Here is a 72089-nt window from a genome sequence, read left to right as displayed (position 1 = left end):
GTTAAATTAGTCTGTTTCTGGCTGCTTTTGGACCAAGAAGCAGAACCTCTGTTTTATCTGAGTTAAGTAGGAGAAAGTTACTCAACATCCAGTCTTTTATGTCTGTCTTTTATAGTCAACAGTCTTGCTAAGGAAATGGTTTTATCATCTCCAGCAGCACTGCTGTGTCTGATCCACTCGTACCAGCACAACACACACAAACACACCACCACCATGTCAGTGTTAGTGTTGAGCTAGTTGTAATTAGATTAGCAGTTGCTTTGATATACAGCATTATTCTGTTATTTAATCTAATATTTAACAGTATTTCTTCACATTAAAGTACTGTAATCATCATTTTATTATAAAACAACTTGTGTTAAAACATTTCCAGTAACAACACAGCAAATTACTGTGAGGTTGATGTTGACCATTATGGGATATGATAGTAACTGAGAGTTAAAATGGACCTGTCCTGTTAATCTGTCTGTCTCTGAGCCCCTGAGCGATGTTTGCCTGAGTGGCCAAATGGGAGCCACCAGAGCTGCTTGAGTCACCACCAGAGTTTGAATCACCATTGAGTTTCAGGCTGTTTATGCAAACCTCACCCTCATGAACTGACCCTCCTCACTGAGCTGAGCTTAATCTTTGGTGGAAGTGCAGAAATAACCAGAGCAGCATAAGCAGAGTTTATGAGAACAATGGCATCTTATTGCAGGCCAAACTAACAGATGTCTGAATGAGTAAAATTCAATAAGTCACTGGTTTCCTTTCCTTGTTTATGATCAGAGACATTTAGAGTTGGTTTTCTGGGCCAAGTAAGAGGTCACTTACAAAGACATAAGAACTTAGTGGCGGCCTTTCAGACAGACATAAGCCACGTTCACATTACAAGCCTCGTTGCTTAAGTCCGATCTCTCTGACTTGATGGTTCACACTCGTTTAGGTAAGTGACTCAAATCTGTCATTAATGTGACAAACCGGCGTCCTGAAATGACCCTGATGAGCTCATCCTACTCAGTAACGTCACGTGAATGAATCATGTGCATCATCAGCACAAACTAACGAGCAGAACGAGCTTCGCTGAGAAGACAATTAACTCTGATCAGCTCTCAGCTTCATTATTAGAGCCAGACGAAGGAGAAAAAGGTGAGATGAGCTGCTTTTCAACCGTTTACAGGCTTTAACTTGGTAACGCTGAATGATGGTCACACACAGTGGAAAAAAAACACATGAATTCCAATCTGAGCGTCACATTAAGGCCGCATGGCCACGGATCGGATACGTATCCGATCTAGGACCACAAATGAAAGTGACTCAGGTGGATTTGAAAAGATCAGATTTGTGTCCACACAGCTCTGAAAACATTAGATCTGAGTCACATCAGCGCAAAAAAATGGATCTGTGCCACTTCAACCTGGTAATGTGAACGTAGCCATGGCCAAAAAGTAATAGTTTTAACAGAGTAAAAAAGGAAATAAAAGAAAAACATTGGAGGAAATAAAGAATTAGGAGTAAATCTGATGTCAGCTCACCTGAATTATCTGTTATATGTGGGTAGTAGGTCTCAGCATTATGCTAACAGAAGGCGTCCACATCACCCTGTTCTCTGTGTAAAAGTGCTGTGTCGCTGTTCACCCTGTCTGCATTTTAAATTCCTAACTCTGTGAATCCCACAAACTTGCCAAGTGTGCTGTTGAACCGTATAAACTCAATCTTGTTGAAAATGTAAGAATCTATGTATATCATATCACTCAAATCCCTGGATCTGTAAAGACTCTGTCCCCGCCTCTCGTGGTAATATCCATCTGATTGTGAAAAAGCAAATGTACAATTATCATCACTACACACACATTACAGTACATTAACGCTAACTTTCCCATTAAATATATCCTTTCAGGATTCTCCTATTATTGATTTTTTAGGTAAAGATGGGAAATAAACTCACTTGCTGCATCCAGAAGAGTAACTAAGTCTACAAGAAGGACAGTCCAGAGCTTCACCATCGTCTCTGATTTTGAAAATGCACTCTGTATGAGACAGTTTCTCTCAGACAGTAGAGTTACTAGACAGACCAATCACGTGCTGGAGAGGCAGTGAGTCACCTGTTACCAGGCAACAGGTCATCTTCATACAGACCTAATGAGTTTCAACTAAATGCTTTTTTTTTTTTTAGTAATAAAATCCTCTAAAGAAAAGAGTAGATAAGTCATATTCAGCACTCTAATAACATGTTTCATAACAGCAGCTGAGGATACTAATAGGGAAGGCAGGGAAAAGGGCGGAGCACAAGAACCAAAACAAAAACACAAGCACATGGCTAAAGAGCACATGGCTACAACACAGGGCAAGGAAACAGCTGAAGACAGGAACAGAGGAGACCGTGACAGTTACCAGTTACTTCCATTAGGGGGTATTGAGCTGCTGCAGCAATATACACAATAAGGCAATGTAAATTCTAAACACTCTATAATAAAAATAATGATAGTAATAATAATAATAATAATAATAATAATAATGATACAAATGTTATTTTTGTGACTATTATTATTATTATTAGTTTCCGCTCAAAGAATTTATTAGGAAAAACTTTTAATGCTTAAACAAGTTCAAACTTTTAGCACTTCAAAGACATTTTTGGTAATATTTTATTAATGTAGAAAAAAAAATGAGTTCAACTTTGTTGTCCGTTCAGCATCGTCTGTTAATACCTGAAATCTCACAACAATCTACACTTTTTGAGACAGATTTCCTTCACATGGACATACATCAAACACCACTTTACACCGATCACGCATAACATTACGTCCTTGTTTCTATGCTCCTTGTCCATTTTATCAACTCCACTTACTATATAGGAGCACTTCGTAGTTCTACAGTTACAGACTGTAGTCCATCTGTTTCTCTGCATACTACAGGACGCTGCCCACAGGACACTGTTGGCTGGATATTTTTGGTTGGTGGACTATTCTCAGTCCAGCAGTGACACTGAGGTGTTTAAAACCTCCAGCAGCACTGCTGTGTCTGATCCAGTCGTACCAGCACAACATACACTAACACACCACCACCACGTCAGTGTTACTGCAGTGCTGAGAATGATCCACCACCCAAATAGTACCTGCTCTGTGAGGGTCCATGGGGGTCCTGACCACTGAAGAACAGGGTAAAAGGGGGCTAACAAAGTATGCAGAGAAACAGATGGACTACAGTCTGTAATTGTAGAACTACATATGTATGTATACATGAATGTATATGTATTTGTATAATGGACATATGATGCATTTAAGTTCCAATACCTGGAAGTGATCCTTAAAAATAATGTTATAAATGGAACAAATATCTGTCACTGTAGTCACCTACATTGAACACTGACGTAAGTTGTTCATAAATATTCAAGTACTGCTATATTTTTCAGTGTTTATAAATGTAGTATGATTCAAATCACAGAGTCAGCCTGCAAACCACAGTTTGATTCTCCCAGATTAGTACTAGACAACATAGCACAGCTTTTTGTAAATGTGTAAATATTTTAGGTTTTATTGTGGCTAGTTTTGATAACATAGTCTTTGAAAGCTCTTGTGTGTCTGTGTCTCACTCTTTTTCTCCTGCTTCACCATGTCGTTTTTAAGGTCACATGTTTTAGATCCCACAAAAACCCAGGACAAAAAATAAATGAAATAAATTTCATGCCAGCAACACATTTCAAAAGTTGGGACGGGGACATGTTTATCAATGTGTTTCATCACCTCTTCTTTTAACAACACTCTGTAAGTGTTTGGGAACTGAGGAGTCCAGTTGCTGTAGATTTGAAAGTGAAATGTTTTCCCATTCTTGCTTGATATTGGATGTGGTTTGGTATTGTCTTCCTGAAATAATCAAGGCTTTCCCTAAAAATTGTCACCTGCATGGCAGCATATGTTGCTCCAAATCCTGTGTATATCGTTCATTGTTAATGTTGCCTCCACTAATGTTTCTGGATCCTGTTTATGTACAGTTTCATCTTTGAGTTTTAGAGTTTTAACTTGCGTTTGTGGATGCAGTGATGAACTGTTTTCACAGACAGTGGTTTTCAGAAGCCCATGCAGTGGTTTCCACTACAGAATCATGTGTGTTTTTAATGGAGTGTTCTCTGAGGGCCTGTGGTTTTTGGTCTTGTCCCTTACATACAGAGATTTCTCCAGATTCTCTGATATTATGTACAGTAGATGATGAAAAGTAAAAGTTCTTGGCTATTTTATGTTGACAAATATTATTATTAAATTGTTGCACTATTTGGTTGTTCAGTCTTTCTCAGAGTGGTGAACCCCTCCTCAGCTTTACTTCTGAAAGACTCTCTGAGATGCTCTTTTTGCAATTATGTTGCTGACCTGTTGACAATTATGTTGTTGACCAGTGGACAATTAACCTACATAGTTGTGAGATGTTCCACCAGGTGTTTTTTTTAAGGATTTCTGAACTTTACCAGCCTTTCACTGCCCCCATCCCAACTTTTTTGAAATATGTTGCTGGCATCAAATTCAAGATGGGCAGATATTTTTCAAAAGAACAACATTTCTCAGTTTCAACATTTGATATGTTTTGTTTGTACTATTTTCAATTAAATATATGGTTTACATGCACATCATTGCATTCAGTTTTTATTTATATTTAGTACACTGTCCCAATTGTAGGTTGGAGTTATATAAACAGGTTGAGCAAGAAAAGACAAAGCTCTATGCTCAAATAATCACTTCAGATACATCATTGTAACTTATGAAATTGAAGCATCGAGTCAAAGCATTAAAAGCTTTAGAGGTTCCCCTTTAAAGATTACACCTCCATTTCTTAGATCTTGAGGTTAGTTGATATCACAATTTACTTGAGCATTTGTGAAGATAAGTAAGTGAAATCTATTTAATTTAATATAATTTACACAACTTCCCAGATGAGGGAAAGTAAACATATTTCCAAATTCTAAGCAGTATCTGATGATGCTATTCGCAGAGCTGCACCCTGGACCAGAGCCAGTTTAGTGTGGCTTATACCAAAACTAGATTCAGGTTATAAATAACCTGTTCCGATTCTCAGGTGATGCGTCAGCTGTGAAAATTGTTAAAGTAGTTCCTGACAGAGCATGTGGCACAAGTGTGGCTTTTGCAGTACATAATATAGCCACAATTAGGAAGTAGAGTCCCTACAGTGGAGCCACAACCCCCTCATGCGGTGGATCTGGTTACTGTGGATCACCCAGAGGGCAGAGCTGTGAGACCATTGTTGAACTGAAAGAATGCCAGTTGAGATGCCAGATGTTAAGGTGTGGTTTGATGAAGAAAACCTGGCTTGACTTAACAAGTTGTTAACCTGCATCTTGAGTCCTGTTTACCTGGCCAGTGAATGTTTGGTTAAGGGAAGCTTCTCTAAGTACCCTGAGTTAGTCCAGCCTGATTTGTGGTTCAGTGCTTTCCCAGATAGCAGTAGAATCCGGGCCGATCCCGGCTTAGATTTGGCACTGTCGCTTAGCTTCCAGCATCAGTTAGCAGCATGTGGACTGAGCTTTTCCTGATATCATTTGGATCAGACACAGCAGTGCTGCTGGAGGTTTTAAACACCTCAGTGTCACTGCTGGACTGAGAATAGTCCACCAACCAAAAATATCCAGCCAACAGCATCCTGTGAGCAGAGTCCTGTGACCACTGATGAAGGACTAGAGGATGACCAACACAAACTGTGCAGCAGCAGATGAGCTATCGTCTCTGACTTTACATCTACAAGGTGGACTGACAAGGTAGGAGTGTCTAATAGAGTGGACAGTGAGTGGACACAGTGTTTAAAAACTCCAGCAGCACTGCTGTGTCTGATCCACTCAGACCAGCACAACACACACTAACACACCACCACCACATCAGTGTTACTGCAGTGCTGAGAATGATCCACCACCCAAATAGTACCTGCTCTGTGAGGGTCCATGGGGGTCCTGACCACTGAAGAACAGGGTAAAAGGGGGCTAACAAAGTATGCAGAGAAACAGATGGACTACAGTCTGTAATTCTCTCTGACAAAAGAGAGCAGAGGATGAGCTGAGAAACACTGGAGCCTCTGGAGGTTTTTTTCCTTCCTTTTTTCAGTGCCTTGCATTTTCAGTTCTGTCCTTTGTTCACAGTAAAAAAATAAAAATAAAAAATAAAATTTTTTGAAGATATTGGTTTATAGTTTTTGTTACTTTACATACTAAAATCTCAAAAAACACAGGTGATGTACCCTTCCAAGCTCCATCTACAAATGCATGTTTATCATAGCAACTGTTGCTAGGATCCTACAAAAATCTCATTCAAATTTTGTTCTAATCAGATAAACTGAGTCTGTTCTACAGTTTCTCATTAGGTTGAATGAATAACCGACTCTAAATGTAGGTATTGTGATATAAACTGAGTCTGTTCTACAGTTTCTCATTAGGTTGAATGAATAACCGACTCTAAATGTAGGTATTGTGATATAAACTGAGTCTGTTCTACAGTTTCTCATTAGGCTGAATGAATAACCGACTCTAAATGTAGGTATTGTGATATAAACTGAGTCTGTTCTACAGTTTCTCATTAGACTGAATGTTATTATTTACACTCAGAAAAAGCATTTATGGGTGGAGCTTTTGCAATGTTTTAAAAATCAGCCTTATTATCTGTGGTGCAGCAGTGAAATTCTAACAATTGTTCCACTTGTTACTAACTGTAATTACTCTAATTATCTGACCCAAATGTTATCCTATGATCTCGCTACCAGATCTGACTGAATCAGATCAGGTATCAGAATAAATTACCAGATCAGAATCAGCCAGATCTGGTCACTTATGCCAGGGAGCTGCAAAACATTATCTTCATAAAGGAAGATTTTATTATTATTATTATTATTATTTATCTTAATATTTTAAGTGGGTATTGAAAAAGTAAATCTTCATCAGGATAAAGAAAAAACATACCTTACATTTAATGTAAGTCAATGTAACCAGACATCTAAATAATTTTGGTCCAGGTAAATTTTCCAAACTTCTTTTGGTCCATTCATAATAAAAACATGTACATAAATAAATAAGGGACACTTTTAATAGGGAGATGCCCCACCAACCTTTCATTTTGACCATGAGCTTCTATGGTGGCAAGCAGCAAATATAGAACTGAAGTCATGATGCACTTTGCACACTCCAGTATAAAAGGTTTGCATGCAATACTTTGTACTGCATTGTAGGGATGAGTGGTATGTTATAGAAAAATAATTAGCATGCAGACTTTCTAAATAGGTGGACCTTTTGTAATTTGCTGTAGTCTCCTGAATGTGTAGCTCCTGTGAAGATCACTGCTATACAGATCTACTATAGATTTATCTGCCATGTGTTCCCTAGTTTTTATGCTGTGTTATTGTTCTGCCCCCTGTGGTTTTTCAAATGTCTCACTCAGGATATTGTCCCTGTGCCAAGCTTGTCTGGACCATTTTAACCTAAAAATCATACTGCAGCCTCCACTGGACGGAGGTTCATGACCCCAAGCTTTATACATTTTTGCATTTCCCCTACTCCACACCCCTGACCCAGACCAAGACAAAGCACGTAAATGTGCATGTGGGGTTGCCAGGACTGAGACTGGGAACCACTGGGGTGCAGCAGAGCATTAGCTGCATTTTGTTTGTTTAACCACCAGGTGCCACTATCGTTCACTGTTTTGAAAAATCTTTGAGCAAGACCCTTTTTGTGGGGTTGATATACATCATCAGTATAAAACTTATACTATAAGTTTTAAATAAAATCTTAGTTTCTTCAAAAAGTTTAAGACTTTTTTTTCATTAAGACTTCATGATCTTTATGAAGGTTAGTAGAATAATATTTATCTTGTGACTGAAATTTACAGTGTCATGCAGTCGGCTTAGTTTAATCTTCATCTTCCATGTGAGGTTTCTAACGAGCTACAGTTGCAGGAGTTTAATATTCATTTACAGCCACTAGATGTCACTAAGTTCTTTTACTTCACGTTTCAGCAGCTGCTATAGAAAGAGATGTGTGTGCTTGTGTTGTACTTGCCACTTACAAGTATCATAAAAAGCACTGCATAATAACCTTGTTTACACAGTATTTAGTAAGATATGTAGAGCGAATCAATGTGGCAGCACACAGAACATAATAATATGGGTCATTGTGAAGATGCTATCAGTAGAACCTGCTGCTCTAAAACAGAAGATCTCAACTGTCAACATTCAGATGAAGTCAAAACAACTTTAGAGCTGGAAAAAAGGAAGAAAGAAAACTATTATGTAAGTGGTACAGTGTGGTAAACTGAGAACAGTCAGGTTCTGGTTTGGGAAAGTCCTGAGAGCTTCACCATGATCACCAATGTGTTTCCCACATTAGGCCTAATACAGTAAAGCAATATCTAGAAGTTCCCTAAAAACAGAATTTCTGAAAAATTCCTTAAAACTGATTGGTGAACTGTATTACGTCATTTCTCAAAAATGTGGATGACCAGCTGACTCTTAAGGCCTGTGATAAGAAGTTAGAATCTCTCAGACAGACTCAGCAGCACTCATTTACATTATGCCATAATTAGTGAAATTCATGTGTAGTTAACATGAGCAGTTTCTTTTCTGCTTTTGCTGTGAATTTCACTTCAGTCTCATAAAGATTCAATGCCACATTTCCTCTTTTATTGTTCCTCTGCAGGTGTCTTTACTGGAAAATTGCTTTTTATTCAGATTCTAAGATTTTTTATGTAAGAACATTTGAACAGCTTATATAAAACCTGAATCACCCAGCTGGAGCTGTATGTACCTCTTTGTGGATGTGTTAGTGTAAAATGTAGTGCTGGTATTGCTTTACGCTGATGATGTAATAATATCTCTCTATAAACCAGAATAAATAATAAGATTGATTTCAGTGTGGAATATTGTTTACTGAAGTGGATTGATTTCACTTCTTTCTGTGGTCATCAAAATTGGAAGCTTCAAACTTTCAGAACTGCTGTGATTGACGGCTGCGGCTAACAAACAAAACGCGACTCTGTTTTGGTTCTAGTTTTGGAGAGTTAGCCTGAGCCAAACGACACCACAACCACGAGGTGATCAAACCAGCCTGGAAAAGTCCCGACTGAGTTACCAACATTTTCACGAAGTGAACCAATGAAAGAGCAGAAACAGAGCTGCATTATCAGTCACTGGGGAGAGTTTATATAGAAAGCAAAGCGCTTCAATGGACCACCTTGACAGACTTTTCACTCACCAGTTATAAATAAACATTGTGGAATTTTTCATGGATTCACTAAGCAGCAACCATACAGGTCAAACTAGCTTTTAATAAGTAAAAATGACAGAATGGAGATGAATTTCAAAACAGCAAAAGGCCTCATTATTTACCTGAAGTAACATAAATAGGTTCACAGTTTTCAACCTGGCATTAAAGCTGCTCTACTTATAGTGTGAAGTGTGGCTTTATGTACCAAATAGAGTCTTAATTCATTAAGACACACCCAGTGATAGCATTGCTATTAAAACAATAAAGTCAGTGTCTCTTAAAAACACCTCATATAACACTGTAGATTAGGCAAAGTGATGCACACACTGGATAGCTGTTATTTATTTATCACAGAGGAATTCAGAATCATATATTTCCCCTTACCAAGTGTACAAATTTACGTTCTTCAATTATAACTATCTATTTTATATTTGAAAAATCTGAAGCTCCGAGCATTTTAGTGTCAGGCTTCTTGTTCAGGACAGCCTACCATAAAAGTACAAAGCTAGTTCTGAAGAAGTTGGGAAAGGAGGTAAAGTGCAAAACAAACTGACAGCAGTGACTTGTAAATCTACAATGACCTGTGTTTGAATGAAAACAATGCAAAGACAAGATATAAAATGTTTTATCAACTTCATTGTTTTTTTGTAAATGTACATTCATTCTGAAGATGATGTCTGTAACATGTTCCAAAAAAGTTGGGACAGGGGCAATTTAAGACTAGCAACATTGTGAAATGTTCAAAAAACAGTGGTAATGCAGTCACGCTTCGGTATAAAAGGAGAGTCCATGAAAGTTTAAAACAGTTTAAAAATATCATTCCTCAGCCAGATTTTGCAAGGATTTTAGATATTTTACCCTCTACAGTGCATCATATCATCAAAAGATTCACGGAATCTAAAATCTCTCTATGTAAAGGAAAGGGCCGATAACCACAGATGAACGTCTGAGATCTTCGACCCCTCGGTGGCACTGCATTAAAAACAGGCATGTTTCTGTGATGGATCTCACTGCATGGGCTCAGGAATACATTGACAAACCCTTGTCAAAAAACACTTGTCACTGCATACACAAGTGCAGGTTAAGACTGTAGTAGTATGTTATATGTTAACAGCGTCAAGAAATGCTGCCGACTTCTCTAGGCTTGATCTCATCTGAAATGGACTGATACTCAGTGGGAACAGGTATTGTTGCCTGACGAGTCAATCTTTCAGATTGTTTCTTGAAATAAAAGATGATTTTTTTTTTTCCATGCCAAAGTGCAAAACAACTATCCAGATTGTTACCAGCATAAAGTTAAGAATCCTGAATCTGTCATAGTATGTTGGGGGTGGGAGTAATAGTGGCTAATCTGGAAATCAATGAAAGCACCATTAATGGGGAACACATTTTGGAGCAACATATGCTGCCTTTTAGATGCTGTCTATTGCAGTGACATCCATGCGTGTACGGTTGCACAGCTGAAGATTTGTATAACAGTACAATGGCAGAACATTCTGCTTTCAAAAATGGATCAGTTTGTTTCTTCAGTCCATAAACGATTATTGAGTGTACAGTGGGGCAAAAAAGTATTTAGTCAACCACTGATTGTGCAAGTTCTCCTACTCAAAAGATGAGAGAGGTCTGTAATTTTCATCATAGGTACACTACAACTATGAGAGACAAAATGAGAAAAAAAAATCCAGGAAATCACTTTGTAGGATTTTTAACGAATTTAATTGTAAATTATGGTGGAAAATAAGTATTTGGTCACCCACAAACAAGCAAGATTTCTGGCTCTCACAGACCTGTAACTTCTTCGTTAAGAAGCTCTTCTGTCCTCCACTCGTTACCTGTATTAATGGCACCTGCAAAGCATCATCTTAATAAAGTGTGAGGAAGGGCTTTTTTATTTTTGTTTATCTCAATATTTTAAGTGGGTATTGCAAAAGTAAATCTTCACAGGATAAAGAAAAAACATACCTTACTACCCGATTTTTCTCCCCAATTTAGTCGTCTCCAATTCCACCCGCTAGTTAGGACTCCCCCAATCACACGATGCTATCAACGCTAGGAGGGTGAAGGCTAACACAGGCTTCCTCCGAGACCTGTGAAGCCACCGCTTCTTTTCGAGCTGCCGCTCACGCAACGTCACTGGACAGCCGAACGCGCTCGGAGGAAAGCGCCAACCGCCAGATCTGTTACGTCAGCTAACAGACGCCTGCGCTGACTAGAGTGATGGGGGGAGAAGGAGGGGCCATCCTACCCACCCAGAGAGAGCGAGGCCAATTGTGCTCTCTCGGACTCCCGGCTACGGATGGCTGTAGCATCACCAGGGATCGAACTCGCGATCTCCTGATGACAGGGCCAACGCTTAGACGGTCGCACCACTGGGGAGCCACCATACCTTACTTTTAATGTAAGTGGAACCAGACATCTAAATAATTTTGGTCCAGATATTGTCCCTGTGCCAAGCTTGTCTGGACCATTTTAACCTAAAAATCATACTGCAGCTTCCACTGGACAGAGGTTCATGACCCCATGCTCTGCAAATTTTTGCGTTTCCACTAACTCCACACCCCTGACCCAGACCAAGACAAAGCACGTAAATGTGTTTGTGGGGGGGGGGTTGATGTACATCTATAAGTTTTAAAGAAAATCTTAGCTCCTTCAAAAAGCTTTGTTTCACTAGAGTAAATACACTTTATTTTTATTATTATTATTATTATTATTATTTTGTCTAACTGGGTATATCTGAATTTAAATGGACCAAGGTGCCATCTGGACAGTTTACAGACACATAATTTTGCAGACTTTATGAACTTGCTGAAAGTTAGTAGAATATTATTTACCTTGTGACTCATAAATGTACAGTGTCATGCAGTCAATGTGGCAGCACATAATAACATGGGTCATTGTGAAGATGCTATCAGTAGAACCTGCAGCTCTACAACAGAAGATCTCATCTGTCAACATTTAGATGAAGTCAAAGCAATGAGGAACTTTGGCGCTGGAAAAAAGGAAGAAAGACAACTATTATATATGTGGTACAGTGTGGCAAACTGAGAACAGCCAGGTTCTGGTTTGGGAAAGTCCTGAGAGCTTCACCATCATCACCAATATGTTTTGTCACATTAGGCCTAATACAGTAAAGCAATATCTAGAAGTTCCCTAAAAATAATGGTTCTGAAAAATACCTTAAAACTGAATGGTGAACTATATTGCTTCATTTCTAAAAAATGTGGATGACCAGCTGACTCTTAAGGCCTGAGATCTGAGCAGCACTCATTTACATTATGCCATAATCAGTGATTGCCATGAAGTTCACACGAGCAGTTTTCTTTCTGCTTTCAAAGATGAAGTTTGCTTTGTTCTCAAAGATTCAATGAGATATTTCCTCTTTTATTGTTCCTCTGCAGGTGTCTTTACTGGAAAATTGCTTTTTATTCAGATTCTAAGATTTTTATGTAAGAACATTTGAACAGCTTATATAAAACCTGAATCACCCAGCTGGAGCTGTATGTACCTCTTTGTGGATGTGTTAGTGTAAAATGTAGTGCTGGTATTGCTTTACGCTGATGATGTAATAATATCTCTCTATAAACCAGAATAAATAATAAGATTGATTTCAGTGTGGAATATTGTTTACTGAAGTGGATTGATTTCACTTCTTTCTGTGGTCATCAAAAATGGAAGCTTCAAACTTTCAGAACTGCTGTGATTAAGGGCTGCAGCTAACAAACAAACGCGACTCTGTTTTGGTTCGAGTTTTGGAGAGTTAGCCTGAGCCAAACAACACCACAACCATGAAGTGATCAAACCAGCCTGGAAAAGTCCCGACTGAGTTACCAACATTTTCACCAAGTGAACCAATGAAAGAGCAGAAAAAGAGCTGCATTATCAGTCACTGGGGAGAGTTTATATAGAACGCAAAGCACTTTATAAGAGCACCTTCACAGACTTTTCACTCACTAGTTATAAATAAACATTGTACAGGATCACACTGTTCAACCAGGCATTGAATCTGAACCATTTATAGTGTTAAGTGTGGCTTTATGTACCAAATAGAGTCTTAATTCATTTTTATCTGTCTTTGTTCCTCTAAATTAAACAGGCTGTTTTTGATACTGTGCCTTCAAGACTTGTATATGTAAATGAGCTCTATTCTGATTGGTTGCCTCATTCAAAAAGCAGTCAGCACAAATGCTGAAGTTATAAGGAGCTGCAGGCTAAACTGCTGTAGGCTATACTGATAGATATATATGTTGGTTTGCGTGACGCCACAAAAACAGTGAATTCAAAACAGGCTGTATTTGCAGTTTAGTTTCCAGATACAGTATGAACTGAAGAGTAAATTGTATGTTTTAAAACTTTAGCAGTGTTTATATATCAAACTATTTTATTTAAAATATGAGGGACATTTTAATTTTCCATAACATGGCCCTTTAAGTGTACTTTTACATGGTGATACAGGTTTTCTTCAGTGAATTAAGTCTTTTTCATCTTTTTCCTTATGTTCTACTAGTCTTATATTACGTTTTGTATGTGGATCTGAAGCCATTTAGTGTCACCAATATTCAAAAATAGAGGAAATCAGGAGGGGGCGAATACTTTTTCACAGCACTGTACACACAGACAACCTTTTTCAAATGAGAAATTTGCTTGAACCTTCTTTACTTTATGATGTGTGATTACACACTGTCAGGCAGTCAAGCTGGTTTCCTCCTCTGAGTTTTTTTCCTTCATTCTTTTTCAATTTTTTAAACAGGTAATTATGAATTCGTAGACAACAGACATCACACTTTTGCTTTGCATCAGTTTCAGCATCTGCTGTATAAAGAGATATGGATGACACTTAATTTGAAGGTTACCTGCATGAGGATTTTATAACATATGCAGAAGCATTGAATAACATATTTATAAAACAATGAAAATGAATGAACTGCTTAATCAGACCAGCCGCTTCATTAAAACCACCACCTTGTTTCTACACTCATTGTCCATTTTATCAGCTCCACTGACCATAAAGGAGCACTTGGTAGTTCTATAGTTACAGACTGTAGTCCATCTGTTTCTCTGCATACTTTATTAGCCCCCTTTTACCCAGATTGTTCTTTTATACATGTACATTCATTCTGAAATTGATGTCTGTAACACATTCCAAAAAGTTGGAACAGGGCCGTTTAAGACAAGAAACATTGTGAAATGTTCAAAAACATCTTAAACAGGTAATGCAGTCATGCTTAGTTATAAAAGGAGCGCCCAGGAAAGGTCCAGGAGAGTCCTTCATGAGTGAGAATAAAAATACATCAGCAAAAATTCCAACAGTTTAAAAATATGTTCCTCAGCCTCTACAGTGCATCATATCATCAAAAGATTCAGGGAATCTGGAGAAATCCCTGTGTGTAAATGAAAAGGCTGAAAACCACAGATGAATGTCTGTGACCTTCGACCCCCCGGTGGCCCTGTTTTAAAAACCAGCATGTTTCTGTGATGGATCTCGCTGCATGGGCTCAGGAATACTTTGACAAACTGTTGTCAATAACCACTGTTCATCGCTGCATCCACAAGTGCAGGTTAAGACTGAACTATATCAATAGTCTGTTGTATATCAACAGCACCCAGAAACGCTGCTGACTTCTCTGGGTTTGAGCTCTTCAGAAATGGACTGATGCTCAGTGGAAAGGTGTGTTGTGGTCTGACAAGTCAACCTTTCAGATTGTTTTTAGAAATTAGAAAGTGTGATTGACAGCTGCAGCTAACAAACAAAACATGACTCTTTGGTTCTAGTTTTGGAGAGTTAGTTTGAGCCAAATGAAACCACAACCATCAACTGATCAGAGCAGTGTGGAAAAGTCCCTGCTGAGCCTAAACTACTTTCACCAAGTGAACCAATGAAAGAGCAGCAATAAAGCTGCATAATCAGTCTCTATGAAAACTTAATTTAGAGAGTTCACCTGCTAAACACTTATCAGACCACCTTGACAGACTTTTTCATTCACTAGTTATAAAAAGACTCTGTGGCTACTGCATGGGTTTAGCCAGTGGCCCACATGCAGGTCAAACTTTTAATTAATAATTTTAATAAATAAAAATGACAGAATGGAGTTGAATGTCAAACCAACAAAAGGTCTCATTATTTATCTGAAATAACACGAACAGGATCACCGTGTTCAGTAAAGCTGGTCCATTTGTAGCGATAAGTGTGGTTTTATGCAGCAAATAGTGTCATAATTCCTTTTTTTCCTGTCTTTGTTCATTAGACTTAAACAAGCTATTTTTGATATTATGCCTTTAGGACTGACATATGTAAATGAGCTCTCTTCTGATTGGCTGCCTCGTTCAAAAAGTGGTGCAGGCTGAAACATTTTAGCTGTAAGTTAAATAGGCAGATATATGTGTTGGTTTTTATGGCATCACAAAAACAATGAATTCAAAGCAGTTTTTGCAGTTTAGTTTCCAGATATAAACTAAGGAGTAAAAGGCCTTGGATTAGATTAGATTAGATTAGATTAGATTAGATTAGATTAGATTCATACCTTATTAATCCAAGAGGGAAATTGTTTGTTGTGGCAGCATACACAAAACATATAAAGTAAATAAAAGGGCCTGTAACATGTAACACAGACAGCTCTAAAATACAGATAGTATAAAAAGTACACTGACAGACATTACTGAACGTAAGTAAAATAAACATTTAGCCTAAAGCCAACATAAATACATTTATGGATGTTATGTACATAGTTTTATACAGTTTAAGATTTATGTCTCACTTAAAAGTGACCAGTGTGTGTGATTAGCATAAAACTGAGAGAAGACGCATATATGAACATAGATTTACTCAAGTAAGTTACTGCATTTATATGGACAAAAGTATTGGGAAAATATACATCACACCTACAGGAGCTTTTATGAACTCCATTATAAATCCATAAGTATTAATATGGAGTTGGTCCCCTTTGCAACTATAAGAGTTTCCACTCTTCTGGGAAGCTTTCTATAGATTTTGGAGAGTGTCTGTGGGAATTTTTGCCCGTTCTAGTTCATCCCAAAGGTGTTTGATGGGGTTGAGGTCAGGGCTCTGTGAAGGTCAGTCAAGTTCTTCCACACCAAACTAACCATAGTCATGCATTTATGGACCTTGCTTTGTGCACTGGGGCTCAGTCATGCTGGAACAGAAAAGGTTCTTCCCCAAACTGTTCCCACAAAGTTGGGAGCATAGGATTGTTCAAAATGTCTTGGTCTGCCAAAGCATTAAGATTTCCCTTCACTGGAACTAAGGGGCATCAGCCAACCCCTGAAAAACAGCCCCATAGCATCATCCCTCATCCACCTTACAGTTGGCACAGTGCAGTCAGGCAGGTAACGTTCCCCTGGCATTCGTCAAACCCAGACTCGTCTATCAGACTGACAGATAGAGAAGCGTGATTCACTCCAAAGAAGATGTTTCCACAGCTTTGTAAATGTGTTACTCAAGCCCCATGCATGTGTTATGAAGTCTCTATGAAGCTGAGGAGTGGCTGTTTTATAAGGAAGTTTTTTTTTGTCCTTTTTGTTGACTGCTGGGATGGTATGCTCTAGCATCCCCCTTTTAAATCGAACTCCGGTTACAGCCAATGATGTGTTCATAAAGCAAACAGTGTTTCTCACAATATATGTAAAACATACCTTATTAACTATTTAACCTTTATTTATTCAGTATTTGTTCATCAGTGCTTAGTGTGAGGATGTAGATATGCATCTCTACAATAACAGATTTTTTACAATTGAAGAACTTATGGCTCATATCTTTCTCATCTCGTCAAAACCTGTAATTATTTGTTATTGGTGCAGAGCTCATTTACTGACAACCAGCACTGAAAATTATGATAGGAAGTGAAAGCAATGAGGAACTGCAGAATGAAAACATCCATTATGTATGATGTGGTAAACTGAGCACAGTCAGGTAAAACTGGTTTGGAAAAGCCTCGAAAGCTCCGCTATGGTTACAGTGCCAATCCTGGAAAGGCCAGCCTGCATATCTGAACACTGGAGGAATCAGGAAATAAATATTTTTTCACATTAAGCTAACTGTTAGTAAAACAGTATTTATATAGAAGTTCCCTAAAACAGTGGTTTTGAAAAGGTCATTTTAAATGAATTGTGAACTATTGCTTTATTTCTAAAAAACCCATGGATCATCAGCTGACACTTAATCATGGTGATTTCTGCAGGAACCCATCTAAGAGGCCTGTGAGGAACAGAGATTAAAATCAGACAGAGGCAGCAGCATTAATTTCAATTCTGCCACTATAATATTTAGAGATATTATATTTATATAATATATAATATTTTGTCTATAATCAATCGCTGATATAAAGATCACGAGTGGTTTTCTTACTACTTTCAAAAGTGAAACTCATCTTATTCCCATAAATATGCAATGACACAGTTCCTCTTTACTTGTTCCTTTGCAGATGTTTTAAAAGGCATTGCTGTATTTATCCGGATAATAAAATATGCATGTGAGAACGCCTGAGCATCTTCTTTCAGCCTATTCATATTCAATTCATAAGAGCACAAAGCAATCCTTAATGGAACATGCTTATATGACACCAGAATTCCACATGATGGACTACATAGATTCCTATCAGGGAGGTGCATTCTGACTCATGAATGGACATCCAGTTAACCACAGAGAAGAAAACAATGCACAATAAACAGATAGATAGATAGATGTTGTGCTGTGTCTGATCCACTCGTACCAGCACAACACACACTAACACACCACCACCACGTCAGTGTTACTGCAGTGCTGAGAATGATCCACCACCCAAATAGTACCTGCTCTGTGAGGGTCCATGGGGGTCCTGAACACCGAAGAACAGGGTAAAAGGGGGCTAACAAAGTATCAGAGAAACAGATGGACCACAGTCTGTAACTGTAGAACTACAAAGTGCACCTATATAGTAAGTGGAGCTGATAAAATGGACAATGAGCGTAGAAACAAGGAGGTGGTCAGAATGTTATGCCTGATCAGTGTGTGTATTATAACTTTTTGTAAAATAAATAAAAAATCTCAAACAAACAAACACAAAGAAAACTAATGTTAATGTGAAACATACTTTCATTTTTCTAATAAAAGCAATACTAACTGTAGTACAGCACAGATATTTCTTGTATGTGTGAAGCTCACTCCCAGCAACTTATATCATAAAAAAACACTGTCTTTCTAGATGTCTTTTTATATAACTGCCATCTACAGAAGTTCTCTGATGACTCAGCAATTATCAAACTCATTACTAATGAGAATAACAGTAAGTACAGAGAACTGACCCAGGACTTTGTGGACTGGTGTCTGAGGAACCACCTCCTGATCAATAGGGGGAAGACCAAAGAGATGGTGGTGGATTTTTGCAGACGCAGTCACCTCCCTCCACCAGTGAACATCTCAATGAGCATTGAGAGAGTGGACTCTTAGAAGTACCTGAGTTTACACCTTAACAATAGACTGGACTGGTCAGAAAACACTAGTGCACTTTATAGGAAAGGCCAGCGCAGACTCTACCTGCTCAGAAGACTGAGGTTACTTCGAGTGCAGGGGGTGCTTCTGAGGACGTTCTTCAACACCGTTGTGGCATCAGCCATCTTTTATGGAGTGGTCTGCTGGGGCAGCAGCATCTCAACTGCAGACAGGAAGAGACTTGACAGACTCATTAAGAGGGCCAGCTCTGTCCTGGGAAGCCCCCTAGACCCAGTGCAGGCAGTGGGAGACAGAAGGATGTTAGCCAGACTAGTATCCATGCTGGAGAACAGCTCCCTCCCCATGCATGACAGCCTTCTGTGACAGCCTGCTTCACCCCAAGTGTGTGAAGGAGGCTATCGCAGGTCCTTCCTTCCTGCTGCTGTTAGACTGTACAACCAGCACTGCTCCCAGTAGAACCTCCTTCACCCCCCAATATGCCTCTCACCTACAGAACATAAACTGTGAATTCATCACCATTTCCTGTGTGCAATATAATCAATACTCAATGTGCAATATTTTTAAAATATCTCTATAGTGTAAAGATTTTTTGCTTTCCTGTTTATAATATTTATATTGTTAACTCCTCACCATCCCATGTATAATATAAATCAGTACCCAATGTGCAAAACTCCATGTGAAATTCAGGTAAAATCTCCTTATAATATCTTAGCCTTTATTTATTTATAATCCTTTATATTGTTAATTTTTGTGACAGATAAAGTTTATATTTTATTTTTGTTTTTTACTTTTAGTATTTTATATATATATATATATATATATATATATATATATATATATATATATATATATAGTTTATATAGGAATTAGCACTTATGTAGCGCTGAAAAAAAGGCTTTTTGCAAACAAACTCTTTAAATAGAACTGAAATTAGTATACAAAAGTATTACTTTGTAGATGCGTTATTTAAGTCCTATGCGTGTTATTAAGTCTCTGTGAAGGTGGGTTGACGGCTGTTTGATATGGGGAGATAATCATTTTTGTTTACGGGTGGAATGGTTTGCCCTTCCACCCCCCCCCCCAAAAATCAAGCCCTAGTAACAGCCAGTAGTGTATTAATAAAGGAAAGAGTGTTTGTCACAAAAAAAACCCACTTAACTCTTTAACTCTTTAATCTCTAGGTATTTAGTATTTGGCCACAAAAGTCATGTTTTTCAAACTTTAGAGGGGGTGGATCCATGTGGCAAAACTGCAGAACAACTTGACAGTTATACTGCTGTAACAGGTTCTGATTTAGGGTTTAGTCTTAATCTGGAGCTCGAGCAGGTGCTGCAGGCCTCAGCTCTAGCAGCTTTGCTTTAAATAAATAAACACTGAAGGCTTGTGTCCTTCTAATCTCAATTATCTGCTGACCAGAGACTCATACAGAGCTCATTTACTGACTTCACCACTGAAAACTATTAGAGGAAGTGAAAGCAATGAGGAACTGCAGATTAAAATCATCTATTATGTATGTGGCACAGTGTGGTAAACTGAGCACAGTCAGGTGTGGAGAGCTCCACCATGATTACACTGCCAGTCCTCTGAAGGCCTGTAAAATAAAGACATGTTCCTTATTGGGCTGCTGTTAGTAAAACAGTATTTCAGTAGAAGCTCCTTAGAAACTTTGGTTCTGAAAAGTTCAGATGAATGTTGAACTGCAATGCTTAATTCCTCAGAAATGTGTATGACCAGCTGAATCTTAATCACAGTTAAAAGGGATTTCTGTAAACGGAAAAAAAACAGACATCACAAACACATCTGAGAGGCCTGTGATGAACAGAGATTAGAGTCAGACTGAAACAGCAGTATTTATTTAAATTGTGCCACAATAATCAATGGCTGATATAAAGATCACATGAACTGGTTTCTTAATATTTTAAAAGTGAAACTCATCTTATTTCCGTAAAGATACAACACACTTCCTCTTGTCATGTTCCTCTGCAGATGTTTTAAATACCAATGCTCTGTTTATTCAGCTATAAACTAATGCAAAAGTAAGAACACCTGAACAACTTATTTTGAACCATTTATAGTCCATTAATAAGTGATTAACAGACATTTTGTCTTTGAGAATCTGGAGACAACTTTATTTAATTATAACAGGCCAATTATAGAAGATGCTTATAGGGCACCAGAATGGCAGAGTGAAAATTATACATATTCCTTTTGTGTCATTCTATTTAAATGTATGCAGTAAAGTGTGGAAGTGGTATTACATATAATGAGATCTAAATTATACGTCTGATTAACTATGACCGTACAGAAACATTTGTTTCTGACTTAGTTACAGATTAAGAGTTAGCGTGAACCAAATGACACCACAACCATGAAGTGATCAAACCAGCCTGGAAAAGTCCCTGCTGGGTCAAAAACACTTTCACTAAATGAACCAATGAAAGAGCAGCAATACAGCTGCATTATCAGTCTCTGGGGAGAGTTTATATAGAAAGCTCAACGGCAAAATATGAATACATGCAGGATCAATGCAGGCCTAAAGGAGTTCTCGAAAGCTACACTATGTAAGATGTGGGGATTTGGAGACCTCTCTGGTGGAAATGTGTAATTGCACATCATGCGAGATATTTATAATGTGGGTTGTGCTTCAGACTCCTTCCCCGACAGGATGAATCTGATGATTGTGTGCGTTTTGACAGAGAATTGAAAGAGAATATATCATATCTCATAACATATACAAAGATGTATGATGTGTTATGAAAACCTCCCGACCCAACGCCTCTGACTTTTAAATGATTATTTCATTACAGGCAAGTCACAGCAGCTCACGCTCACCATGTTAGCCTGTTTTTATTCTCCTCACTCAGTAATGATACTTCTTTCAGTTTTAACAAAGAAAATATTACAAAATCTTACATAGTTCTTCTTTAATACGGTTAATTCAACCTGTTCAGTATTTTTGTTTGTTTTTTTTTTCACAAACTTGTCTGATTTAAACTTTGATTTATTTTTATCAAAATGTTTTTTACATACAGTTTCTGTAAACAAAGAAACTCTAATGTCATTTTTAATAAAAAAGGTCCATATAATCCACCATACAAGCTTCAGGATTGTTATGTGTAATGCGTATACCAGCAGCTAGGGGGCGCATGTTTCCTTCACCTTTCAGCTGCTGCTCAAGATCTTTGAGCACTTTGACCTGTGAGAGATCTGACTGGGTCACACACAGTAATGTGTTAAAGCAGTTATGTAACACTAGATTATAAAAGGTGATTTTTCAAGTTGTAATTTTTTATCATAAATGCATTCAGAATAATTTATTTCTTCTTACTGAATGTACAAATTCACCTTCTTGTATACGTACTTTAGTACTGCATTTACCCAATCTGACTGTAAAAGTACAGGTCTTTATAATCACTGCAGATCTTTTCACTTATTGCACATACTGTGATACTAAAACAGAAAGCAAACAATAGTATGTTATTTGTAAACATTTTGTAATCCTCACACTGTTTATTGATCATAGGGCCAATTAGAAATCACTTTTCATTTTCTACTTTGCCCTAAAAGTTGAAATTGAGAGTAAATCCATATGGCAGGACCCTGAATGGCTGTTTTGACAGTCCCTGCTTGTTAGTTTAAAGCTCACCTGAAGGTTAAACCTGTACTGTAGGGCTCAATTTTACTGTCAATATGAGCTCTAATTGTCTGCTGATCAGAGGTTTTTGTACAGAGCTCATTTACTGACTCCAGCACTGACAACTATTAGGGAAATTAAAGCAATGAGGAACTTCTATGTTGGAAAAAATCTATTATGTATGTGATACCGTGTGGTTAACTGGGCACAGTCAGGTAAAACTGTCCTGAGAGCCCCACCATGATCACAGTGCCAAACTTGCATGGCTTTTTAAAGGCTAGATTGCATTTCTGAACATATAAAGACTTTTTCCACTTCAGGCCTGCTGTTAGTAAAACAGTGTTTCTATAGAAGTTGAATTGAAAATGATGGGGTTTAAAAATCATTTCATAATGAACAGTGGACTGCACTGATTTTTTTACCCTAAGCATGCATGATCAGCCAAGTGTTGATTACAGTCAACTGTGATGTGTGTAAAAAGGGACATCAGGAACACAGGAGCGTTTATTTCACCATATCACATAAATGGTGTTCTCTCTTTGATATATTTCCTCTTTTCTTGTTCTTCTGCAGATGTTTTCTATTGCAGTGGGTTACAATGCGTCCAGATACTACACTCCTGGGCAGGATAATGAGCAAACCCAGAATATAATGGCTTTTACTGATGTTTTTGGCCGGTCAAAGTCCAGATTTAAACCTTATAGAGAATATTTGGTCTCATATTAAACACAAACTAACTCAGCAGTGTTTTTCAGCTGTTTGAAGCCATCAATGCTGAGTGGATCAATACTGACTCTTCTTTCTGTAAAAACTGCCTGCAAGTTTAACTACAAACCTTCAACATTTAAAAAATCAAAAGGAAAAGTTGTCCCACATTAAGTTGCTTTATCTATTTGGTTAATAACTTGTTGTTATGACTATTAAAAGCTTAATGTTTTGCCATTTAGATTTTATGAGTTTACACATTACTTTTTTTAGAATAGCACAGTCTTTATATGTACTTATGTGACACCAGACACAAATTTAATGCCTGAAAAGATTTTTTTCATACTATAAAATCATGTTGAGATGTGTGTTAGTTTCTGTCATGTAATATTTTAACTTTTCATTAATTGGAAGCTTCAAACGAACAGCTGTGGTTCACTTCCAAGCTTTCATAACAAACAAAACATGACTGTCTGGCCAGAGTTATCAGTCAGGAAAAGTCAAGCTGCGTCTAACAAATGTATTTTTTTGTTTTCACTGCTTACAGAATGGTGCTCTTTCAGATGTTCTTTAAAAGAAAGAGCTGTAATGTTATTTTGATGAAGGCTTCACAGAGTTTTGTACAGAGCTCCTTTACTGACTCCAGCAGGCCTGGGCACAGACATTTTGGGGGGGCAGAGGCTTGTGGGATAAAAAAGTGTATTTTTACAAAAAACAATGAAGTTCACATAAAACATGAAATACTGTGTTTTGGCACGGTTTTCAATTGAATACAGATCAAACAGAATTTACTAATCACTACTTTCTGTTTTTTTTTTCGCATTTCACATGCTGTTTTTTTTGGAATTGGGGTTGTAAATTTGTTTTTGCCTTCAAACTTTCAAAACTGCTCTGATTGACCGCTGTGGCTAAATGTCCAGGCCTACATAACAAACAAAACATGGCCCTGTCATGGCTGCACGTTTGAAGAGTGATCAAATCAACACCAGTTACTAATCTGTATGTTACGTAATTAGTGGGTATTCCCCTCCTCCAGCAGGCCTACCAGTTTGGGTAAAGTCCCAGTGCTCAAGCTCTGCCACTTTGCTGTGTGAATTAAAGTAATTTGTCTTTTTAGATCCACTGCTCAGTAAATGATGTCCCTTCAGATCTTTTCTAAAATAGGAAACTGTAATGTTATTTTGAAGAAGGCAGGTCCATTCAAACCACCACACATGCTTTCGGAACTTGAACATGGCAGTTCTCAGCTGTTTGGCATTGGAGAGAAGTGTAGCACCCAGCTTAGCCAATCAAATTAGACTTTGTGAGTTGTAAGTCAATCGTGTCTTGTCATGTTTACTGATGTGGATTTATTTCATTTCTTTCTGTGGTCATCAAACTTTCAGAACTGCTGCGATTGACAGCTACAGCTAACAAAATGTGACTCTGTTTTGGTTCTAGTTTTGGAAAGTTAGCGTGAGCCAAACGACACCACAACAAAGAGGTGATCAAACCAGTGTGGAAAAGTCCCTGCTGAGCCTAAGCCACCTTCACCAAGTGAACCAATGAACGAGAAGAAACAGAGCTGCATTATCAGTCACTGGGGAGAATTTATGTGGAGATATTAACTGCAAATCAAACACTTCATAGGACCACCTTGTCAGACTTTCCACTCACTAGTTATAAATAGACACTGTGGGCTGCTGTGTGGGTTTCACAAGTGGCCCACACGCAGATTCAACAAGGATTTAATAAATAAAAATGACACAAACCAACAAAAGGCTTCATTATTTATCTGAAGTAACACAAACAGAATCACAGTGTTCAACAAGGTATTAAAGTTGCTCCTCTGAATTAAATAAGTTGTTTTTGATACTGTACCTTCAAGACTGATATATGTAAATGAGCTCTGTTTTGATTGGCTGCTTCATTCCAAAAGCAGTCCAGGCTGAAACACTCCTTATAACTTCAGCACGAATGCTGAAATTATAAGGAGCTGTAGGCAAAACTGCTGTAGGCTGAATAGGCAGATATATGTGTTTGGTGGCATCACAAAAACAATTAATTCAAATCAGGCTGTTTTTGCAGTTTAGTTTCCAGATGTGAACTGAGAAGTGAATAGTATGCCTTAAAACCTCTGTTTCTGTACAACAACAGAACTCCAATGTCATTTTTAATAAGACAGCTCCATATAATCCACCATACAGGCTTCAGAATCATAATGTGTAATGTGTTTACCAGCAGCTAGGTGGTGCATGTTTTCTTTCCTTCACCTTTTAACAGCTGCTGCTCAAGATCTTTGAGACTTTTGACCTGTGAGAGATCTGACTGAGTGTCTGAGTGTCTGGGTCACACACAGTTATGTGTTAAAGCAGTTATGTAGTACCGTAGATCATAAAAAGTGATGTTTGCTAGCTGTTATTAATTTATCATAAAGGCATTCAGAATCATATTTCTTCTTACTGAATGTACAAATTTATTTTCATTAGAATTGTCTGTTTTACATTTGAAAATCTAAAGTTCAGAACACAGTGCTGTTTCTTGTTTAGGTACTTTAGTACTGCATTGAACCATCTTACTGTAAAAGTACATGTGTTTTCAATGAAAGCAGATCTTTTCATGTATTTCATATACTGTAATACTAAAACAGAAAGCAAAAAAATAGTATGTTATTTGTAAATATCTTATATTCCTTACACTGTTTATTAATCATAGGGCCAACAAAAAGTGGCTTTTCATTTTCTAGAGAGCAGCTTTTTCATGTACTTAAGCATTCAAATTAGATGTCCTATAAGTTATTGCAGAGATGTTTGATCGGTATTTTCTATTAAAAATTAATAAATAGAAATTTTGTGCTTTATTTCTAGTAAAATATACATGAAGCGTTTCATTCCAAAATTCCAATTTTGAAGATAACTTGTTTAAAACAAAGAAAACTAATGTTAAAGGGAAACATACTTTTATTTCTCTAATAAAATTGATATTTACAATATAATTGTAGTACAGCACTGATATTTCTTGTATGTGTGAAGCTCACTCCCAGCTATTTACATCATGAAGAAGGAATGTCTTTCTAGTCTTTTTATTCAGATTCTAAGATGTAAGAACATTTGAACAGTTAGAGCTTCTTTCAGTCCAGTTATAGTCCAATTATTAGGAATTAGCACAGTAGTGCTGAAAAAAGGCATTTTGCAAACAAACTCTTCTTATAGAACTGAATTTGGTGTTTTTAACTGGGCATCTGCCTTATACGTTTTATTATTTGTGAATGGTGCTTTATAACAGTGTTATAAATGGAATAAATATCCTTAAGGCCCACTTCTATCAATGAAATAGACATAAGCTGCTTAGAAATACAAAAGTATTGCATTATATGTGTGTTATTTAAGCCATATGCACATGTTATTAAGTCTCTATGAAGGTGGGGGATGACTGTTTTATAATGGGTGAGAATTGTTGTCTTTTTTGTTGTCAGATGGAATGGCTTGCCCTTGCACCTCTAAAAATAGTGTTTTAACAGTCAGTAGTGTATTAATAGAGAAAATAGTGTTTGTCACAAAAAACCCTCAACTCTTTAACCTTGCTATTTGCCCAAAAAGACATGTTTTTCAAACTAGATGTAGAGGGGTGGATTCATGTGGCAGCACTGCAGAACATACCAGCAGTGCTCAGAGTGAACATGCAGCTTTAGCTTGAGCAGGTGCTGCAGGCCTCAGTTCTAGCGGCTTTGCTCTATATGAATAAACACTGAAGGCTTGTGCTCCTCTCATCTCAAATATGAAATTATCTGCTGATCAGAGACTCATACAGAGCTCATTTACTGACTTCACCACTGAAAACTATTAGAGGAAGTGAAAGCAATGAGGAACTGCAGATTAAATCATCTATTACGTATGTGGCACAGTGTGGTAAACTGAGCTCAGTCAGGTGTGGAGAGCTCCACCATGATTACACTGCCAGTCCTCTGAAGGCCTGTAAAATAAAGACATGCTCCTTATTGGGCTGCTGTTAGTAAAACAGTATTTCAGTAGAAGCTCCTTAGAAACTTTGGTTCTGAAAAGTTCAGATGAATGTTGAACTGTATTGCTTAATTCCTCAGAAATGTGTACGACCAGCTGAATCTTAATCACAGTTAAAAGGGATTTCTGTTAAAAACGGACATCACAAACACATCTGAGAGGCCTGTGATGAACAGAGATAAGATAAGATAAGATAAGATAATCCTTTATTAATCCCACAACGGGGAAATTTGCGGTGTTACAGCAGCACAGAAGACAGAGCAGCAGGAAATATACAAACAATCTATAAAATAGAATAAACAATAAAAATATAAAGATATATGTATATGTACAAAAATTACAAGAAAAATATACAAAGTATTAAATTTAAATTTAGAAATGTAGAAATGTATGTATTGTAGTGAGTATTGCACAGTGAATAAAATAGCAAATAAATAAACAGTAATAAATGGAGAAATATTGCACTTGACATAATTGCACATAATGGTGGTAAACATATTGACAGTGATCCGCAGTGAATATACTATGCATGGTGGGTTGAGATATTGCACACAGTAAAGTGCTGTGGCAGTGATGTTGAGAGTTCTTGCACATGGAATTGCATATGGATTAGAGTCAGACTGAAACAGCAGTATTTATTTAAATTGTGCCACAATAATCAATGGCTGATATAAAGATCATGAGTTGGTTTCTTAATATTTTAAATGTGAAACTCATCTTATTCCCATAAAGATACAACACACTTCCTCTTTCTCTTGTTCCTCTGCAGATGTTTTAAATACCGATGTTCTGTTTATTCAGCTATTAACATATGTATGTAAGAACACATGAACAGCTTCTTATAGTCCATTAATAAGTGATTAGCACACATTTGGTGCAGACTGTACTGGTAGGTACTACAGTACCCAGAGTTCTGAGTGAATGTTTTTGTATCTGAACACTAAGGTGGGAAAGTTAAGTAAAGCTGTCAGGAGAAAATGCTCGAGTCTCTGTGTGTGCTAAATAAGTGCTATTTATACATGGTGTCAGGAGTGGGCAGCTTTGTGTAAGTCACATATATGTCTGCATTTCTTTTTATCAGTAAATTGTGAATTTAGATGTAACTAGACCTCCGAAACAGGAGTGAGTCAGACAAAATGAAATACGACAAAGTAGTAGAAGCATTCCAGCAGCACTGTGGGGGCAGACACAACGTCATATTTGAAGAGCCCAGTTCAATTGTAGATGCCAGGAAGATGGAGAAAATGCAGAGACATTTATCACAGCTGTACATGGACCAAATAGTAGTTGGGATCAAAGACCACAGACTCTCTGAACTTCTGCAGATAGATCCTGATTTGACTCTAGCCAAGGCAATACCAAAAGTGTGCCAAAATGAGAAAAATAAAACAGGCTGTACTTCATGGGACTACAGACACAAGAGCAACCCTTTACAGGAATGTAGACGAATCCAAGGCAACATGGCAAACAAAACGACAGCTCAAATCCACAAGCACAAGAAACATTACACAAAATGGTTAACAAAAACTATTAGAACCAATACCAAAAAGACTGTGGCAGATGTGGTGCAGGGAAGAAACATGCATTGGAAAACTGCTTAGCTCGGGACACTGAGAGACAAAAATTTTGCAAAAAAAATTTTGCACTCTGCTGTTTTATGTCGCATGTTCAGAATGGACTCTGTGTCTCAGAGTGAGTGTGAAACACACTTAGAGGCTTATGTTTTTCTTGGAGAACTGTACTCAGCTACTGCTTTACAATGGACACAAGCAGTTTTTTTAAATGGGAATGTCACTGAATTTGAATGACACAGAATCTTTATAAACATCACAAGCAGTAGCAGCCGAGGAGCTGCCAGTAGGGTGAGCATCCTCTCCACATTAGCTGCAGTGGCAAACAACTAGAACACATGTCAATTTAGTTGTTTAGTTTAGGCAGAATAAAAACACCATGCACCACATACACACATATATCTGTCCCTCACTGAAGTAGCAGTATCACCACTAAACAGATTCCTGAATTTCCCCTCTTCAGAGCTAGTTATATGAAATAGTCTAATGTCAGCCACAGGCGAGCATGCTGCAAATGTTTTCAGACACCAACTAGCTAAACCACATTAGTGTGGTTACATAAAACATTGGATACATAATACACTTTCTCTAACAATGTGATTTCTGTTTCAAAAAACACAGACATGACCACAGAATTCAGTTGTTAGCTAATTTAGTTAGCTAGTTATGAAACGCTCTCTCTCTCTGAATTCCCTTCTCGAGTTCGATCCCTGGTGATGCTACAGCCGTCCGTAGCCGGGAGTCCAAGAGAGCACAACAGGCCTCGCTCTCTCTGGGTGGGTAGGATGGCCCCTCCTTCTCCCCCCATCACTTAACGTGATGCTGGCGCATGCAGGCGTCTGTTAGCTGACGTAACAGATCTGGCAGTTGGCGCTTTCCTCCGCGCGTTCCGCTGTCCAATGACGTTGTGTGAGGTCTCGGAGGGAGCCTGTGTTAGCCTTCGCCCTCCATATATATATTCGCCCTCTATATATATATAACGTAGTCTCCTACCAAATGATAATTGGAAATATTACAGATGAGTTTTGTATAACCTCACAAGCAAGGTAAAATGGCATGCAATAATGTAAAACATGAAGATGGATGAAAACCACAAGGACCTGCCACAAGCTACTGCTATGCTAGCTTATTATCACACAACTCCTGTAATGCATTAGTTTTACAAGAAATCACTGTTTCTAAAGATAACATGATAATACCATAAAAAACAGCTGTTGAAAACCGGCTGTTAATTTACAGCAAATTTTTACAGTGTGGCTTCTGGCAGATCCCCCTCAGCAAGTAATCAAGACCTCTTACTACATTCATAACTCCATTTGGGAGGTATTTTTTAATCGTCTCCCATTTGGAATTAGATTCACCCCCTAAACACTTCCAACGGCAGACGTCCCAGTTGTTAGAGAATTTCGATGGAGTGATCTGTCATACTGATGACATTCTTGTCTTTGGGCAGGACAAAATGGAGCATGACAAGAGTTATAGATATGACTAATTATCTTGCCAAATTGCCCCTTTTACCTTGCTTCATTCACCAAGCCATTAAAGGGGCTACATAGAGAGAGATTAGTGGTGCTGGGATGAGCCACAGAGAACGGCCTTTCGTTGGCTCAAAGAAGAGCTTAGTTCTCCTAAGGTACTGGCACAGTACTTACCAGAAAGAGAGAAAGAGTAGCAGCAGATGCATCCTCTTATGGCATAAGTGCAGTGCTCACACAGAAACAAAATGATGACACATGGAAGACTGTAATGTGTATTTCATATGGTCCAGAGAAGCACTATGTGCAAATTGAAAAAGAACGCTGGCAGTCACGTGGGTGTGTGAAAGATTGGTGTCATATCTTCAAGGTCTCCACTTTACCATACTCACTGACCACAGACCCTCATACCCCTGTTGGGGTCCACAGTTCTGTATGACCTACCAGCTAGAATTCTCAGGTTACACTATCGTCTTTTGAGATTCAGTTATGACATCTAGCCCATATCAGGGAAAAACCCCATAACTGTAGACACATCATCTCATGCTCTTCTCTGTGGGGATCTGACACATACAAATCTGCAGTTGGGAAGAGATGTTCAGGTCTTTGTTGATGCCATTATGGCTTTGATCACACAGCAAGTAAAAGTGGCCCAAATCTGATCTTTTTTTTTTATATGTGACACAGATGTGTGTCTGTGTGTCAGTGTGAACAGCAAAAATATATTAATTCTTACATTTTCAATTCCGATTTGGGACACTTTCATATGTGGTATTGAAATCCAATACGTATACAATAATATGCGCAATGTAACGTATCACAACGCTCTGTGCTCGAGAAGATTTATAAACAGAACAATATTGTATGTATATCATATCTGTTTCAGAAAAGAAAAAAGAATTCATATGTTTATATGTTCATGAAAAAAGGCAGTTTTTGAGCCATATTACACCAACATCATTTCAAAACAAAAAAGTACTTGTGTTGCTGCAGTAAAAGAATAGGAAAAAAAAGACAAATAAAAGAATGTGACTTTGAAAAGTCGTATATCTTAATAGTTAAGAAAATATACACAGAATACACTGAAAAGTGAATGTAAAGGTTTCAAAAAAAGTGTGATGTTCATATGGGATATTGCTCAGCTAAAAGGGGGAGGTATACTGGTAGGTACTACAGTACCTAGAGTTCTGAGTGAATGTTTTTGTACATGAACACTAAGATGGGGAAGCTGAGTAAAGCTGAATTGTGAGAAACTGCTTGTGTCTCTTTATGTCATCTGTGTGTACTGCTTGTGTCTCTGTGTGTTATTCTGTGTGTTATTTACTTAACTATTCATACAGAGACTACTTTATGTAGTGTAGGTAACACTTTCTATGAATGTCATGTTTGTAAGCATCTATAAACACATTCATAACATGTTATAATGCATTCATAAGGCGTCACAAACATGGCTATATATTTAATATATTTATAATATTTTGTATATTTATAAAAATGCATTACATGTTATAGCCATGCCTATTATGCATTATGAATTGTGAACATAATGCATTATAAGTACTGTTCATAGCAAATTATAAGAGCTCATAGGTTGTATTTGTCTGCTCTAAGTAAACTGAAGTGTACTGTACTAAAGCCTCCTCCAGTGTTCAGAGTGAGGCTTCAAGTTGAAGTATTTACTGAGGAATTTACTGAAACACTAAAACATTCACAATAAAGCACATTACAGGCTTCAAATGTCAGAGTTTAAACTAGTGCTGCCATCAGTGTTTTACCCAATGTGGGAAAGTCAATGTACACCACCGTTAGCTTGGCACTAACTTAACACTGTATATCCAATAGAGTGCTAGCAGAAATCAGCATTACTGTACTGTAGTGTAGTGATGATACAGAGTGAAGGGTTCTAGTGCTTGATGTTAGAACCAGTGAGGGAACAAATTACAATGACAGCACTCTACTATCTCACTTCTCCCTCTCCAGGCCTTCACTCCACAGTGACTTCATGCTCAGTGTGATGTCAGAAGGGGTTCAGGGGAGGTGTTCATGGGTACTTGGTGTGCTGTGATGTAACATAACGTTTAAAGTGAGAGGTCTGGGTAAGAAAAGCTCACTGTAGCAATAATTCTAGGCTGGACAGCCTGTTTGGAGCATCTGAATATTTAGGACTGAAGCCTCAAAGATGCAGCCCTGACAGCACCAGCGCTGAGAAATAAAATATTGAAAATCCAATAGGCGTAAATAAACTTTGTATTTCTTTGGCACTGACAGTGTAACATGTTATTAACACTACTTATAATGCATTATATTAACAATTAATAGTGTATAATAAACATGGCTATAATGTTTACTTCAGTGTAATTCATTTTTATGCATATTTATAACCATGTTTCATAACATGTTATAAATGTGTTTATAGATGCTTACAAACATGACATTCATAGAAAGTGTTACCAAAGTGTACCATTGGTACTGCATTAGTGACAAAATGAAATTTAAATACAATGTCTGATTAACCATGACCATGATTAACCATGACGGAAAATTACAATAATTTTGACATTTATTCATATGCTTCAGTATGTGCACATTCTGTAATATATTTCAACTTCTCATTAACAACTGGAAGCATCAAACTTTCATAACTGTTGTGATTGGCACCTGCGGCTGGCAAAGCTAACACAACTCTGTTTTGGTTCTAGTTTTGGGGAGTTAGCGTGAGCCAAATGACACCACAACCACAAGGTGATCAAATCAGTGTGGAAAAGTCCCTGCTGAGCCTAAACCAACTTCACCAAGTGAACCAATGAAAGAGCAGCAATACAGCTGCATATTCAGTCTCTGAGGAGAGTTTATATAGAAAGCTCAACTGAAGAGCATGAATACTTTATGGGATCAATACAGGCCAATGGGAGTTCTCTAAAGGTACACTATGTAAGTTTTGGGGATTTGGGAGACCTCTTTGTTGGAAATGTGTAATTTCATGACATACCATTTTTCTAATGTGAGTTGTGTTTTGGGCCCCTTCCCCAACTGGATGAATATGTTGATTGTGAGTGTGTAGAAAGAGTATTCAAAGAGAACTCAGTCACAATTTGGTAAAGGACGTGTCTTCTGAGGTGCAGACCCGACCTGACATTTCTGACTTTTAAACGATAACTTCAGGCTTTACAGGGCGACTCGCAGCAGATCATGCTCATCATATTTTAGCCTGTTTTTATTCTCCTCACTCAGTAATGATATTGTACATTTTAACAAAGAAATCGAACTAAATCTTACATTGTGCTCCTTTACTGTGGTTAATTCCACTTGTTTATTATAATTAACATTTTGAAGATTAAATGCTACAGTCACTACATAAAATACCTAAAGAACAATATATCATCACTATCATAACAAATTATCTCCAAAAGTGTAACGTTACAGGAGAAGGAAAAACTTTCTTGTAAACCCATCAACTTGTAATGGAAGTTAACGTAAAGGTTTTTTTCCAAGTTGTTTTTAATCATTTCTGTTGGTCTATTCATCATGAGATTTTAACACAAAGCAAAGGGTAGCCAGAGTTTTTAAATGCAAAAATGCAAAATTGCAAAAAATGTAAAAAATGACACAAATGGAGATCAACAAGCTCAACAGTGACAATATGAAGTGTACATATTGCAATTGTTAAAAGCAAGTTCAGAATAGAAATACGGCATGTTAATAAAGGCTAAAAGTTCTTTAATAATAATTATTTCAACAGTCTGTACCTTTTGAACATAGTACCAGTTTTCCTATATACTTGACTGATCTGGACTGATAAATTGCATGCAAAAAATACTGAGGTTCCATATAATCCACCTTACAGGTTTCAGGATTATACTGTGTAATACGTTTACCAGCAGCTAGATGCCATGTTTCCTTTCCTTCACATTTCATCAGCAGCTGCTAGTCTGTGTCTCTTAATAACACCTTATGTACCACTGTAAATTATACAAAGTGATGCACAAGCTCGCTAGCTGTTAGCTGTTTAGCATAAGGACATTCAGAATCATATATTTCCCCTCAATGAATGTATAAATTTCACTTTCTTTCATTATAATTAACTGAACAAAAACAGAACCAAACAAACTTAGGTTCCTGTGCTGATAGATGTTGGATTTAATAAGACATTCCATGGCAGTTGAATAGTGTAGTATAATGTGTATTCACTAAGTAGTTTTTGACCTGATACTTACGTACTTTTACTCAAGTTGTTTTATTTGATTGTACTTTTACTTGTGTCATTATTTTAACAAGTGTAAATACTTTTACCTGAGTATTGATTTAGGTCACTCTACCCACGTCTGGTCCTAAGCTTTTTGTTTATGCACAGCAGGAAATCATCTTACTGTAAAAGTATGTCTGTTTTCAGTTAGCCTGACTATTAGAGGCAGGAAAAATGATTGATTAGTCAATTAATAAATCAATAAGAGCAGATGCAATCTTTTCAAAAATGACACTTTTACCAAAACACAAAGCAAGAAAGAGTGTAAGAATGAGAAAAAGAGTGTAAAGGAGTAATTTGCATTGTTATTTTAGCATAAGGCCAAAGAAAAGACACTTGTCATTTTCTAGATTGCCCAAAGGGTTGAAGTGGAGAGTAAATCAATGGGGCACTGCCCTGAATGGCTGTTTTAGCAGTTCCTGCTTGTTCACCTGAAGGTTAAATTTGTGCTGTAAGCCTCATTCTATTTTATAAGTGAGCACTGTCAATATGTGTTCTAATTTTCTGCTGATCAGGTTTTTTTATGCAGAACTCATTTACTGAGCACTGACAACTATTAGGGAAATGAAAGCAATGGGGAACTTCTGCGTTGAAAAAAAAATATTATGTATGTGGTCCTGTATGGTAAACAGTCAGGTAAAACTTTGGAAAAGTCCAGTGAGCTCCACTATTATCACAGTGCCAATTCTGCACAGCTTTTCAAAGACTAGTTTGCATATCTGAACACTGCAGGAATCAAGAAATAAAGACTTCAGGCCTGCTGTTAGTAAAACAGTATGAAAATCATTAGTGATCTGACACACGAAATCATTAGTGTATACTATTGTCTGTTGTGTAACATGAAAAACCTTTAAATGTTAAATGTGTTCTTTTTGTCCTTTTTGTGTTAGACAAATCTGGGTCATTAAAAAATGACGTGATAGAAAACATGTCGACGATAAATGACAGTATGGTCAGTCGCAAAACAGCAGTTTGTTGATGGTACTCAGGCATTTCCTCCGTTTACTCCCTTTCACTCACTCAGAGTCTCTGGACTCCCTGATTGCCCCCATGTTATGCTTTTCAGGCCAAGCATTGACGTCTCCCCCTGTGGGAGGGTCTTTGCTTGTACGGAGCTCCTTTACTGACATCACTTACAAGAAATGAAAGCAATGAGAAAACTTTATGTGGTAAACTGGGCACTATGAGGTAAAACCAGTTTGGATACACCCTGAGAGCTCCACCACAGTCAAGCACACAGTGGAAAATCTACATTCACTAAAAACCTGTTCTGAAAAGGAGCTTGTATATAAATGACAGACTGTGTTGCTTTCTTCTCATGAATATTGATGACCAGACAATTCTTAATTGCAGTTAACAGTAATGAGTGTTAATTGGGCTTTAAAATTTGGTCCGAACCTGAATACGGCCTGTTCAAGCCAATCCAATACACAGCATAGTGTTGTGTTTGAGTCAGAACCTGGCCCAAAAGAATTCTGTCAGAACCTGGCCCGAAACATATAATCAAATTTATCCAAACCCTGAAACAGATCATCATATTTTGAGTGTCCACTCACTGTCCACTCTATTAGACACTCCTACCTTGTCAGTCCACCTTGTAGATGTGAAGTCAGAGACGATAGCTCATCTGCTGCTGCACAGTTTGTGTTGGTCATCCTCTAGTCCTTCATCATAGTCACAGGACGCTGCCCACAGGACAGGATATTTTTGGTTGGTGGACGATTCTCAGTCCAGCAGCGACACTGAGGAGTTTAAAAACTCCAGCAGCACTGCTGTGTCTGATCCACTCAGACCAGCACAACACACACTAACACACCACCACCACGTCAGTGTTACTGCAGTGCTGAGAATGATCCACCACCCAAATAGTACCTGCTCTATGAGGGTCCACGGGAGTCCTGACCACTGAAGAACAGGGTAAAAGGGGGCTAACAAAGTATGCAGAGAAACAGATGGACTACAGTCTGGTATATAGTGTAAATATGTTCACATATATGATCTACATAGAACAAAATCTGCATATCTTAATTAGAAGTTATTGTTTATTTGCTTAATTGATTAAAAAGGAAAAACTCTTCACTGTAGTAGTGGAGTCTGACTGTGCTGCGAGCTTTCAATCTCTTCACTGTGGTAGTGGAGTCTGACTGCGCTCTGAGCTTTCAAACTCTTCACTGTAGTAGTGGAGTCTGACTGCGCTCTGAGCTTTCAAACTCTTCACTGTAGTAGTGGAGTCTGACTGCGCTCTGAGCTTTCAAACTCTTCACTGTAGTAGTGGAGTCTGACTGCGCTCTGAGCTTTCAAACTCTTCACTGTAGTAGTGGAGTCTGACTGTGCTGCGAGCTTTCAATCTCTTCACTGTGGTAGTGGAGTCTGACTGTGCTGTTAGCTTTCAAACTCTTCACTGTGGTAGTGGAGTCTGACTGTGCTGTTAGCTTTCAAACTCTTCACTGTAGTAGTGGAGTCTGACTGTGCTGTTAGCTTTCAAACTCTTCACTGTGGTAGTGGAGTCTGTCTGTGCTGCGACCTTTCAAACTCTTCACTGTGGTAGTGGAGTCTGTCTGTGCTGCGACCTTTTAAACTCTTCACTGTGGTAGTGGAGTCTGTCTGTGCTGCGACCTTTTAAACTCTTCACTGTGGTAGTGGAGTCTGACTGTGCTGTTAGCTTTCAAACTCTTCACTGTGGTAGTGGAGTCTGACTGTGCTGTTAGCTTTCAAACTCTTCACTGTGGTAGTGGAGTCTGACTGTGCTGTTAGCTTTCAAACTCTTCACTGTAGTAGTGGAGTCTGACTGTGCTGTTAGCTTTCAAACTCTTCACTGTAGTAGTGGAGTCTGACTGTGCTGTTAGCTTTCAAACTCTTCACTGTGGTAGTGGAGTCTGACTGCGCTGTGAGCTTTCAACAGGTCAATAACATGACTGAATATACAACAGCATTCCAGAGAGGCTGAGTCTTTCAGAAGTAAAGATGAGGAGGGGATCACCACTGTGAAAGGCAGCATGAGCAAATAGTGCAACAACATGTTTCTCAGCATAAAATAGCAAAGAACTTGTGCTTTTCATCTTCTACGGTACATAATATCATTAAAAGACTCAGAGAATCTGGAGAAATCTCTGTATGTAAGGGACAAGGCTTTGGGCCCTCAGACAGCACTGCATTAAAACAGATATGATTCTGTAGTGGAAATCACTGCATGGGCTTAGAAACACTTCTGAAAACCACCGTCTGTGAAAACAGTTCGTCGCTGCATCTATAAACGCAAGTTAAAACTCTAAAACGCAAAGAAGAAACTTTACATAAGCATTATTCAGAAATGCTGCCACCTTCTCTGGGCCCAGGCTCATTTAAAATAGACTGAGGGGAAGTGGAAAAGTGTCCTGTGGTCCGATGAATCAACATTTAAAATTCTTTTTGGAAATCATGGACACTGTGTCATCTGGGCTAAAGACCACTCAGCTTGTTATCAGTGCACAGTTCAAAAGCCAGTATTTATGATGGTATAGGGGTACATTAGTGCTTATGGCACGGGTGACATGCACATCTGTGAAGGCACCATTAATGCTGAATGATAAATACCTGCTTTGGCAACATATGCTGCCATCCAGATGACGTCTTTTTCAGCAAGACAATGTAAAACTACATTCTGCATGTATTACAGCAGCATTGCTCCATATTAAAAGAGTCTGGGTGCTAAACTGACCTGCCTGCAGTCCAAACCTGTCACCACTGAAAACATTTGGTGAAATGAAAAATACAACAAAGGAGACCCTGAACTGTTGAGCTGCTGAAATTCTATATGAAACAAGAACAGGAAAACATTTCACTTTCAAAACTACAGCAATGTCTCCTCAGTTCACAAACATTTACAGAGCATTGTTAAAAGAAGATATCCTGCCTTTCGCCCAATGACAGCTGGGATAGGCTCAAGCACCCCACCGCGACCCAGAAGGATAAGCGGTTTAGATGATGTATGTATGTATGTATGTATGTATGTATGTATGTTAAAAGAAGAGGTGATGAAACACAGTGGTAAACAGGCCCCCGTCCCAACTTTTTTGGAAAGTGTTGTTGGCATCAAATTCAAAATGTGCATATATTTTTTCAAAAAACAATTATATTTCTTAGTTTCAACATTTGATATGTGGTCTTTGTACTATTTTCCTTTAAAAATATGGTTTAGATAATTTGCATATCATTGCGTTTTCTTTTTATTTACATTCCGCACAGCATCTCAACCCTTTTGGAAATGGGGTTGTACATTAATGAAATAATGAGTATATCACTCTATGGTTAATGTCAGATAGACAAGTTATTTCACCTGTTTCTGTGATATGGTATTTCAAACTCTCAGCAGAAACTGCAAGCTTCAAACTTCCAGATCTGCTGTGATTGACAGCTGCAGCTAACAAGCAGAATATGACTCTGTTTTGGTTCTAGTTTTGGAGAGTTAGTTTGAGCCAAATGACACCACAACCATGAAGTGATCAAAACAGTCTGGAAAAGTCCCGGCTGAGCTAAAAACACTTTCACCAAGTGAACCAATGAAAGAGCAGCAATAGAGCTGCATCATCAGTCTCTGGGGAGAGTTCATACAGAGAGCTCCACTGCAAATAATGAATTCTGAACGGGGCATGATCAATACAGGCCTAGTAACGCTGAAAGTTACTCCTGTACTGCAGTCACTATATAAGATGCCAAGAAAACAGTATATAAGAGGTAACATGAATACATAAACACATTTTGTTTTGTGGAAGCTTTTTTTTATCAAACTTTCACTTGGTCAATTCCAGAATAAACTGCGATACTAACACTCCTTTGAAATACTTACAGTACAGATTGCAGTTACTAGTCATTCCCCTTTTATTACCTGTTTGGAAGTGTACCGTGTGGCCATTGAGAATTAAATATTGTTTTCTGAATGTACAGATTCACTTCTTTTAATTATTACTGTCTGTTTTAAGGATCTGAATCTTACTGTTGTGAACATTTTAATCACGTAGTTTACTGTCTATAACCATGGTACTGTAAAAGGAACGTAAAATGTGTTCTCAGGTCTGGATAAATGCAAGTAAAAGTATGGAGTGAATGAATGATTCGAGCAAGCAATCAATAACCACCAAGAACCTAGGGGCATACAATATTTTCATATTGTCACTATCAGGACAAAACCTTGTATCTCCATATATTGATAAGTTGCACTAACTGTGATACAAAAATACAAAGTAAGAATGATTATTATGTCACATAAACACAGCTTGTTAGCCCACTTATCTGACTGTTAACTCACTTATTCCCTTCTTTGCCACTATACACCCTGCACTTTAACTTAAGACAAATACTTTGTACAGTGTCAGGTTTACAACTATTACTGTGTGTACACCGACCACCTCCTTGTTTCTATGCTCATTGTCCATTTTATCAGCTCCACTTACTATATAGGTGCACTTTGTAGTTCTACAGTTACAGACTGTAGTCCATCTGTTTCTCTGATACTTTGTTAGCCCCCTTTTACCCTGTTCTTCAGTGGTCAGGACCCCCATGGACCCTCACAGAGCAGGTACTATTTGGGTGGTGGATCATTCTCAGCACTGCAGTAACACTGACATGGTGGTGGTGTGTTAGTGTGTGTTGTGCTGGTACGAGTGGATCAGACACAGCAGTGCTGCTGGAGTTTTAAACACCTCAGTGTCACTGCTGGACTGAGAATAGTCCACCAACCAAACATATCCAGCCAACAGCGTCCTGTGGGCAGCCTCCTGTGACCACTGATGAAGGACTAAAGGATGACCAACAAACTGTGCAGCAGCAGATGAGCTATCGTCTCTGACTTTTAGAGTGTCTAATAGAGTGGACAGTGAGTGGACACAGTGTTAAAAAACTCCAGTAGAAACAAGGTGTGTGTCTGTGTGTGAGAGAGTGTATGTGTGTGTGTATGAGTGAGTGATTATTTTATTTTTATTTTATTTTATTTACTAGATGTAAATGTCTGTCTGATACTGTGCACTGTGAGCTCCTGTAACCAAAACAAAATTCCTTGTATGTGTAAGCATTAAGTTTTTGGGTTTAAAGTTCTGGAGCTTGAATGAGGCATGAAAAAAGAGGGTTTGGACAGCTCTGTTTTAGCAGAATAAACACTAATAAACACTTTTATTCTCATAAAACAGAGCTGTCCAAACCCTCTTTTTTCATGTACTGTATCCTGACACACACACACACACACACACACACACGTATAAATCAGGAAATAAAGAAATTCTCCACATGCAGACGTTTCCTTAAAGAGTGGATCTGAAAAGGGGCTGTTAAATGAAAGCCAGATTGTTTAACTATATTGTCATTATTGTAGACAGCCAGCCAACTAATTAATGACTATGATAAGGAGATACAAGCTGCACATCTGCAACATTTGTTTATGTTATGCTATATTCATGTAAGAACACTTATAGCCCTTGGGGTTCAGAGGCCTCTGGGCACTGGCCCGGTCGTTAATCCATCCCTGGCAAAATGTAGTGTCAGTATTATGTTGATGCCTATGTTTATCGGTGTAAGCAAAAGAATAAAGAATATAGTGATGTCTTTATAATTTTGCTGTTTGATAAAATATGGCCTTACAGAAAGAAGTTTTGTTGTATGACGTGGCTGTAACACTGGTTTGACTAACCAGACACTCGAGGATATAAAATAAACTGGAAGGTCTATTAAAAGGAACATAAACCAAAGGAATAGGGTTTACACCAGACCAGGCCAAAAACCACAGCAGCAAAACAAAGCAAAAGTCAAAGTAGAGAAACAAGCAATGGTCAAAACCAAAAAGCCAAACCACAGGTAAACTGGGCCAAAGAGGTTAATCTGAAAAGCGATAACGAGAGACAAAACAAGGACATAACAGGAAACCAGCAAAACATGAGAAAGGCTTGGTCCACACTGATGGAACAGAGGCAATACCTCACAATGTGTCAGAGAAACAAACAGGAATATATACACAGCCAAGCAGATGAACATAATCAGTACTCAGGTGACTGAGATCTGCTGACTGAATGCTGATTGGCTGGTTGAGTCACATGACAAACTGAGGAGTCTTGGAATTGGTATTGGAGTTCATATTGAAGTGTGAGTCCAAGTACTGGGAAGCGTGACAGTGGCATAATGTGCATTGACATGTGGATTTATTTCTCTTGTTTTTGTAAAATGATATTTCTGCCTTAAAGCTTCAAACTTTCAGAACTGCTGTGATTGACGGCTGCAGCTACTAAACAAACACAACTCTGTTTTGGTCCTAGTTTTGGAGAGTTAGCATGAGCCAAATGACACCACAACCACAAGGTGATCAAACCAGTGTGGAAAAGTCCCGACTGAGTTACCAACACTTTCACCAAGTGAACCAATGAAAGAGCAGAAACAGAGCTCCATTATCAGTCTCTGGGGAGAGGATATATAGAAAGCTCAATTGCAAATAATGAGCACAGGGTCTAACATACATGCTTTTGTAGAAGTTGGCCTGCGTATCAGAACACTGGAGCATTCAGGACATGAAGATGTTTTAACATTAGGTCTACTGTTTGTAAAATGATGTTCCCCTAAAACAGAGGTTCTAAATTTCTTGATTCTTATAAACACAGATGACCGTCAAGTATTCAAAGTGATTACCATAAAAGGGGACACACTAGGATCACAATTACGGTGCAAATATTTTAATTATATTTACTCTGTATAGGTAAAACTACAGTTAACCAGGAATCCGAATGCACAGGCATGACAAACCACTCAACTGTTAATCAAGAAACAAAGTTTCTTTATCTGAAAACATTATTGATAAGTAGAAAAAAATGACATTCATGACATATAAAAAAACAAATTATAACATCTTAACTTCTTTTGCTCCAGGGTATATCTTGGTTTGTCCATTTGAATTCACATGACCAAATCTTAAGGCAAATTATTCAGTAACTGCATGAAATAAATGCAATTTTTTTTATTATTATTATTAATTTATATTTTGTAAAAGCTCCCCTCAAATTAACAGAAAATGTGTTTTATGATCATAAACATATTGCTATATGCTTACAATTTACTGCTGAAAGCCAAAAATCTTAGACGCTCTTTGTGTTATTTTATTAAAATAATGTTTACAGAGCAGATCACTGAAGAGACGCCATCTGTTTATAGTTTATAGCCCAGATTTGTGGAAAAATGGGTCGACTTTCAGTAGCGAAAAAATTGTGAGTTCAGCTTCTTTTATTATAAGGGTTTAAAATTACATCACCCATCTATTTGACTGGAAAGAAGACAGTTACAGCTCTATTGACAATAACGTCTTAACCAACTTAATATTACTGTGGGCTATCTTGCCAAATGCTGACAGTTCAGCCGAGAGAAACAGTGTGTTTTGCCACCACAGAAAAACACTTGACAGATCGGAACTTGGTACCTTAGCTCTCTCAAGACTGATTTCAATCAGTACTGACTGAAATGAGCTACAAAAATTTGGAAAACAAATAGACAACCAAGGGAAGGAAGGCTCTGTGGAATGACACACAGACCGTAGGGTAAAGAAGGTGGAAAGACATGCCCAATACACAAATATATGCCACCAAGAGCTAATAGGAATGATGTGGGTATTACTCAACATGGCATTAACCAAACATTTATCAAGTAGAGTACTGAGTACTGAGAAGTCAAAACTAAATTGCAATTAGTTGATTCACCTCGAAGATCCCATTTGAATGTCTGAAATCATCAACATGAAGTTACAAGAAAAGCATGAAAAGTCCAAATCATTTAAACATTCATGCAGTCTACCACATAAATTCACTGGCATAGAATACTTCAACAGCTCAAACACTAAATGTTTAGCCAAAAACATTAGAACATATTCTGCTCAGGACTGTTTCATGTGCTTGGCAACCATCTTTTTTAACATAGGTAAAGGCTAAAACTAGGACTAATACATGGAGTAAACAGTCTGTCATTCATTATAAATGTGCATATATAGTTAGAAAAGAGGAAAACCAATCAGCCCCACTAAATTTTCAACAGTCTTTAAAAACAACCCAATTATTGGCCTGTTTGTGTTTACATGTAAAGTCAACTTAAATAAAAACAGTGAATATAATACATTTAAATAAAAATTCCTTAACTCAAAATATGCTAAAAAAAAATGATCATACTATCTCAAACAAATTTTTGAGTTAGTTTGAATTTTTGAAATTATGAAATGAAATTACTCCAACTTTTTGTAGTATTTAAGTTGTGTTAACTTAATTCTTTCATAAAGATGTGCAGTTAAGTTTTACAGTGCAGGTGCGACTAAAATGTTCAGAGCCCCACTGCGTGTGGTGAAAAATAGTAGGTAATTCAGTCTGTAATGTTTTCAGAGAAGGAGGGCTGACAGAGAGGGGACAATATACAATTTAATAATGACCCTATAATTTTGTTTAATAAAATGCATTCATACTTTAACAACTCAAATGATCAGATTAATTGACTTAAATAGAAGGATATAAACACAGTTCACAAAGAAATAATTAAGAAATGTTTATTTAGAGCAGTAAAAAAATTAAAAACGCAAGAACCAATTCCACTGTAAATGATATACATATGGAGTTACTGATCATAACAGAAACTTACATGTAGTTGTCTTTTAAAATGCAACAGTGAAAACAGCATTAAACCAATAGGGAAGACGTTATGCCAAAAACAAAATAAAATTGAAAACACTAAAGAAGAAAGAAAAGGTAAGAAAAGCTGATCACAGACTCCACTGCTTCATCACTTGAGATCAAAGATGAGTCCTCAATAGCAACACAAGAACCTGCAAGAATTCACATAAATGTGTAAAAGGATTTTCAACAGACAGAAAGTAATGATTTGGGAAAGTATGAATTACAAACAAAAGAGTAAAACATACCCTGTAGTCTTACCCTGACTTAACTTCACAGTATTCCTGTAAAATCAAATTAATAATTGTATGATAAGTCAAATGAATACATTAACGCTACAGATGGATCAATGTCAGTTGAACTCTCTCTTATCTCCACTGACCTGAGGATTTCTTCTTGTAGTAGATGAATCCAGCAGCTGACAGGATGATCCCCAACACCAGCCCTGAAGCTCCGATAGCAATCTTGTTCCTCTCAGACTCAGGAAGCGTAGGATCTTAAAAACATCATAAACACGGTTTCATTGATATAATATATGTTGTAAAAACTGTGAACTGTAATATCATCAAAAACATCATTAGAAATGAGAAGAATTTTTCTCAACTTTATGATACAGCACTGCATTAAAAACAGACATGATTCTCTTGTGGAAATCACTGCATAGCCTCAGAAACACTTCTGAAAAACACTGTTTGTTGTTGCATCTACAAATGCAAGTTAAAACTCTAAAATGCAAAGACAAAATCATATATAAAACAGGATCATTTAAAGCTCATTTAAAATGGACTGAGGTGAAGTGGAAAAGTGTCCTGTGGTCCAACGAATCAACATTTGAATTTCTTTTTGGAAATCATGGACACTGTGTCCTCTGGGCTAAAGACCACTCAGCTTGTTATCAGTGCACAGTTCAAAAGCCAGTATTCATGATGGTATAGGGGGGCATTAGTGCACATGGCATGGGTGACGTGCACATCTGTGAAGGCATCATTAATGCTGAACAATATATGCATTATGGCAACATATGCTGCCATCCAGATGACGTCTTTTTCAGGGAAGGCCTTGATTATTTCAGCAAGACCATGTCAAACCACATTCTGCATGTGTTACAACAGCATTGCTCCATATTAAAAGAGTCTGGCCCACCTGCAGTCCAGATCTGTCACCACCGATAACATTTGGAGGGTTATGAAATGAAAAACATGACAAATGTGCCCCTGAGCTCTTGAGCAGCTGAAATGCTATATCAATCAAGAATGGAAAGCATTTCACTTTCTAAACTACAGCAGTGTCTCCTCAGTTCACAAACACTTACAGAGTGTTGTTAAAAGAAGAGGTGATGAAACACAGTGGTAAACAGGCCCCCGTCCCAACTTTTTTGGAACGTGTTGTTGGCATTAAATGCAAAATGGGCATATATTTTTTTAAAAAATAATAAAATTTCTCAGTTTCAACATTTGATATGTTGTCTTTGTAATATTTGTCTTTAAAAATATGGCTTACATGATTTGCACATCATTGCATTCTATTTTTATTTAGATTGTGCACAGCGTCCCAACTTTTTTGGAAATGGAGTTGTATAATTATTATTATATTATATATAATTAATATTACAATAATATAATAATCAATAATTTATTCTCACCCCAGTTATGGATGATGGGTTCCTTGGAGCTGGTGTGCTCCACCACACAGGAGATCTTCTCTCCAGATGTGGGCGTGTACTCCAGGTGGGAGTGGACCTGGTAGTACCAGTCTCCATCAGCCATCTCCTCAGTGGAAATCACATCAGTGGTCACCTTTTTACCGTCTCTCAGCCAGTACACATCGATGACTGGGGGGTAGAAGTTGTATGCACTGCACATCAGCAGGGCTGGATGACCAGCACTGGCTTGCTGTTCTGACCTGAGCTGGACCACTGGCTTCACTGCAAATAGAAAACAAAGACTTTACCTGTGAATTCATGAAATAATTTTGAAATGTTTTACATAGTGATTGAATATTGATAATGTAAACAATTTTTAAAATGTATTTTATTAAATGTTACTGCCAGGTCCCTTACATGTTTGTATAATAATTATTGTACATCTTTTCTATATCTATTGTACTATCTTTTATGGTGAGGTTGTGTTATTAGTGTCTTATTTAGTTTTTTTATTATTTAATTGGGTGTGCTTTTTCTTTTATTTATTCTATTTCCATCATTTTATTTTGTTCAGCACTTTGGTTAACATTGTCATTTTTAAATGTGCTTTTAAAATAAACTAGACCTGTCTTCACTATAACACTGGGAAATGAAGAACAAATATACTGATAAGAGGAACACCAGTTTGCAATCAGAAACTTCGAGATCCACGGATATAATCTGATATAATGTTTTCAAATGTAATGTTTTCATACCTAATCATTTTGAATATTGATACTGTCTCTGCAAGATAACACAATAAATCGGACGTAAATGTTTACAAAACTTATTTTAGCACAATGTATGCCCTGCAGAGAGCTGTTGCACAAACAAAAAATCAATGATAGTGATACTTTTGTGTATAGAAGTAGTAACCTCTCACTTAAATATATATTTTTTAATTTTTCAGTGTATCTCTTGAAAATACTAGAGATCATTTTGAAACATTACATAAATACTTTAATCTGTATAAACCAGTCAGTCAATTCAGTCACAAATCACATTACAAGTATAAGTACAAGGATATATGGTGCTCTGATGACTATGCAGAGCACTGACAATAAAAAAGGTTCTGTTGTGCAAACTGTGTTTCTGTTGTCTGATCAGAGGTGGTTGCAGTGAGTGAGCACTGCCTGTTTACAGGTTATTGAGACAAATGTAAATATTCAGTGTTATATGGGATAGGTTCTTAGTTTATATTTATCTATATAGTTCTGCTGTGGATCCTCGAGGATCGAGTTGAAGAAATGTCAGCTTAAGCAGAGATAATAAAATGAAGATATTAAAAATAATATCCTACTGCTCTTACAAGAAAAAGAAAGATACATAACTAAAATCTAATTTAGGACAGACAAATAAGGAATTAGAGAATAAGCTGGTGGATATCCCACAGCTGAAACCCAGAACAAATTAAGTAAACACAAATTACAGTACAATGAACTTATGAAAAGAAAACACAATTCTTGATACAATGACTCAAAACTGCAACAAAACTGGAAAATTCCTAAAAAAATTTTTTTAAACGCAAATAAAGAAAAAAAACAACAATCCCAGCAGGACTCAGCAGGAAAAATCAGATAGACACCTGAAGAGGTAAATAATGTTTTAAAAACATCTGTGAGGATTTATACTCATCTGGACACGGTCTGGTAGCAGAAGATATCAGACTCTTTCTTACTAACTAACAGAAGAACAAAAAAATATTCTAGACAAACCAATAAGACCAGATGAGTTTTATAATGCCCTCAACCAGTTGCCTAACAATAAAGCACCAGGGCCTGATGGATTTCCTGCTGAGTTTTATAAGCATTTTTGGACACTACTAGCCCCAATTTCATTAGAATGGTAGAAGAAGTAAGAACAAAATAGGAAATTACCCACTAAAATGCTATTACTGCTATTACTATTTCACTCCATCTAAAACCTAATAAGGACACTACTCTACCCTCAAGGTATCTAACATTATAACTCATCAACACAGATACAAAAACCATTAGCAAGACATTAGCCATTAGATTAGAATCTATTATTCCATCTCTAATACACCCTGATCAAACTGGTTTCATCAAAGGAAGACATTCAGCCAATAACATGTGTAGACTATTTAACCTGATAGAATACACTTCACTCCATAAATTAGAAACCGCTACAATAACACTGGATGCAGGGAAGGCCTCCGACAAAGTAAACTGGAAGTTTCTATTTGCCACATTGCATGCGTTTGGTTTTGGAGAATCAATTATAAAATGAATTAAAATTCTGTATACCACACCCAAGGCTATAGTCAATTCCAATGAAATAATATCACAGAATCTCTCACTGCACAGAGGTACTAGGCAAGGATGCCCACTCTTTCTCATTCTTATTGTCCATTTTTATAAAACCGTTTGTTGCCTCTATTCACCAAAATGCAAATATTATTTTAGCCTGGTTTAAATCTTTAGACTCCATTATCTCCAAATTTTACTGGAAAAGCAAACCACCAAGAATTAAACTGACCATGCTACAAAAATCTAAAATGCATGAAGGCCTCGAAGCTCCTAGTTTTCAATAATATCTCCCTGATAATCAACTGCAAGCACACCTTGGAGAGAAATAGAACAAACCCTAGCTAATGAAATCCAAATCTCAGACTTACTGTTTATTGGCCCAACACCACTCTTGTTTTACAAATCCAATTACAGCTACTATTTTGACAGCTTGGTGGACATTACACACAATCATAAATGTCTCAATAACACCAACTAAATATACACCCATATGGCTTAATCCTGACTTTCCACTCACCAAAAAAATCCCAAACTCACACAAGTGGATAGAAAAGGGTATAATCTTTCAGAATAACAATTTTATATCATTCTCACATCTAACCCAAACATATGGCATTCAAAGTAACCAGTACCTCAAATATTTAACTTAAATCAATTATGTGCTCAAAAATCAAGAAAATCGATCGAACATATGAACTTACCTCCCTAATTTCAGACTTCATTAACATCTCCTCTACAAACAAGCTCCTGTCCAAAATTAATAAGTTAACATCCAAATCAGACTCAACACTATACGTTTCATTGAGAAAATGGGTAGAAGATCTTTTAATTACTCCCAGTGCTGATTTCTGGTCACAGATCCTTAAAACATATTTAACATGACTAATAGTATTAGTCTACACCTCATACAATATAAAATTATTCACAGAATACACTACACTGGACAAAAATTATTTAAAATAAGACTCACAGACTCTGAAATCTGCTCATACTGCTCACTGCTGAATTGGAACTCGAAGAGGACCATCACTCACTGGAAAAACTTACTCATAGATTATATATCAATGGAACATCTTTCAGCCTCTGTCAAAAACAAATCCACTGAACTCAGCTCGACCTGGTCAACATTCACTAACTTTCTACAACAGAAACCTCCTAAACCCAATTAATTCAACTTGTCCTATTCAAGAACAATAACACCCTCTAACAGCTACCAATACTCAATAATAATCCAAACGCTAGACTCTCTTAGTTATCCCATGAACGCCCCACGTGCACACACACACACACACACACACACACACAAACACACATCAAAGAATGGCATTGTAAACAGTTATCTTATATGAATTTTGTATTGCCTTATGTATGAATTTTAAATGTCGAATATGTATACACACTTTTTTTTATCATGTTTGTTCATTTTTTATGTCTTCTTTCAGTATGTTTTATTCTGTTTCCATTGCTGTTGTTGCTGTAGTTGTTTATTTTTCTTTGTCTATGTCCTCCTTCTTGGAAGAACACCAGAATAGATTCATGAAATATGTATTTTTAATAACAAAGTACTATAGGTCCTCCAAAGAGGGGAGTGGTGACGGGTTTTAAAAAATTACATAAAAAAGCTGCTGGTGTTTTCAGACCTCAACATCACCGAATGTGTTTGGGATTATTTGGATCGTGATATCCCTGCATGATTATTAGTTTTTGTGATTCAATAATTTCAAGTTTTTGTAGTTCAATAATGTAACCTTTTTGTATCTTGTTTTTAGGCCTATTGTAATTTTATGTAATTTTACTGTTATTTTCTTTGCATAGTCAAAAGCATTATTTCCATTGTTGTTACAATATTTGTATAGAAATATATGGCACATGTGTGAAAATAGTTATTAATTGTATATGTCCAAATAAAGCATAGTTAATTTTTGAGATTACAGCTTTTATCATTCTTTTAAATGTTTTGTACCCTGTGCTGGCAGATTTTTTGACTGTTTTTATCATCTCCATCTCCGCTTCTAACTGCTTACCTGTTTTATCCAGAATAGCAGAGTAAAAAATTGGTAGATTGTGTTTGCAGTATCTCTCCACTTCACCTTGCATCTGCTGTACATAAGGATCATTGTTCCAGTACTCTGCGTTCTTCACTCCATACTCTCCAAATCCTATAAACTTTCCTACGGTGCTGTTGAACTGAACCCATGGGTCCTTATTAAAATAATAACTCCTAAGGTATTCCACATCTGTCAGATCTGGAGAGCTGGTAATACATTCATCTATCCAAGACAAATAATATCCATCTGGCAATGAAACAGAAAAAAGCAAGTAAATAGTTTAGTCAAAAAAATGACAACCAAACAAATATAAGTTCACTATTGAATAATCTAGTGCTTCATAAACTAGCAAAATGTAAATAAGACAATTAACTATACAGTCTGTATTCCTTTCGAATATGATTAAATATAAATATACCTGTCCTTATAGACAGAGTCAGTACAAGCAGCAGCTGCAGACTCAGCAACATTGTTTCTGTACGTCCAACAACAACTGAGAGAGTTTCAGAGAGTGACTTCCAGATCACACAGACTCTTCAGTTCACTGACCAATCAGAATCAGCTACAGCACTGCATCACAGATAACTAGGCAGAATCAAAATACATTACAGACAAGATAGGTAAAAGTATAGAATTAAGAAGTTCCTAAATTACAAGCCCAAATATTTCTGTGTTTATTTACGTGTGCACTTAGTGTCCAGTTACTGTCATACGCAAATTTCTGGCACTCCCGGTGAAGTTCCATGTTTTGTTGATTTTCTTAGTGACAGAGAACATGTCTGCACATATTAATGCACAATTACTGCTTATTTGCTCAATTTAACATATTAGGGGAAAATAAAACATAAATGTGGCCTGTGCAAACGTTATAGACATTTTGTAGCTTACATTTCTTCCAATATGTTGAACTATGAATTTTGTACTTCAATTTGCAGGAATATGCCAAATTTAAGTTTCTCTGCTCTATAGGATGTGTTAACTTATTTTCACTTTAATTTGTCATTCAATAAATATTTGTTGTATTTTAACCTTCATTGATGTTTTTTGCTATATTAATTATAATCAATAAATTCATGTAGAAAATCATTTGAACTGATTTCCTTTATAAGACAATATAAGTAGTTATCCTGTAGCCTTTAATGTCTGAGTGATATTTGTAAAAGTGGAAACATACCTATATCTGTGTCTGTTGATGTTCTTTAAATGATCATTTCAGGCAAGGGTATTATATAAAATAACTAACTAACTAACTAACTATAAAATAACTCTTACTGTTATAGAATTAATGATTATGTATAATTATAGATAATAATTAAGCAGGTGTGTCCCAGGTTAAGGCCAAAAATCACCATTGTAGAGATGCAGGATCTAAAATATTTAAAATACTGACTTATTCATACTTATTCAGATGTCACCTATAAATCAATGATGCATGTCTTTTTACCTAGCAGTATATCTCATAACACATGGCGCATATCAAGCTCTGGGATATATTAGAGGGTAAGTGACTACAAGAGGGTAGTTGGATGCAGAAGAAAATGTCAAGACTTCAGGACAAATCATTATGGGCAGATGACTGGGTCAGAACATCTCAGAAATAGCAAGGCTTGTAAGGTGCTCTCAGCCAGCAGTGGTGAGTACAACAATGAGAGACAAACCACAAACTGGATTACAGGATGTTGGGCAGCCAAGAATCATTGATGAGCAAAGGCAAAAAAGGTTATACTGTCTGGTCCAACATGACAGAAAGGCTACTTTGGCACAAGTCACAGAACAACAAGTCTTATCAGCCTCACATCTTACAGGATCTACTGTTAATGTCTTGGTGCCAGATACCACAGGACACATTCAGAGGTCTCGTAGAGTCTATGCCTCAGGGGGTTCGAACTGTTTTGGCAACACTCGAAGGATCAACAGCATATTAGACAAATGTTTATTTATATTGCACATTTCATACACAAAGGTAGTTCAATATGCTTTACATAAATAAAAGCAAAAAGAACATCAAAAGTATTAAATAATAAAGGAATAAGTATTAAAAATAAGTAATAGTAGTAGTAATATACTAACTGGTCCTGAGTGATAAGGGAGGCTTATTTGGTTTGTATACTTAAAGCAGTTTAGAATGGTCCAAGGCCATTCAGAGATTTATTTACAATTAGAACCACTTCAAAGTCAATTCTGTACTTTGCTAGCCAGTGCAGTGATCGAGGATTGGAGTGATGTGCTCAGATCTCTTAGTTTTCATAAGCATTCTAGCAGCTGCATTTTAAATAAGCTGTAGACCAGTAAAAAGACTGCAGTAATCCAACATGCTGGAGATAAATGCATGAATTAGTTTTTTAGGTCTTGTTTCAACATGTAGTTTTTAAAATCTGGATATATTCTTGTGACGGTAAAAGACTTAATTTGTTATTGCTTTTACATGGCTGCTGAAATTCATGGTTGCTAAAACTCAGATCTGAATTAATTGTTATGCCAAGATTTCTGACTTGATCTTTAGTCCTCAGAGCTCTGGCTCATCTTGATGCCAGGGCTCTGAGGACTAAAGATCAAGTATAACCATTACCTCTGTCTTTTCTTTATTTAGTTGGAGAAAGCTTTCTTTCATCCAGTCATTTATTGATTTTAGGCAATGTGTAAGGTTTTGTCAAAAACCAGATGCTCGCAGATTAAAAGGACAAAAGGTGTTTTAATAGGGCTAGGCAGATGCGGGGTCAAAAGGCAGGTGTGGGTCAAAACCAAAAGACAAACCAGAAACAAAGCGGTGATCATATCACCGAGCAGACAAAGTCCAAAAAGGGGCAAGGCAAAAACGAAGTCAAAAACAGGCAAAGGTCCAAAAACACTGATCAGCAAAGACAGGCAACAGTACAAAAGGGCAAAGGCAAAGTTTGATTACAAAATTCTTTGATTACAAAATTCTTTTATTGACGTATAAAGCCCTACGTGGGCTCGCTCCTGAGTACCTGCAAGACCTTATTTCCCATTACGAGCCACCACGATTACTCAGATCACAGAGTGCTGGCTTTGTAATAGTTCCCAGAATTCAGAAGGTTTCATCTGGGGGAAGAGCCTTTTCTTATAAAGCCCCCAAACTCTGGAATGATCTTCCAGAAAATGTTCGGGACTCAGACTCAGTCGCAATATTCAAATCTAGGCTGAAAACTCACTTGTTTAGTTTAGCTTTTGGTAGCTAATGTTTCCCCTTGGATAAAGGCAGCAGATCCAGGGGTCCATGGACGCAGGGAATTATAGTAAACTGAGACTGGTGCTGTCGTCCTGCCGCTCACACGCGAACACTCAGGTTTGTGGACGGTGAAGCGGAGGGATGCCAGATTGTCTCAGGGTGCTCCCGTGTCTGTGTGCCCTTTTGGTTCTCTCCTTTTATTTAAGCTGTTATAGTCAGATCTGCCGGAGTCGTTAGCCACACTCTGGAAATGATTTACATACTACTATACATACACCCATACAGAACTAAACTAACTCCATTTCCCTACCTTTCTTCCAAGAAAACGACTGCCCACCTGTCCGGCCGGACACTGCTGGATGATTGTTTGTAGAGCTCTCCGGCTACCCGCTTCAGACCAGTTACCCACAACCCAGTCACCGCCACCTGCCTTGGACTGGCTGCCCACTCTACGCTGAAGTCTCCTAACTATTACTACCTCCTAACTATTACTACTACTACTATTAATATTAGTAGAATAATAATTTTGTAGGTAGTTTGACCAGAGGAGGATGGGTCCCCCCATGTGAGCCTTGGTTCCTCCCAAGGTTTCTTCCTCAGCTCTGAGGGAGTTTTTCCTTGCCACTGTCGCCCCTGGCTTGCTCACCTGGAGGATTTACATTTCATGTTGAAACTTTGTTCTAAACGGATTTCTGTGAAGCTGCTTTGTGACAACATCAGTTGTAAAAAGCGCTATACAAATAAATTTGACTTGATTTGATTTGAAAGTCAAAAACCGAAATAATGGTCAAACAACGTACAGCAAATAACACTTGGAAAAACGCTCAGTATGTTCGTGGAGAAGCAATACCTCGCAAAGAACTAAACTAAAGCCCAGGCTTAAAAGCTAATCTGACCAAGTCATATGATTCAAAACACAGGTGCAAACTTTTAGTATTCAGGTGAGCGCGACCTCTGATAGGAGCGCGTGATCTCCTCAGAGGTCATGTGATTCCCCATAGTATTGTGGGTAATGCAGTCTGTTGAGTTTTCCAAGTCGGAGGGAAATTGCGTCGTCACGTGATCCTCCTGAGGGTTCTAGGCAATGAAGTCCAAGTTATCTTGTGACACGGGTCGATGTGTGACACAATGACAAAGTGTCAGTAGGACTGTAGTCATCAGGCGAGAGACCTAAATAGATCTGGCCATTGTCCACATAGCTATGGTAAGATATTTTATTATTAAAGGATTGTTAATAAGGATTTGGCCCAGAGGTAGCTTATGAAGACTGAACAGTATGGGCCCAAGAATGGATGCTTGTGGGACACCACAGGTCAAAATTTCCCATTTACATTAGTGGTTGTTGATGGCAATAAAGTAGCTCCTGTCTTCCAGATATGATTGGAACCAGCTAAGAACCGTTCTAAAAAGCTCTACCCAGTTCTTTAGTCTGTCTAAAAGAATGTTATGATTGACAGTATCAAATGCATGTGAAGATCAAAAAGCATAAGCACAGACATTTTGTCAGCGCCTGTGTTCATACGAATGTAATGCCTTTTTTAAGGGCAGTCTCTGTGATGTGCTGCGCTGTGAAATAAACAGAAACCTGACTGGAAGTCGTCATAACAACAGTATTTAGTATTTTCAGAGTTTGCTATGCTGATTGTAGACAACTTTCTCAGTCATTTTATCTAAGAACAGAAGATGAGAATTAGATCTATAATTATTAAGGACAGCGACAACTAAATTGTTCTTTTTTAAAAGAGGCTTAATTACAACAGTTATCAGCAGCCCAGGGAAGATGCCTGAAAGGGGAATTCCATTCACTATTTGCAATTAATCCACCGCTAGGCAGCTAAAAATGTCTTTTAAAAAGTAAGTGGGCAAAACATCAAGAACACATGTGGATGATTTTAGATGCTGAAATATTTCCTTTTCAGGCCAATAGATGTGAATTTGGACATATTATGCCTTGTTATTTTGAGGTAGTACATGCTAAGGAGCTCTATTTTTCAAAGGAGAAGTGGTGATAGCCTGTCTTACAAGTAGAAGTTTATTAAAAAATTAAAAAAAAATTTAATTTCATTGCATTTCTCCATAGTTCCGGGTCTACCTGTGCTGGTGGGTGTGTTAGTCTTTCAATGATTGTAAATAGGGTGTAAATTGTGCGAGAGATAATGCGATTGGTCTGAAGCATCTTCCTATATATTCCTATATTCCTGTGTGTGCGTGTGAGTGAGTGAATCATTCAATATAAATTTGCCAGGTCACACTATTATTACATACCTGTATGTGTATCATATGTCCAGTATTAATTAGGGGTGCTTTTGGGAAATGTTGACATTTCCTGAATTGATAGGATGCGCAAAAGGAGGGAAAAAAGACTCTGCCGGACATCTGACACTGCAGAAAATCTTCGTCTTTTAGCAGGACAATGATAATGCGCACTATTAAAGAATAGTGTAATAGTCAAATTTATTTATTTATATAGCGCCTTTTACAACAGATGTTGTCACAAAGCAGCTTTACAGAGAATCTGGGTCCACGCCCCCAGTGAGCAAGCCTTGGCGACAGTGGCAAGGAAAAACTCCCTCAAAAGGAGGAAGAAACCTTGAGAGGAACCAGACTCAAAAGGGGAACCCATCCTCCTCTGGTCGACACCGGATAAGAGGACAGACACAAAACAGTATAGGTGGATACAGTTTACACCACTGTGCAGTGCGCCGGCCGCATCTCAGGTCAGACCCTCTTAGGACAGGCAGCTGCTCAGCTCAGGGAAAGAGAGGGGGAGGGGGAAGGGGGGGTAGGGGGGAGGGGGGATGAGAGGGACAAAGTTAGAAAAACAAATTAACCAAAGGCTCGACTAAACAGGTAAGTTTTTAGCCTAGACTTAAAGATGGAGGCTGTGTCTGAGTCCCGAACACTGACTGGTAACGCTATTCCAAAGCTGGGGGGCGTGGTATGAAAAGGCTCCTCCCCCTGACGTAACTTTATTTATTCTGGGTACTAATAATGAGCAGCACCTTGTGATCTAAGTGGGCGTGTCGGTTGATAGTAGGAAATAAGGTCACTGAGGTACTGAGGATCAAGGCCATTCAGAGCTTTATACGTCAGCAGAAGAATTTTGTACTCAATGCGGAATTTAACTGGCAACCAATGTAAGGTACACAAAATTGGGCTAATGTAGTCGAATTTCCTGGTTTTGCTGAGAACTCTGGCTGCAGCGTTCTGGACTAACTGAAGCTTGTTAAGGAAGCTTGTTAATAGCAGAATACTGGTAAATAAGAAACCGACTAAGAAAATTTCAGAAGAAAATTGTGAAGATAACATTTGTCTTACAGAATCTTATAAAAGGTTTGGGTTTAAGGGAAGAAGCTTGGATAAATTATGTCCATTTTAAATTACGTCCCACATTTCAGCATTACATTAACAGGGTATAGAAAATATTCAATCAAAAATATTAACATTTACAGAAAAATAACAAAATAGATAGAAAAATCATATGATTTGATCATCTCCAGTTTGAAAGTTAGAAACACCACACAAAAATATCCTGTAATGAGTTTTCTGTGATGTTTACAGTCAGACTCTCATTTGCAGTTGTTTCCTTTGACAATGAAGAAAGTACCAACAGCGACTCCCAGCAGTCCTGCAGCCAGACCTGCTATGCAGAACACAGTCGAACCCACTGGGCAGATCCACCTGCACATCTGTACAACACTCACAAACACACGCACAGAGATAAAAGCCTACATTGTCCAACAATTCAGACAGTTAATGTGCATTGAAACATTCATAATGATAATTTAGGATATGTTTAATTTCTTTTACGATTTCATGAAATAACACTGTTTTATATGCATGGTCAGCTTTAACTGAAAGAGGTTCAGTGCCCAGCTGTGATGTGTGGACATGGTGCTTTGTGCAGCCATATGCAGCCCTCATAGCTCTCGTGATCCTATTATTAAAAATGGTTAACAGAATCAGGTCTATCAGCAGGTATAACTCTCACCCCATGTTGTAGTCAGTGGTGTGTCCAGGGCCGTGTGCTCCACAGTGCAGGTGTAGATGTCGCCCTCCTCCAGAATACAGCTCAGATGAGAGACCAGCTTGTAGGTTCTATCACTGTTAATGTAATATCTGCTAAAACTGGCTTCATCCATCACGTTTACATTGTTCCTGGTCCACAACACTCCAACATGGGGTGGGTAGAATCCAGTGATGTAACAGATGAGGGTGTTTTTAGAGACCAACTGAACATCATGCTTGGAGTAGATTGAGCTTTGGGGAGCTTCTGTGGATAAAGTAATTTATGTTTTATTAATTTAAAAATATGTCGACTTCAGTATGGAATAGCAGAATTTAGAAAACCCACAAAATACTTTGTTTGTACGTGAGAATATATGTACATACAAAAGCTAATGAGGACATCCTTACAGAACAAAAGACAAATCAGTTCTAATCAGTTCAACTGATTACCTTTTTATTTTTATGTTTATATTGTGAAAGGATGCTATTCTTTGCACTAAACTTACAGTTTTACAGACACAATGCACCAAAAACAAAATGTATTTGAAATTTCTAATACTTGTTTTGCCTTTCTCATTCTAATACAGTTAAATACCACTCGGGTTTGCAGTATAATTTACAAATTCAAAAACTGTCTGTCTATCTGACACCTGAAAGCATTTTTTCAGCATTCTGCAGGATGCTGCCAATTATACAAATTATCCAATTATACATTAACAAGATTTAGGTGATAATTCATGGTCAGTAATTTTCATAACACAGTATTAACAAAGATTTATAGTGCATTTCCACTAATACCACAATTATTACTAATTCTCATAACACTAAATCTCATAGCATACCTCCAATGATGTATTAATACAGGTCATAAAGAATGAAGCTTAATGCATACTGAGTAAACTATTTAGAAGTGTCTGATTTGGGCTTTACTGAACAAAGAATAGGACCTCAATAAACTCCCAATATGTGTTCCTTAACATAAAATGATACTGTAAAACTTTAGATGAGTCCAGAATGATGAAGAGAGCTATAGAATACATGTGTGCTGTAGTGTATTAATGTCTTACCCTTTGCTTCTGCAGGGTAATTGTAACCTTTTACACAAACAGAAATTCCCAGCAGTAAAAGCTGTTTCATAGGTTCCTTCTTCATAGGAGACAGGATCTGCATACTGTGGCAGGGTCATCACTCCTTTCTCCTGACTGAAGTCAGCGTGCTACATTTCTTCTCCATCAAGTCCAGTTAATGTATCTTTATCTGTATAACAGCACAGGGTTAATATGAGGTCCTTGTGTACATCTGAGGAAGGAAGATGGGAGAAGAATGTCAGTGAACACATTCACACACTGCTTTACTGGTTTACCTCTTTATGAAAAGAAAAAAACAACTAAAAACACTGTTTTCATTTATTATTTTTCATAGTGCAGTGTCCTGTTTTAAAATGTAAGGAAATTTACCTTCCAAAGACAGGAACAGACTTTTCCCTAAACTGTCATTGTGAGCACCAATAGGTGCAGGAATAAACTTCATTCTGTTACTCTGATCAAGTGAAAATAAGAAATTAATGTTTAAAAATACTAATTTAAAACAACAGACTTGGATACACAGTATTAATTTAGATTAAATAAAACTAGCTGATTTACTTGTTACCACAAGAAGTATTTTTTTAAGTAGATCTGACGAGACACTTTTTACAGTGTGGTTTTATTCAACCTAAATAAACTGAATGATTCTTTCAATCAATGTAGATTTTGGGTTGAATAAAACTAGTTCAATTGCTTGTTACTACATGAAGTAATTTTTAAGTTGATCTGACGAGACACTGTTTACTGTGTAAGATTATGTGTAATCACGTCCTTTAGTGCTCAGCTTCAGCTTCAGCTTAAACACAACATATGGAAGTGGTGTAAAGATCATTACACAGCAAAATCTCACATGCCTGTGTATAAGACACAATTAACAGGCTAAAAGCTGCTGCACTGTAAAAAGTGCATATAGACTTCTGAGCTAAAAGAGAATGCACCATAAAAACTAAAAAGTGGGCTAGTAAGCATGTATTTGGGTGGGAGCGGGCCAAAACATTTCTGTTGTGGGTGGGAGCAGGACAAGTGATTCCAATTTTCTGCAGGAGTGGGCATTAGCAGAAAGAAATCTTGCGGGACTTGGACTGAAAAAACAGCCCTGTGCAGACCTCTACATGGCTTTATAAATCTAGTTTAATAAGATATGTTTGCTACCTAACTAACTAGCTAAATCCTAACAATCTAACCTAACTGTGTGGGTAGGCACAGATTTTGGATTTTTGTTTTCTTAATTACATTTAATGCATGCAGGATATGCTGGATTGTAAAACTGATTAATGAAAATAAACATTATTTGGTAACACTTTATTTGAAGGCTACCTATATAGGGGCTTCATAACACATTCATAAGCACTGAATAATGTATTGATAAAGTAGTCCATCTGTTTCTCTGCATACTTTGTTACTCACTTTTACCCTGTTCTTCAGTGGTCAGGACCCTCATGGACCCTCACAGAGCAGGTACTATTTTAGTGGTGGATCATTCTCAGCACTGCAGTAACACTGATGTGGTGGTGGTGTGTTAGTGTGTGTTGTGCTGGCCTGAGTGGATCAGACACAGCAGCGCTACTGGAGTTTTTAAACACTGTGTCCACTCACTGTCCACTCTAGACACTCCTACCTTGTCAGTCCATCTTGTAGATGTAAAGTCAGAGACGATAGCTCATCTGCTGCTGCACAGTTTGTGTTGGTCATCCTCTAGTCCTTCATCAGTTGTCACAGGACGCTGCCTACAGGACGCTGTTGGCTGGATGTTTTTGGTTGGTGGACTATTCTCAGTCCAGCAGTGACACTGAGGTGTTTAACCTTTCTCTAGTGAGTGAATTTGCTCTCAACAATGACAACAAAGGTCCCAGAGCCACCCACGTGTATTCCTCTCTGTTTCATGCGAGTGTGAATACATACCTTCAAATAAAGGGCAGTTAGTAAACCTTCAAGTGGCCTTTAGCAGTAGTAATTCAGCATACAATTGACAACAAAAAATACGCTAGGCAGTCAGAGAGGTATAAAGAGGTTATGTAGCAATTTTGTATAATAAAAGAATGTGATTGCACTATGGGTGGGCCATAAAAGAACATCTTGTTGTTATTGTGATAAATTATGTCACAGTATGCTTTTGTGAACATAGTGTGTATGTCGTTAGCACTTAAAGAACAATGCACATGTTCTTTGTACAACCCCATTTCCAAAAAGGTGTGCAAAATGCTGTGCAAAATGTAAATAAAAACAAAATGCAATGATCTACTATTTCATTGAAAATAGTACAAAGACAACATATCAAATGTTGAAACTGAGAAATTTTATTGTTTTTGGCTAACAACACATTCCAAAAAAGTTAGGACAGGGGCAACAAAAGGCTGGTAAAGTTGTGTAATGGTGGCGGTTGACTGGCAACAGGTCAGTAACATGAATTTGTATAAAAAGAGCATCTGAGTCTTTCAGAAGTAAAGATGAGGAGGGGTTCACCACTTTGAGAAAGACTGCATGACCAAATAGTGCAACAATTCAAGAATAACATTTCTCAACATAAAGTGGCAAAGAAAACTTTAGCTTTTCATCATCTACTGTACATAATAACATTAAAAGATTCAGGGAATCTGGAGAAATCTCTGTATGCAAGGGACAAAGCCAAAAAACAGTATTTGCTGGCCGTGATCTTTGGGCCCTCAGGCAGCACTGCATTAAAAACAGACATGATTCTGTAGTGGAAATCACTGCATGGACTCAGAAACACTTCTGAAAAACACTGTCTGTGAAAACAGTTCATCACTGCATCCACAAATGCAAGTTAAAACTCTAAAAAGCAAAGAAGAAACCAAATATAAACAGGATCCAGGAATGCCACCAACTTCTCTGGGCCGAAGCTCATTTAAAATGGACTGGGGGAAGTGGAAAAGTGTCCTGTGGTCCGACAAATCAACATTTGAAATTCTTTTTGGAAATCATGGACACTGTGTCCTCCGGGCTAAAGACCACTCAGATTATTATCAGCATACAGTCCAAAGGCCAGCATCCTTGATGGTATAGGGGGGCATTAGTACACATGGCATGGGTGACGTGCACATCTGTGAAGGCACCATTAATGCTGAACGATATATACATGTTTTGGCAACATATGCTGCCATCCAGACGACGTCTTTTTCAGAGAAAGCTTTGCTTAATTTAGCAAGACAGTGTAAAACCACATTCTGCATGTATTACAGCAGCATTGCTCTGTATTGAAAGAGTCCGGGTGCTAAACTGACCTGCTTGCAGTCCAGACCTGTCATCACTGATAACATTGGGCACATTATGAAATGAAAAATGACAAAGGAGACCCTGAACTGTTGAGCAGCTGAAATCCTGTATCAAACAAGAACAGGAAAACATTTCACTTTCTAAACTACAGCAGTGTCTCCTCAGTTCCCAAACACTTACAGACTGTTGTTAAAAGAAGAGGTGATGGAACACAGTGGTAAACAGGCCCCCATCACAACTTTTTTTGGAATGTGTTGTCGGCATCAATTCAAAATGGAAATATATTTTAAACAATACATTTTTTCAGTTTCAACATTTGATATGTTATCTTTGTAGTATTTACCTTTCAAATATGGTTTACATGATTTGTATATCATTGTATTCTATTTTTATTTACATTCTATACAGAGTCCCAACTTTTTTTGGAAATGGGGTTGTACAAGTAGAACATAGTTAGTCACATTTAATTGGATTTAGTGCAGTGCAGTAATCATTGTATTTGTAGTATTCTTTAATGCTTAATTTTTTCTCTTTTTCAACATATTAGACCTTTTATTTAACTTATTTAAGACATATCAACCACCCCTAAGTCACACTATTATTGCTGCAGTTTAAGTTCCATTGTAAGCTATGTGTGTTTTCACTTATTTATGGAGTTATGCTCAAAATATACCTTTCTCAGGATCTGTGCCATTCTTGTCAAAGTAACAGAGCTTCCAGCAATGCCATCACTTATCATGTCCAGTTGATGAAGGCGAAGTGCTTCTAAAAAACCTAATGACAAAGATATGGTGCTCTGACATCCCTTGTCACCACCAAAACCAGTGTGTGTTGTGTTTTAGATGCTGGTCAACCAGCATGACTATGCTCAACGATCAGCTAAACCAGCACTATATCAGCATAAACTAACTTATACAGGGAGATTCACTCGAAAGAGACCCTGAATATTCTGTAATAACTCTTGCTAGAACAAAGCAATCTGAATGAAACAAAGTGCAGTAAGCTCCTCAGTATATGAAGCGTTGAACAAGCCGGGATGCCCCTATGTCAGAGCGATGAGGTAGGCGCCAGACAGTCGTCGCGACGTTTAAGCTCTCTAATGCTTGCCGATACATTCAGGAACATGGAGCGCTGCGGTGAAATGTGTCTAGCAGAAAACAGAGATCACTTCCAGCATTGCATGTAATGCAACCGATTACTCATACGTCAAGGTATGTAGAGTATTTTTGTGGTTCAGATTTCTTCATCCTAATGGGAGTTACAGCAGAATATTCAGGGCTTATTTTGAGTGAATCTCCCTATAGAATGCATGTTGGTCTAGGCTGTTTTCAGCAGGGATCTCTTAAAGTCAAAAGTCACTTTGTGAATTAAAACGGCCGCATGAAATGTAAATGAACAGGACAAGGTGAGAATAAAATGATGATGAAATTGAACCTGTAAATAAACTGCATCCATTTTTTTAAACTTGAGTGTGATTTGTAGAAAATTGAGCTTTGTTCTAGACTTTTTCACTTTTTTTGGAACTTGGTGCATGTCCTAGAAAGCAAATAAAGTCATTTTTAGTTTAAGATACCTAGGCTCAGCAGGCTATGCTAAGTACACCACTAGATTTTGCTATTATCAGCATAATCCTTCAGCAGTCCTGCATTTCTCAAGCCTCATATTTAGCTTGCAGACTCCACACTTCATAGTCTTTTTTAGAATACCTTTATGGTGCATCCACCTCACCAGTTTTCTTTCAGACACGTACATTGTCCTCAAAAGTTCATTGTTAAGATTAGTCATTGTAGGTGCTAAGGGTAAAAAAGTGAACTAATCACAATGACATCACAGCAGTAAAGATGAGCAATAAACACTATATTTTTAATTTTTTCTTTAATTAATCAAATACTTAATAAGTAGGTGTCTATACATCACTTTTAAAGACACTTGAGAAAAAGTTTTAATGCTGTGCAATGCAAATGAACTTTTTGTGATGCCATCCTCGAAAAGTTTGTTTCAGTAGCTTGATTAATATCAGACCAGTTATACCAGTTTGCAGTGACAGCACCTTTGGTCTAAAACTAGGACTGCTTAACGTAAGATCCCTCACATCTAAAGCCATCGTTGTAAATGAAATTATTACTGATCACGGTTTTGATGCTCTGTGCCTCACAGAAACGTGGATTAGACCCGATGAATACTTCAGTTTAAATGAAGCCCCCCACGCACATAGCCCTCGTTTAAGCGGCTGAGGTGGAGGTATAGCAACCATCCATACTAAAGCTTTAGGCGTGAGCCAGAAAGTAGGCTATAAATTCTCTTCTTTTGAAGTTCTTTTTCTTAATATAAGTGATCAAGGAACAAATAAAAATTCACTTTCACTAATTACAGTTTACAGGCCTCCAGGGCCGTATTCTCAGTTCTTACAGGAATTCTCTGAGTTTCTATCAAGTCTAATAACGCTTTCAAATAAAATAATAGTTGTTGGAGATTTTAATATCCATTTAGACAATCCCCAAGATGCACTAAGCAAGGCATTTACATCTATTATAGACTCCATAGGTTTCGCCCAATTCATAAAGGGGCCCACACACTACCACAACCACACTCTAGACTTAATACAGACCTTTGGTGTAGACATAGATAACTTAGCCGTTGTCCCCCAGAGCACAGCAGTCTCTGACCATTACTTAATCTCATACGAAACTCACTTTAGTGGTAATGTGTGTTCATCACCATGTTATTGTGTCAAGCGGACAATAACTCCCTCCACAGCTGGTAGCTTTATTAGAAACCTTCCTAAATTATCAGCCGCTCTCAGCTGTCCATCTAATCCTACTGAGCTAGATACTACGACCAAGCTCTTAGAGGATAATTTTCGATCTACTCTAGATAGTGTGGCCCCATTAAAAAGTAAAATAGTAAGGCAGAAATAACTCGCTCATTGGTATAATGATCACACTTGGGCTTTAAAACAGACTGCCAGACAACTTGAGCGAAAATGGCGCCTGACTAAGCTAGAAGTGTTCCAGTCTGACTGGAAGGAGAGCCTTATAGAAGAGCACTTGCTACAGCACGCTCAGCTTATCTCTCCTCTCTCATAGAAAACAATAAGAATAATCCTAGATTACTTTTCAGCACAATCTCTAAACTAACAGAGAACTAAACAGTTAGTGAACCCCAGATGCCATCAGCCTATAGCAGCAACGATTTTATGAACTTCTTTAGTAACAAAATTGAAAAAATTAGGCAGAAAATTCAGAATTCACAATTAAACTCTACAAACCTGCTGCCTTATAATGCCAGCCTCAATCTTGAGAATACTATAAACCCTGCAGAGAGGCTGGAATCGTTTACCTTACTTCAAGAAAATGAACTAGTTAAAATCGTTTCTTCCGCAAAATCATCTACTTGTATGTTAGATCCAATTCCTACAGGTTTACTCAAGGAAATTCTGCCAGAAATAACCAAGCCTATTCTGTCAATAATAAACTCTTCTCTTAGCCTTGGATACATCCCAAAAACTCTCAAACTAGCAGTAATTAGACCGCTGATTAAGAAAGCGAACCTCGATCCATGCGAACTTTCAAATTATAGACCCATCTCGAATCTCCCCTTTATATCGAAGATCTTGGAAAAAGTTGTAGCAAAACAATTAAGCTCCTATTTGCATAGAAATCAAATACACGAAAAATTTCAATCTGGTTTTAGGCCACATCATAGTACAGAAACAGCACTAGTAAAAATTGTAAATGATCTATTGTTATTCTCTGACCAAGAAAATGTGTCCTTGTTAGTCCTCCTTGATCTTAGTGTGGCATTTGACACAATAGACCACGATATCTTATTAGACAGACTAGAAAACCTTGTAGGGGTAACAGGAACAGCTCTTTCTTGGTTCAGGTCCTACCTCACTGATCGCTATCAGTTTGTTAATATAAACAGTGAATCATCTGTTCTCACAAAAGTAAAGTATGGTGTTCCACAAGGCTCTGTTTTAGGACCTGTATTATTCACATTATATATGCTACCACTGGGCACCATTATCAGTAAACACGGCATAAATTTCCACTGTTATGCCGATGACACTCAGTTATATTTAGCAAGCGACCCAGATGATAGAATTAAACTTAGCAAGATTGAAGACTGTATACAAGACATAAAGGACTGGATGTCGAGTAACTTTCTCCTTCTAAACTCAGATAAAACAGAGGTTCTGCTTCTTGGTCCAAAAGCAGCTCGAAACAAACTGTCTGATTTTACACTTAAACTTAACAATTTCTCAGTTGCATCAAGCTCATCTGTAAAAAGCCTTGGTGTCATTATAGACCCTGATCTGTCCTTCGACGCACATATAACTAATATTACTAGAACAGCCTTCCTGCATCTCCGCAATATTGCTAAATTGAGAAATGCATTCTCTCTACAGGATGCAGAAAAGTTAGTTCATGCATTTATTACTTCAAGGCTAGATTACTGTAATGCCCTGCTGGCTGGATGTCCCAGCAAAAGCCTTAACAAGCTTCAGTTGGTCCAGAACGCTGCAGCCAGAGTCCTTACAAGAACCAGAAAGTTCGACCGTATCAACCCAGTTTTATCAACCTTACACTGGTTACCAGTTAAATTTCGCATTGATTATAAAATTCTCTTACTGACTTATAAAGCTCTAAACGGACTCGCCCTTAATTCCTGAGTGAACTTCTCTCTCACTATGAACCATCATGCCTACTTAGATCACAAGGTGCTGCTCACTATTAGTACCTAGAATTAATAAAGTTACGTTAGGGGGGAGAGCTTTCTCGTACAAAGCCCCCCGGCTTTGGAATAGTCTTCCTGTTAATGTTCAGGACTCAGACACAGCCTTAGTGTTTAAGTCTAGGCTAAAAACTTACTTGTATAGTCAAGCCTTCGGTAATTAGTTTTCCCTGTCAGTTCTATACCTGCCAGAGTCTCTGCTAACACTGTAATTTGTGATCGGTCACCCATTACAGAACTGACTCTCTGTGTGTTTTCCTTTCTTTTCTTCGCCGAGTTGAACAGCTGCCCATCCTTTGCTTTCTGATGCTGCTGCCTCTTCTGCCTTGATCAGGTGCCACTGCTCGCCAGCCCTCTGGACCGGCTTACCAACATTGAGCCTCCTGCTGTACAACGCCGTGCAAACCTCACCCTCACAACCTGGCCCCACTGATACTACTACTGTTGCTACATGAACTAATCAAAATTATTCATTTGAACTAATCAGTCATTTAAACTAATCAAATTAATCAATCACCCATTGCAGAACTGGCTCTGTGTGTTTTTCCTTTCTTTCCTTTGCCGAGTTGAACAGCTGCCCATCCTGTGCGTCTGATGCTGCTGCCTCTTCTGCCTTGATCGCGTGCCACTGCTCGCTGTGCAAACCTCACCCTCACAACCTGACCCCACTGATGCTGCTGCTGCTGCTGCATGAACTAAACTAATCAAATTAATTGTTTGCTCCACCTCTTTCCCTGTTTTTGTACTATAATACTTTATACTAACAATGTTTACTATCCAGTGTCGACCAGAGGAGGATGGGTTCCCCTTCTGAGTCTTGGTTCCTTTCAAGGTTTCTTCCTGTTTATCTTAGGGAGTTTTTCCTTGCCACTGTCGCCACTGGCGACGCTCATGGAGGCTCGGACCCGGATTTCTTTCTGTAATGCTGATTTCCTTGTAAAGCTGCTTTGTGACAACACCTGTTGTAAAAAGTGCTCTATAAATAAACTTTACTTACTTACTTACTAATCCACCCATGCAGTCTTTACCAGCCACCAGCAACAAGCACCAATCATCCTGAAAAGGCACGAAAAAAAGACATTGAAGATAAACATAAGTACACTGGGCACTGCATTTTTTACACTTTTATATGTTGAGTCATTAATTTGATAGCTACATATAAGATTATGTAGAAGTAAAGAAACGTTATTATGCTCAAACAGGTATTCGGATAAATGAGCCCGATTAGCTAGCTGACGTTAGCTGGCTAAGCAAACTGCACTGACTTGCATGATGCACTGACCAATAGGATTGTCAGACATGTAGTGAGCTAAAATTACAGAGAATTGAGAGATTGTGGTGCATGTCAGAGGAAAATGCCGAGCAGTGCCTGGAAAGGGCCATTGAGCAAGTAATCTAACAATCTATAACAGAGTTATTAGCTAGCTATCTACCTTGCTCATTTATATGTTTATCATTAGCTTAACGTTTAACTTCATCAGTTAACTTAGGTTTGAATATAAGTAAGGTTACTTTGCTACGATAAGTACTGCTAATTTTAACAGTGTTTGGATATGTATATCGCAGCTAACATCATATTATTTTATAGCTAAACTTTTCAAAGAGGCCTTATTAAGTTTAAAGAACATATTTATTCCAAAGAGCAATCAAGGATGGATACCTAAAAGCGTCGCAGTGTAAGGTCCGCCACAGCACTGGCTGAGACCGATGCTGAATCGAGCTCCACCAAGTCAGATGAGTCATTTGGTAAGACAAGAGGTTTGTGTGCTGGAAATAACAAAATTACTTCGCTCTCTATCTCATTTATTAGTCTTTCTAATAAATATCCATGTAAAAAGTTTCATTTATTGACTCTGCAGTCCAGAAATGCCTTAACCAACAGCTTTTTAAACTTTTGCCATTAGTGCTATGGGCATTTCACTGAGCTTGGCATCATGTGGTAGCCTGTTTAACTGATGTTCTTATTTCTGATTTGTTGGTTGGCAGTGTCTTTTGACATTATTACATATATTTACGAGTATTTTCTCCCATGTCAGATTCTCCATTTGCAGTTCTAGAGCTGCAAAAAGTGAAGAACCAGCTCCAGATTGAAAAGACAAAGTGTTCTTTTCTTGAAGACAAGGTTAAAGAGCTTCAAGCTGATAAAGCCTTCCTCCAGAGCCAGCTGACGTCACAAGGGAAAGGCCAGACCTCAAATTCAGTTATGTTGAGTCTTTTGTTTGTTGTGTAAAATTTCCAATACTGCAGTGATTCAATATAGGAGACCAGTTGTGTAGATTTTATTTAAACAGTTCATTTACATTTAGTTTAAAGCACCAAATCCATTATATTATGTTTTTTTATGCTAAATATTGACACTAAAGAGGGGTTACACTAGGAATGTGCCAATAAATGGTTATTTAATATACAAAACATTCTTGCCTTGAACACTTCAAAGTGCTCCAATAATATTTTAAATCTATTTTAATCTATCTCCCACTCAACAGATCACATTTATGATGCAGCATTATGACAGCGTTGTAACAACATCAACTTGTATATAAAATGGTTCACCAATCTCAGCAATGGAAAGTTAAGTAAACTTATTCAGTACAATACACTTCTATCCAAAAATGTTTTTCGCCTTCTCCTTGGGAGTCCATGGATGAAAGAGAGATAATAATCCATATAGATTAGAATCCAGATATGGAAGAACAGTCAAATAGTTGAAACAGATATGCATATGTTGTACAGTATAATTTTCTGTATGTTTTTGAAAATGTGCTTAGCTGTGTGTATACTATGCATGTATATGTTATCATACTTTGCCCATGACACAAAAAAGTTCTAAAGTCAGACTTCTTTTTTGTTGCCATTTGCGCAGACACATCTCTGATCTACTGCTTTCAACAGATCAGTGTAGTGTCAAACAGAGATACAGGTCATGTGCACATTTATATGTAGAAGGTTTAACAAAGCAATTGGCTAAACATACCATGTTAGACAGGAAATCTGCTAGACCTACTACACTAGCTAAGTAGCTATTGTTAACAGCTACAGGATTTTTTTTGCCCAGGGGAGGACTAAAACTTGCATTACACTGAAAAAAATGAAAGTAGTTGCACACAAATAAAATATCTTGCATCAACACAATTTCTCTATTTTATTTTGCTTGAAGTGATACAGAAATACTTGAAATAAAATAAAGTTTTTGCCTTCTTCTGTAAAGTTACTGTTTTGGAAATACATGTTTTTTTTTATCACATAATAATAATAATAATAATAATAATGAATTATCACATAATAATTATTGATTCTGTATTCTTGGTCTATGTTATAGCCATGTCTTCTATCATAAAGATATCTTCTGACTCAGAATCTGTTGGGTCCTTCAACTTTTCGCTGTCATCTGATGAAGAGGCTAAACCACAAGTCAAAAAAAAGAGAAGACATCCCACTACGACAACCGGCGGATGAGAAGTGAGTTTGAGTAGTTTGTCCATTATGCATATGGTGACTTTAGATGCTTTAGATTTTGTGTACAACATTCTCTTTCATCGTGTCTTGCTGGCTACAAATTGGTAATGGTCATAAACTGGTGTTGTAAACTTAAACTCAAATTAAGATGATGATAAAAAGCTTAAGTATTTGTGCATCAGTTTTCATGCACACTAATATGTTTGGTATCAGAATGACTGATTAGATGGCTGATAAAATATGGGAAAAGTCACCAAACCCATATAGCCTATAAACCCATTTTCAATGCTATAATACTTAATATTTCAATAAGAATTTTCTTAATCTGTTTTGAGGCAAAATAATTCTTTTGGTTTGAGATATTTGTTCAAATGTGGAGGGACTATACTGAACACATGTCAAAGTCACCATAAATGTTTGATTTAAAGGTGATCTTGCTACGAAGCATTTTATAGAATTCTGTTTGACAAATAAAGCAAATGTTAATAATATTCACAAAACATAAGTTCCCACCACAAGTCAAGGCAGAAGTTTAGATGTTTTAATAATTATTCATGGGGGCCCCTAGTGGCTTAGGCCCCTGGGCATACATCTATATGACCCATGGGATGATCCAGGCCTGCCTTTAATTATGTACAAACTACTCTACTTCTGATTCATGAAACTTCAGTTTGACATGGAAACGATTGGAGATATGGTACATTATGGTAAATGTTTTCGGTAACTGTTGATTAGTCATGCACATTGGCTTGGTGCAGTTTTAGCCCATTCCTCCATACAAAACACCTTCATCTCTGTTATGTTGGTCTTGGCCCAGATGCAGCAAAACAGGCCCAAACAATGATATGACCACCACCAGCTTGTCTGTGTGATCTTTAGCAAACTGCAGATGGGCAGCAACATTCATTTTGGAGAACAGCGGCTTCTCCTTGCAACCCTGTCATTCACATCATTGTTGTTTAGTGATCTCCTGATGGTGGACTCATAAACATTAACATTAGCCTTTAGTTGCTTAGAAGTTACCCTGGGTTCCTTTGTGACCTTGTGGACTATTACACGTATTGCTCTTGGTGTGATCTTTGTTGGTCGACCACTCCTGGTCGACAGTAACAGTAACAGTGGTCTTGAACTTCTTCTGTTTGTGCATCATGAGTCTGACTGTGGATTGGTGGAGTCCAAACTCTTTAGAGATGTCTGATTTCAAAGAGGTGAGAACTGGCCACATTCCAACCAGTCAAACACTAGTGCGATATCCAGGTCATTCCTTTGTTGTGTGGGCAGGTCCCAGTCTGTCTGAATATAAACTAGGAAGATGTGTGACATGAGCTGATATACTTTGATTGGTAGTCCAGGCCCTGGGACAATTCCTGCCTGTGATGATCTGGGATGTAGCTGTCTGACATGCTGACATAGCCAAGCAGGGGTTGATCATCAGATGAGATGTTGTGAGGGTGGCAGTACATATCATCTGCATTGAGGTGTTTAGTGCCACTACAGTCCATCCATGGTGGTCTAGTTGGACTGCCCAAAATGGGTGAGGTCAATGCATGTTCCAGCATCTTGAAAGCATCACTGGCATCTGGAGACCCTTCAAAGGGCACTTTTTATGAGTGAAATGATCCATTTTTTTTCAGTATTAGAGGGCTCAGGCTGAATACCCTCACTAGAGACTCAAACAAGCTTTTGCTTTGTCATAGTTTGTTTTCACACACGCAGGTAAACTTTGCCAGTATGAAAATCCAAGGCCACTGAGTTTAGCAGTGTTAAACTTTGTTGTGGTCTTACTGAGATTTGGGACTATGGGTTAGATTGGTTGGTAAAAGGTAGTGAGGACAAAGGAACAAAGACGCGAAGAGGACTCAGCATTGAAGTTTGTATTACTTCGTATTACTGCAGACTAGACAGAACAATAATACACTCTGCTGGGTCTCCCTCTCTCCTGCTCACTCGCTCGCTCCCTCATTTGTTCCACCCCCTTCACATACATCACACTGACATCTTTCTTAATTTTTTTAAGAGGCTTAGTGACTAGCACATTCACAGATTATCTAACTAACAATTATAATGATTGTGAATTGTTGCTCTTACAATTAGAAAATCATTTATTTGCTATTCTAGTTGTACCGAAGAGCTCATACAAACTTGTTTGGTCTGTAGAAAAGCCAAGGTGCCTCTCTTTACTTGGCTTTGCCCATTTATTTTTTACTTTAAAAGTATATTTATTTTATTTTATTAGATTTTAGTTGCTAGCATATCCTGTAGTAAATGGCTTGTTGTTGACTGATTGACATAGAAATAAATGCAGAATAAAAAAAAATAGTAAATTCTTTGGTTTATTGTTATTGTTTTTATTTTACTGTTTAGTTTAATTAGGGGAAAAACACCTCTATGATGATGCTAATTTATGTTAGCTCACCTACGGAGATTTAC

At 37.6% G+C, this 72089-nt stretch overlaps 1 protein-coding gene and 1 pseudogene across 3 annotated transcripts; both read right to left on the bottom strand.

Moving 5' to 3' along the window:
• Positions 1 to 43839: 43839 nt before the first annotated feature.
• Positions 43840 to 50434, bottom strand: LOC118800612 (H-2 class II histocompatibility antigen, E-S beta chain-like). 3 transcript variants are annotated; one of them, XM_036560877.1, is made up of 6 exons: positions 50368 to 50434; positions 49926 to 50195; positions 45593 to 45874; positions 44333 to 44446; positions 44199 to 44234; positions 43840 to 44102 (listed from the first exon to the last, which is right to left on the bottom strand). In XM_036560877.1, exons 1-5 carry the CDS (start codon positions 50417 to 50419, stop codon positions 44224 to 44226), a joined length of 729 nt encoding a protein of 242 aa, XP_036416770.1. In that variant the 5' UTR covers positions 50420 to 50434; the 3' UTR covers positions 43840 to 44102; positions 44199 to 44223. The 3 variants fall into 3 exon arrangements, with proteins under 3 accessions (XP_036416770.1, XP_036416771.1, XP_036416769.1); XM_036560878.1 differs by having other exon boundaries at positions 44212 to 44234; XM_036560876.1 differs by lacking the exons at positions 43840 to 44102; positions 44199 to 44234 and having other exon boundaries at positions 44319 to 44446.
• Positions 50435 to 56708: 6274 nt separating this feature from the next.
• LOC118800616 lies at positions 56709 to 58677 on the bottom strand (annotated as a pseudogene).
• Positions 58678 to 72089: the final 13412 nt, after the last annotated feature.

This window comes from Colossoma macropomum, unplaced genomic scaffold, assembly GCF_904425465.1.
Source record: "Colossoma macropomum unplaced genomic scaffold, Colossoma_macropomum, whole genome shotgun sequence".
In the NCBI taxonomy this organism is placed as follows: domain Eukaryota; kingdom Metazoa; phylum Chordata; class Actinopteri; order Characiformes; family Serrasalmidae; genus Colossoma; species Colossoma macropomum.
Note: the sequence above shows the minus strand (reverse complement) of the source record. Positions and strands in the feature narration are given on the sequence as shown.

Excerpts from the sequence above, each read along its gene's own strand:
- LOC118800612 (XM_036560876.1), bottom strand. The coding sequence starts at position 50,419 with ATGTTGCTGAGTCTGCAGCTGCTGCTTGTACTGACTCTGTCTATAAGG. Across the intron at positions 45,875-49,925 it reads TGCTATTCTGGATAAAACAG|TGAAGCCAGTGGTCCAGCTC; the intron begins GTAAGCAGTTAG and ends TTCTATTTGCAG. Across the intron at positions 44,447-45,592 it reads ACCCATCATCCATAACTGGG|ATCCTACGCTTCCTGAGTCT; the intron begins GTGAGAATAAAT and ends GATGTTTTTAAG.